This window comes from Oncorhynchus mykiss, chromosome 4 (assembly GCF_057628025.1).
Source record: "Oncorhynchus mykiss isolate SJ-2025 chromosome 4, ASM5762802v1, whole genome shotgun sequence".
NCBI classification, from domain to species: Eukaryota; Metazoa; Chordata; class Actinopteri; order Salmoniformes; family Salmonidae; genus Oncorhynchus; species Oncorhynchus mykiss.
The window spans coordinates 17954390-18010983 of NC_143025.1; the positions used below are offsets into that span (position 1 = coordinate 17954390).

Here is a 56594-nt window from a genome sequence, read left to right on the forward strand (position 1 = left end):
TGTGCTATGGAATCTCTATTATGATAACTACAACATTAACAAAGCTGGCACTTTTAGACTTGTTTCTGATTTCCTCTACCTTCTAATGAGCACATTCCCAAGCAGAAGTGTTGCAGGTCTATCCTTTGTTGTTATCCTGTATTTCAGGCCTAGTATCGTGAGTGGAGTTTCCTTCTCCAGTTTTGAGACTTAAACTTCAGCTGAAAAATTGCGTGTCAGAAAGGAAAATGTCAGTGAATGGAAAGAGGGGAAAATAGACTTTAATCACAGAAACACAGACCCAGAAAAAAGGAGAGGCAGACACAAGTGGAAACCAGAGGAATGCTAGCCAGCTGGGGGATGCATCTAGCCCATCTAGCCCATTCTGCTGCATTTTATTGGGAGGCAGGAGTGAGCTAGAGGATGGTGGTGGGGGGAAGGGAAAGGTCCCGAAACAAAAGCCAATTTGAAGGATGAGCTAAAACCAGCACAGCTAAAACCCTGTGGCCAGGACTGGGTCCCAGAGGTGCAGAGCTGCAGGCAGGTCGGCCGCACATCTCTGGGCCCTGGTCAAGACTCCTTTCCCTTTCTCAGCCTTCCCTCTGTTCTTCACACCCTAGGGAGGGGAGGATAGGAGAGAGGAGAGGAAAGGTGAGGAGAGAGGAAAGGAGAGGAGACTAGGGGAGATAGGAAAGGAGAGGAGACGAGGGGAGAGAGGAAAGGAGAGGAGATTAGAGGAGGTGAGGGGAGGGGAGAAAGGACAGAAAAGGAAAGGAAATGAGATGAGGGGATGGGAAAGGAGAGGAGAGGCAGATGGCAGGGCTGTTTAGTTACCTAACTAGCCCATCCAGCCGGCAGGATCGGCCACAGCAGCGTCTGTCTGACAGGCTTCCTCCCTTCTGGCCCGGGCCGGCCGGTCTCCACGGCCTAGCTGCATACTGGAGCTAACCCACATCCTCTTCTGCACTGGGAGCCAGGCCCACTGGGACACACATTGAAGGCTACATGCTAACAGAGCAGACTGTTCACATTTCATGCTCTCTTACTGTATGCACACACTATGTTAAGAGGAATATGGATGGGATTGAGAAAATAAACGCTTTCTTTTTCTCATCAGCTTGAGCATGCATAGGCTTACAATGCACAGTATTTAATTGACACTGCTATTCCAATTAAATAGTTATTTGCTGCTGTGCTTTTCCATTGTCATCTCCAGAAGAACTGAAAGGCTCCAGGTAGCACTGCTTTATGAGCTTGGCTGTCAGTCAAGCTACTGGTCATGCCCAAACCCCTTGCCCTTGGGAGGAATCCCTCCCTTCTCAAACCGGATGAACTTTCGGGGACATTCTGAAGGGCTGGTCGATGGCATTAAGCATGTGTGAGAGGTATGTCCTAGGCTTTTCATTTGGCCTGAAGGAGAGAGATTCTACAAAACTGTTATCTGTCATGTTGAAACTCCCCACTGGGCAAAAACTGGTTGAATCAGCATGGTTTCCACGTCATTTCAACCAAATCGTTCTGTATGATTATGTTGAATCAATGTGGAAAGCGTATTGTATTTGAAAAAGGTAATCAGGGAATTTTGTCAATTTTTCACCCAACTTTTAACCTAAATCCAAAGACATGGTGACATATTTGTTTGATTTCACGTTGAATTTGCACTATTTGACAATTCAACCAATTGACTTCAATCGACTGCTGTATATTTATGTTTCTTGCAAAGTTCCCTTCAAACAACTGACATACTGTACACAAAAGTTCTGTTTGGTCAATCAATTAGTCAATGCTGCTCTACATTGACTGTTCTTGCAGAGTTCCCCAGCATTGTAGAGCATGTTCCTCTATGGTTTACTAGCCGCGTGGAAGAGATTTGGTCCACTGATGTAGCTGAGTGACATACAGTGTGTCTCTCTGCACAGAGACAAGCTACAGCGGATCTAAGCGATCCTGAACAACAGGTGGGCTGGATGTCTTTACTTCCACTGCAAACAATTTTCTTTGAAACTGAAAAGCTGATCCAAGACAGGAAGAATGTCACATTAGTGCTGCTTATTTTCTTTCATGGACCACACACACACGGCACACACACACGCACGCACACACACACTCACAAGCATGTGTACATACACATGCACACACACACACACACACACACACATACACATGCGGCACATCCTCTTCGGAAGTCAATCATAAACAACATGAAATCATACAAGCATGAGTTTCCTCAAAGACATACAAACACTGGATCCAGAGACAGAAAAATAGACACATATGCACTTCTCCTTTTATTTTCTTCTGGGTCTGTAGCTCTGCGCTGGTGGAGAGGAAAGAGAAGGCGAGCAGAGCAGAGCGAGGGTCTGTAATCAGAGCCCCGGGCCGTTCGCCCTGCGCTGCGGCTCTGTAGTGGTTTGAGAGCAGGCCAGACATTCCTGAAGAGATCGCCGCCCAGACATCCAGCAGCAGCCAGTCAGCATCAAATTCCAGAATAGCAGCGCCGTCACTAAAAATAGTCCTCTGGCCAGGAGAGCCAGGGAGGGAGCGGGACGAGTGCAGGATAGGGGGAACAAAAGATGAGAGAGGATAGGAGGAGAGCAGAGGGAATGGAAAAGGGATTGAGGCTTATTCCACCTCCATTCACAATGTTATCACAGCAGCTCAGAGGAAAAGGAGTGCCGGGGAGATCTGAATGTGACCGGCGTGTATGTACAGTGGCCTTCACTCACAGCCCCTAGCTCCTTTTAAAACAATATGTGTCAGCTATCTGAGGAACACACGCTTCCCTGTACCCAGGCCTGCTCTAGGCCCTGCACTGTGTTTATTTTTCCTGCCATGAACGGGCAGCTCCGTTTACAACACCCAGCCTAAACCCTCAATGTTCCTGCCAGCTGCCTGCAACAGCAGCCAAACGCGGCAAATGGCATATCTGGATATGCCAGATCTCAACTGCTGTTTTTGCTCTATAGGTAGAAATGCTCCTCACTTGACCTCATTCAAAACCCTTTTTCTTCAGCAAAAGACTGGTAAACTTAACTGAAGTATTAATTAAACGTTATAGATTCTTTATATTCTAAAATCCTCTCTATGGGATGTCTTTTGTCCTTTACATTTCAGTTAAATAGAGTGGGAAAAGCAGTGGCCTCTGTAGAGTGGACCCTCCAAGGCAAGCTGAAGTAGGATCAAGCCCCTAATGTGTAGTTAGTGTGCCAACTTCCATCTCTCCAAGGCAGACTCAGGGTCAAAGTAAAGGACCGGATGGGGGTTTGAGTCTGGATACTCACAGGCTTACCTAAACAGCAAGGGGAGTAGTTCAGAAAGTTTGCCAGCTTCATTTTATTTGAGGGTGAAAAAGTGAACCTGATGTTTCTGAAGAATCCAGAAGGGAAGAAAATCCCTTTGAAACTCAGGTCAATATCATGTCAAGGGTGTAGTTACTGTGTGCAGTCCTGATTTGAAAATTGCCGTTTTAATCCATGCCATCACTGACTGCCTGCATTCTCTTACATAGATGACAGACATCCAATGTATTACACAATGCTTTATTATGCCTTTGTACTCTAAGTACCTAGCTACAGTGTTTTGTAACTTCCTATCTCTGTTCTGACCTGCCGTTCATTTCGGAAACCATTGGCTGAAAATTGCTCTTAGTGCACTGAGGTAAAGATGGCTCTAAGCCACAGGAGGTTGGTGGAACCTTAATTGGGGAGGACGGGCTTGTGTTTATGGCTGAGCGGAATGAGTGGAATGGTATCAAATGGTTTCCATGTGTTTGATGCCATTCCATTTGCTCCGTTTCAGCCATTATCATGAGCCGTCTTCCCCTCAACTGCTCACTCTGCTCTTGTTCATTCACCTCTTATTTTCCCTCTGAGGCTTTCCCAAACACATATTAGGTAAACCAGGAATCTCCACAACTAGAAACATATTAAAAATACTGATTCATAGTGGTGTTTAATGAATGTTTGACTTTCTTACACTGTTTTCTGGGCACCGAAGGCTACAGTATACGAGGCACGAAACATAAATTAAACTATGTGAGAGGAATAACTACAGTACCTCTTTCTGTAGATATAATCTCACGTGACAGATTATACCCTGTTTAGAAATAAAGTTAGCTATCTACCTAGAATGAGATTTGGTTAGGGGTTCCTAGATCAGTGTAGATAAACCAAGTTTCTCTTCCTGGGCCTTTTGCCCTGTCTGGTCTGGACAACATGAGGCAGGTGTGCCATCTCACATATTAACACCGAAGCCCCAAAGACTCCTTACCTATGGCCAGATCAGCCAGCCAGCCAGCCACTCCCCCTAAAAGTAAATGTGGATCAAATTAGCCTAACAGCAGCAATGTTCTCTCTTGACTACCAACCACTTGTCTCTGTTCTGCTCTCAAAAACAGACTATTCTTTCTCCCCAAGACAGACAGACACGCTTACTCAATTTCCTGTCTCTGAAGTTTCTCTGAGATATTTTTCCAATTCTCAAAAGTAGATTACAGTAGGAGTTAAATGCCAATAAAAGCAAGAAAGATAGAAACTGAACAACACTGAATACACAAAGTCAGACAGGAAACAACTTCTTTAACGTGATCCATTTATTTGACTTGGTCCAGTACTACAGAAGCATGGTTTGAAGTAGAGGGATCAATGACGTTTGGTTCCTTCCAAGAACATTTCTTAAGACTTAGTCATATATAATGAAATCTGATTGGTATACTTGACCATGATATATTGACCAACGCTTTCACAATGAAATGTCATCTTCACTCCCTCAATGCTATACACATTGAAACAATGATATCTCTCCATTTATGCAGTCAACACACCCACAAGCAGGCCAAATCATGAACAGAGTAGCTTTATACGTCAAATGAAAATGGCTTAATCACCAATAAATACAAGTATAAAAAACACCTTGATAATAATTCTCATTCTCATAAAATTAAACATGATCATAAAAGATAGCAACGCCACTAAACTTAAACCACCTTAGCAGTCCAGGTTCATCAACTGATACCAAAACAAAATCATAACCGTGGCAAAAGCCAACAAAAATAATACTTAAATAACATAATAATACTATTATTACTGTCTTAATAACAATATCCAGTCAAGTTTTCCTATGCTTAGACTTTCTGCTACTAACTAATGTATATGCACCAGTTATTTCCAGTTTGGCAGATAGAGAGTTTAATCAGATTTTCTCCATTGTTTTCTCCTGATGTCATTCCTTCGTTTCGGATCTCCTTGCTTTGGTACAGATGGACTCTGACTACTTCTTTGGGATCAAACAAGGGGTTGTCAATGTGATGGCACATACATGTACGTGTTTATCTCTGTGTTGCTTAATATGTGTTATCATTTTAGAAAGATTACTATCATAATAACAACCCATGGATTTCCCCTTTGGGTGGTGTCAATGGGCACCTCTTTCTTTGGGAGGGGGTAGGTTTAAATGCCCTGTTCTCTGGGGTTGGGCCACCAGGCTGTATTAGTAAGTTGACTCTTGATTTGATATAAGTTCACAGGTAAACACTCTGCAACATGACTGAACTCAGGTCAGCTGCTCTGACCCCTCAGGTGTACCAAAAACAGGGGAAACACTGAGATCTCACTGACATCAGATCAGACCCCTGATCTCTTACGGCCAAACTCAGGGAAGAAATACTTTCTGCCATAACATAAAGCAATATAAAGTTTCTATATTTTGGAGAATCAAAAACAGAAGCGTAATAAAACAAAATACTAACATAGTATAATTTCATCACTGTAAATCCAGTTGACAATAAAAGGCAATACAAAGGGCAATAAAATGCAATATAATACAGAACGGGTCTGTCGTTTCAATCAATAACCAGAACTTTGCACTAGCGGACCTTCGAAATCATTCAACATGTTAATTCTGTTGCTTGGGGGTTGCTATGGTTTTCCATACACATATTCTGATGATACAGTATAATAAATGTATCAGTCACAGATCTCCCTCTCCATCCCAGTTTAAAAGGCCATTCTAAACACACTCCATCGAACACACTCAGCCCATGACACAAGTTGCTTTGCCAGCCTCTAGCTTTTGGCCTAAAACAATCTCTTAACAAAAAAGTGACAGCAGAATAAAAGCCTGTCAGGCTATTATTGTTGCACAAATGAATTCGTTTTCAGATGGGGTTTCCCAGCTATCATAAAGGTTCCAGGGGCACATACAGTACCCAATCCATTTCACCCCCTGCATCAATGAAGCTTCTTCTCATATTTGGTAAAAAATTAAATACAATACTTTCCATTTCCTTCCCTTCTACTCAGAACTCACTTTCTCTGTTACTTTCTCTAGTCTACATCACTGTTTCCTTCAACTCAGCAACTAAAGTCTTTCACCCTTTCCGACAGGAAAGGCTTCTCAAATCTCACCTTCACTAAGAACATTCTCTTTCACTCAAACACTTGTTTCCCTCTAAAATCTCTAATACTCTCTACCATTATTATGTTTCTCTCTACTACACTATACCTCCCTCTTATAAAAACAATAGCTGGCTAATGGTGCTTATTTGACAAAATGGCCCTGTACACACAGCTGGAAACCTGACAGCACAGACCACAGAACCTACCTGACCGGTGCGGATAACATCTCCCGCACCAACACGTCTCCAGCCATTGTCTGTGGAATGTGCAGTGTCATCAGAGCACTGAAACAAATCCTTCTACTAAGCCCTTTGTGGAGTTGGAGGGGGATGGTTTAAACAAATTAAACTAGGCTATAACAATATCCACAGATAACAACCTGAGCATTGTGTACACGACTTGTATGGTTTCTCTGCCATTTCCAGCTGGTAGGACTCTGTAGCCAAGTTATGCCAATTGAGTGAGAAGGCCTCAGCAGAGGCAACTCCAGCACTGCACTACAGGCATACAGACAAAACAACCACAGACATGGCTGTTTATTTGCCAGGAACATTCCGGGACTATGAGAGGGTGTCTGGGCCATCTACCTTCTAAGGTGAGCAGCTCCAGACCCCTCGAGCTGGCCTGACCAGGCCTTGTGTTTAACCAAATCATCAAACTGCAGACACATCAAGCAAGAAAGCACTGCACGAAAAGCCTAATTGTTTAAGACTCTGTCATCTCTCTGGGCTTGGTTCTTGTTCCTGACAGTGTGTATTTTGGGATGGAGACGGGACTGTTTCATCTCAACTGCTGTTTAATGTCTGTGTGACCCCTGACTTGTGACTGTGTAAGGCTATAGGCCATTGTGTGACCCCTGACCTGTGACTATGTAATGCAATAGACCACAGTGTGTATTGTTAAGGTCCTGGGTCTCTCTCTCTCTCACCACATTCACATGTATAAGAATCAAAACAGCACAAATGGTGACAGGTTGGCCTGCATCCATCCTGCTCCACTTTCAGGAAATGACTTACATCATTTAATTTAGATCCTAAAAGGCACTTCCTACATATTCCCTAATATCATATGCTCATATATAGGACATACGCTTTGATGGTGATATACATAGCCACATTTTTTACATATGCAGCCATATTAATATATCATGTATACATGTTTCACTTCCTTGGGTAACATAACAATTATATATGTCAGTTCCACAATCCACACAAAGGGTTGGAGACATTGAGCTTTGGACTATTCCAGTACTGCCAGAACCCACCAGTTTTGTATTCATACTAAATCTACGCAAATATTAATAAATAGTTAACATCGTCAGTTATTATGGAGCAAGACCCTGGTTTGTTTTTTACATGAAGTAAAAGATCACAAAAACATGTGCTCTGTGTGAGTTTTAAGGTGCTTTTGTAAACTCAAACTCAATTCATGGTTCGCTTTGAGAGCCAACCAGTTTCTGGTTGCTGCGTATGTGATTCTAACTTGCCTTTTGCTGAACATGTAAACATTTGAACACAGCAAAGTCTACGGGCGGATGGAGGAGGAAGGCTGGGCGGCATTCTCTCATGCCAGTTGTTTATTCACTCCACTCACGTCGTTTGAAAACCCTGCTAACTGAATGTCCTTTGGCCTGAGAAGTGCATAATAGTCATGTATTGTATGTATGAGTGTGTGTATAATATAGTTTCCAACAAGGATTTGAACCCCAGTGAGAAAACTATAACCTTCCAAAAGGTTCAGGTAGGCTATCTCAGCAACATACGGGTCACTGGTCGTCAATGACATACACATACATGTACACACATACACACAGACACACACACACCAACAGAGACAGATGTTATAGCCTCAGCCTGGCCACCTGGCTGCCTCCTCTATCCCCTCCTCGGCTAGGTGAGGTTGCTGCTGATGTCCAGGGCTTGCTGGTACACCTGAGTCATGTCGTCCAGGTCCCCCAGCAGGGAGAAGCTGCCGTTGTCCCCCGGGGACCCCCGCAGACTGGGGGTCCGACTGAACTTTGACCCGTGGAGCAGAGGGGCTGCCTGGAAGCCCTTGAAACTGGCCAGCTGCAGCAGGTTTTCGGCTGACACACAAGCCCTGATGTTAGGGCGGTGGGGGGCGGTGGGGGGCCAGTCGGGGGACAGCCTGGGGGATACGACGCCATCCTCCAACACCATGCTGGATGGACGGCTCTGGCTACGGGACAGGCCAGAGTCGCCCTGGGAGGGGTCCCCGAGAGCACCAGCTGAGGGAGGGCCGCTGTAGGTGGAATACTTCCCGTTGCGCTTCAAGATGCCCTTCCTCCCCACCACTCTCCTGGGCGGGGAGCTGCAGGCAGCAACCAGGGACATGGTGGCACCCACTAGCAGCTCGGAGGACTCACTGCGCTCCGGGGAGGAGTAGTACCCTGATTCCCGTTGTTGGTTGTTCTTCAGGATGCCCTTCCTGGGAAGGGTGGGCACCATCTTGGCCGGCGAGCCCCCTGCCAGGGCGGGCTCCTCCTCTTCCTCCTCTCTGTCGGGGCTAGAGCAGCCTGGTTCTCCCTCGGCTGGCCTGAGGCCCATCATCGCTCCACCACTCCCCAGCTCCACCTCCTCCAGGCTGGGCGAATGCTGCTTCTCCATCAGCCGGGTCTTCAGGATCCCCTTGGGCCTCTTCAGCCCGGGCTTCTCCCCCTCCCCTCCACCGTGGGGCCCATCTCCCACCTCGTTCTCTTTCTTGGACTTCTTGGGGCGCTGGCGGAGGACCAGGGGCAGCAGGGCGGTGGGTTTGCCCGGCCAGGGCTCTGTGCGGTTCTGCCAGTCAATGAAGCGGGCAAGCATGGGAGAGGAGGTGCCATTGTCCCGCTGGGTCTCGCAGTCGCACACACTGCTCTTCCAGCCCCAGTTGACCCACCAGTGGTTGGCGATGTCTTCCACCGTTGCCCGCCGCTCTGGGTTCACCATCAACATCCAACGGATCAGACCACGGGCATCTGGGAGGGCAAACAGGAGGGGAGCATAGTTTAACATTCTGGATTTGAGCACAACAGGGGGTATGTAGGAGCTGGGTTACACTTCACTGTTGTTTTTTGCTGCAGAGCATTTATTATCTAATAATCATTATATTTAGTGTGTAGAGGGAAACTAGATCTTAGACCAGGGTTTTCCAATAGGCGTCCCGCCAAAATCTTTAAAAAAAAAGAATAGTTGTTGGACATAAAAGACTGTAAAATCACCAGAAAATCAGCTCAAAGTGATTTTAATTGAGGGATTCTGTTCCCAAGTATTCCCACGCATAAATAGAGAGGCATATGTGATGGAATCAAGGTTTGAAATGATTCTGTTTGGGATTCTTGCACTCAATTTGCAGTGTACAAATGATTTATAACAATGTTGTGGCCCCCAACCATCCGCTCAAGGAAACTTCGGCCCACAGAGGAATGTAATTGGGTATCCCTGTCTCAAACTGTAGGTAGAGGGTCTTGATCTGTACCTGAGGACTGGGTGGGCTCTCTGTACTCTCCGTTGCTGATCTGGCGGATGAGGTTCTTGTGGTCTCCTCCATCGAACGGCATGGTCCCATAGACCAGGGTGTATAGGAGCACCCCCAGAGCCCAGCTGTCCACCTATAACAACAAAACACACACGGGTAACTACACAGATCAGGATCACGATCAGATAGACTGAATGTGAGAGATCAGTCAGTAAAATCCGTCACTGGAGACGCAGTTGAAAAAAATTGGAATCTCTCATTTCCCTTTTCCAATTCCCAGTAACTGGTAAATGAGGCTCAATGCCATTACTGGGTTAGCAACAGATCATTAAAACTTTAACAAGGAGCGTACTGTATCTGAACTGGAACGACATATGTTGTAGCGACAGCTGAAACAGTGTAAGCACTGCACAGCTATACACTCTAGAAAGGGTTCTACATGGAACACAAAAGGGTTCTTCAAAGGGTTATCCTATGTGGAAAGCCGAAGAAACTTTTAAGGTTCTAGATAGCACCTTTTTCTTTCTAAGAGTGTACCATATTGCTCTACAACATAATATCATAGGAAATCTTAATTTTGGCACATTTTTGCAAAAAGACAAAAGGTTACTGTAATCTGATATTTTTCTCAACACATTGCAGACAATTTGAAAAGATGAGTCTCTCTCTCCTTTCCTCTCTCTCTCCCTCCCTCCTCCCCCTCCATTCCCTCTCCCACCTACTTTCCCTCCCTCCCTCCCCCTCCTCTCTCTCCCTCTTTATCTCCCCTTCCCTCACTCTCCCTCCTCCCCCCATTCTCTCTCCCTCCTTTCCCTGCCTCTCTTTCCTCTCATCTCTCTCTCTCTCCCTTTCCCTCTTCTATCTCCCTCCTCTCACCCACCTCTGTCTGTCTGTTGACTCTCTCTCTACTCTCTCCACTTTCTCCCCCTCCCTCCCTCCCTCCCTCACTCCCCCAATTCTCTCTCCCCCACTTCTATATGTCTGTTGACTCTCTCTCTCCCCTCTCCCCCCTCCCTCATCCCCCCTCCCTCATTCCCTCTCTTCTCTCTCCCACCTCCCTCTCCATTCACTCAGGTAGACTGAGAGACAGAGTCAGACAAACAAACGGACACAAACAGGCAGACAGGCAAGTAGACAGACAGACAGACAGACAGACAGACAGACAGACAGACAGACAGGCAGACAGGCAGACAGGCAGACAGACAGACAGGCAGACAGGCAGACAGACAGGCAGGCAGGCAGGCAGGCTGGCAGGCAGGAAGGCCGACAGGCAGGTTGACATACAGACAGGCTGACAGACACAGGCAGACAGAGACAGAAAGGCAGGCAGACAGACAGTTTAAAAAGTTTTAAAAAATTGACCAATATCCTCTTCAAAATTCAATTAAGAATTAATAACAAGACGATTGTGTCCAATGGAGGTTTAAAAAAATGCTCTTGGGTCAATAGACATCAAATTTCATATGCCGGGTCATGACTGTTCCCCGGTCACAAATATGTAACATTTGAGAAGATGACCCCCAATTAAGTCACTTCCTGTAATAGCAGGAAGCTGAAATTCAATGTACGGAGAGACTCTTTAACGATGCCTTGAGTTTCAAGTCTTTATGTTAACAATTGACCGTTCTACAGAGAGGATGGAAGACAATGTATTTGTGTAACTGCAGCGAGAGAATGAAGGACCATGTTGAGGATTAAAGGGTTATTTCAGGATTTTGACAATGAGAGTCCGATGAACTCGTGGATACAATTTTATGTCTCTGCCAAAATCCCAAAGTATCCCTTTAATTAAGACTCTTCCTGTTTCCACAAGAAACTGAACCTCAACCCAGGGCATCCCTACAAGGTTGTGTGCATGTCACGATCGTTTAGAGATGGATTAGACCAAGGAGCAGCGTGGTAGGAGTACATTTTACTTGTATTTAAATGACACAGAAAAAAACGTCAAAATACAACAAAAAAACGAATGTAAAGCTACATGCAGTGCAGAAAGTAAAGGTGCAGAAACTAAAGGTGGAAAAAAGGCTGCCTAAGTATGATCCCCAATCAAAGACAACGATAGACTCTGATTGGGAACCATACACGCCCAACAAAGAAATAGAAAAACTAGAATGCCCACTCAAATCACACCCTGACCTAAACAAATAGAGAAATAAAGAGAGAAATAAAAAGTCTCTCTAAGTCTCTCTAAGGTCAGGGAGTGACAGTGCAAGGATGGATAGCTAGATCAATCACAGTCAATCACAGTCAACAGGGGCGTGGTTAATAGAGGGCTGTAGGTAATGCTTTTCTATGGAAGAAAGGCCTTGTTCTCTGTGGGACCAAGTTTTCACTGTGAAGAGTTCATTTCTCATGGTCAGATGTAGGTTTGGGTTCATCTAAAGCGCCTGTTGAACGATTCCATACATTTAGTTTGTTCTGTTGATGTCACTCAAAAGCACACTAACTTTAGGTCAGGCTTCAAAGCCTACCTTTCTGCAATGTAGTGGAGGGAGGGGCAAATTAAATCATTGTTAATTGGATTCAGGTTTGGATTATGTCAAGGGTTGAGGCCCTAACCCTAGCTTCATATCAACTCCCAGCTCAACCCTAACTCCAAGAGCCAAGAAGTGGAGGGCTAGGAATAGGGTTAGGGTTATGGCTAGGGTTGAGCTGGGATGTGGGCATGTTTATAGGTCTGTCTGTCCGTCCGTCTGCCCGTGTCTTTCACCAATTTACCCATTGTAGCTTTATCACCAATGTTTTTGCCTTGACTGCAATGTATAGACTTAGTATGTGCCAATAACCTTGATGCATATCATCAATATCCTGTCTGTGGAGGTGGGAAAGTTGAGAGAGATGGAGGTAGAAGAAAAAGGAGGTAGAGAGAGGAGTAAGATAAATAGTATAGAGGGGGGGGGTAGGGACATAGAATGGAGGGGGAGAAGGGGGAGAGTAAGAGAAGGTGAAGAAGGGAGAAAGAGAGAAGAGAGAGAGGGAGGGAGAGAGAGAGCCATCGCCGCTCTATTTCTCATATATCCATTTGTTTTGTCTTGTTTCATACACACCTGGTTTTCATTCCATAATCACACTGCATGTACCATGTACATGTACATGTTCCAGACCCATATCAAACATCTCCAATCCAAAGTTAAATCTAGAATTGGCTTCCTATTTCGCAACAAAGCATCCTTCACTCATGCTGCCAAACATACCCTTGTAAAACTGACCATCCTACCAATCCTCGACTTTGGCGATGTCATTTACAAAATAGCCTCCAATACCCTACTCAACAAATTGGATGCAGTCTATCACAGTGCAATCCGTTTTGTCACCAAAGCCCCATATACTACCCACCATTGCGACCTGTACGCTCTCGTTGGCTGGCCCTCGCTTCATACTCGTCGCCAAACCCACTGGCTCCATGTCATCTACAAGACCCTGCTAGGTAAAGTCCCCCCTTATCTCAGCTCGCTGGTCACCATAGCATCTCCCACCTGTAGCACACGCTCCAGCAGGTATATCTCTCTAGTCACCCCCAAAACCAATTCTTTCTTTGGCCGCCTCTCTTTCCAGTTCTCTGCTGCCAATGACTGGAACGAACTACAAAAATCTCTGAAACTGGAAACACTTATCTCCCTCACTAGCTTTAAGCACCAACTGTCAGAGCAGCTCACAGATTACTGCACCTGTACATAGCCCACCTATAATTTAGCCCAAACAACTACCTCTTTTCCAACTGTATTTAATTTATTTATTTATTTTGCTCCTTTGCACCCCATTATTTTTATTTCTACTTTGCACATTCTTCCATTGCAAAACTACCATTCCAGTGTTTTACTTGCTATATTGTATTTACCTTGCCACCATGGCCTTTTTTGCCTTTACCTCCCTTCTCACCTCATTTGCTCACATTGTATATAGACTTGTTTATACTGTATTATTGACTGTATGTTTGTTTTACTCCATGTGTAACTCTGTGTCGTTGTATGTCGAACTGCTTTGCTTTATCTTGGCCAGGTCGCAATTGTAAATGAGAACTTGTTCTTAACTTGCCTACCTGGTTAAATAAAGGTAAAATAAATAAATAAAAATAAATAAATATCTCCATATTGTGATGAAGGTCTTCCCCCATTGAAAGCAATTTATTCACTTAGGTCTCAACCCTGTGACACTCATTTTTTCCCCATTGACTGCAATTAATTGACATAAGATTAAATTGGTTAAATTGGTTTTCCCTTTGATGGCTATGTATTGAGAAAAACATCAACCCTGTGACACATATTTTCCCCTTGACTGCAATGTATTAAGAAAAACGTCAGCTGCTGTTACATTTGACCTTTTTGCAAAAATGTGCCAGGATGACGTTTTCAGGCTGATAATGGGCTGTGCTCTAAGCCCTGATTTCCACTTCCATCCTCTCAGCCATAGAACCAGAGTCTGGAGTGTGTCAGTTTGTTTCCATGAACATAGAACTCTATTTCTCCCTCTGTCTTTCTCTATGTGTCAACCTGCGCTTTGTGACCACTAATCTAATGCAATGTGACTGTCTCAGTAAATGGGTTATGCAAGACCAGTGTCTGGGGAATGGAGGGGGCAGGAGGGGGGACAGAGGGGTGGAGAGGGGTGTAATGAATTCAGCAGAGGTGGCAGAGCTGTGAGGCCCTGACAGATCTCAGGAGACACAATGCCGGTCACTGATTAGCCAGATGTCAGGCTTTGGAAGAGGAGGACTTCTGGAGGAATGTGGCTGCTTGTCGATGGCCAGGGGAATATAGCCAGCCCATGTCTGGGACTGAGCTCTGGGACTGGGGTCTGCGATTGGGCAGACTGGACTTCCTTTAGGGCCCATGCTTGGAATGTCTCACACTGGAGCCGCTCTGTCATTGGTTCAATGACTGAGAGCGCTCCTCTGTGATTGGTCGACTGGCAGGGCTGCAGGGAGGGCGAGACGGGGTGAATGCCATTGTTGTGTTCTGTTTTTGTTTCCAGTGTTAGCTGTAATTTGCGGCTTTTCCCCAACTGGATTCTGTAATTTTCATTACAGTTGTTTTTTTTAGCACACTGAAGAAAATGACAGTGAATTATACTAAATTGAATCGTTGGACATTTCAGTCTAAAAATACGACTTTTACTTTGCTTTATAATGCACAAGTTTTCTTGCAATTTGGAAAACTTCCTAAAGAATTGCTTTCAAATTAGTCAATAAATAGTTTTGGTGATGTTTTGTCACATTCTCTCTCCCTTTTTCTTAACCAAACAATTTCTCAATCCCACCCATCCTTGGAAGTGAAGTTGCTGAGCCTGTCTGTGTAACTCATTCATATTCTATTCAAATCAAACTTCATTTGTCACATGCACCGAATACAACAAGTGTAGACTTTACCGTGAAATGCTTACTTACAAGCACTTAACCAACAGTAGACGAGTTTACCAAGTAGACTAAAATAAAAAAGTAGTAATAAAAAGTAACACAATAACAATACCAATAACGAGGCTATATACAGGGGGCACCAGAACCGAGTCAGTGTGCGGGGGTACAGGCTAGTTGAGGTTATCTGTACATGTAGGTGGGGGTGAAGTGACAATGCATAGATAACAAACAAACAGCGAGTAGCAGCAGTGTACAAAAGAGATCAATGGTCAATGTAAATTGTCCTGTAGCGATTTTATAAAATGTTCAGCAGTCTTATGGCTTTATGGCTTTGGGGTAAAAGCTGCCTTTTGGTCCTAGACTTGGTGTTCCGGTACCGCTTCCCATGCGGTAGCAGAGAAAACAGTCTATAACTTGGCTGACTGGAATCTCTGACCATTTTATGTGCTTTCCTCTGACACCGCCTATTATATAGGTCCTGGATGGCAGGAAGCTTGGCCCCAATGATGTACTGGGCCGTTCGCACTACCCTCTGTAGCGCCATATGGTCAGATGCCGAGCAGTTGCCATACCAGGCGATGATGCAACCGGTCAGGATGCTCTCGATGGTGCAGCTGTAAAACCATTTGAGGATCTGGGGACCCATGCCCTCTTCACAACTGTCTTGGTATGTTTGGACTATGATAGTTTGTTGGTGATGTGGACACCAAGGAACTTGAAATTCTCAACCCGCCCCACTACAGCCCCGTCAATGGGGGCCTTTTCCTGTAGTCCACGATCAGCTCGTTTGTCTTGCTCACATTGAGGGAGATGTTGTTGTCCTAGCACCACACTGCCAGTTCTCTGACCTCCTCCCTATAGGCCGTCTCATATTCTTTTGCAGAGGGAGGTGTTTAGTCCCAGTCCTTAGCTTAGTGATGAGCTTCGTGGGCACTATGGTGTTGAACGCTGAGCTGTAGTCATAGGTGTTCCTTTTGTCCAGGTGAGAAAGGGCAGTGTGGAGTGCAATTGAGATGGCGTCATCTGTGGATCTGTTGGGGCAGTATGCAAATTGGAGTGAGTCTAGGGTGTCCGGGAGGATGCTGTTGATGTGAGCCATGACCAGCCTTTCAAAGCACTTCATGGCTACCGACGTGAGTGCCACGGGGCAGTAATCATTTAGGCAGGTTAACTTCACTTCCTTGGGCACAAGGACTAAGGTGGTCTGCTTGAAACATGTAGGTATTACAGACTCGGTCAGGGAGAGGTTGAAAATGTCAGTGAAGACACTTGACAGTTGGTCCGTGCATGCTTTGAGAACACGTCCTGGTAATCCGTCTGGCCCAGCTGTGAATGTGAATGTTGACCTGTTTAAAGGTTTTGCTCACATCGGCTACCGAGAGCGTTATCACACAGTCATCAAGGACAGCTGGTGGTCTCGTGCATGCTTCAGTGTTAATTGCCTCGAAGCGAGCATAAAAGGCATTTAGCTCATCTGGTAGGCTGGCGTCACTGGGAAGCTCGCGTCTGAGTTTCCATTTCCGTAACAGTTTTCAAGCCCTGCCACATCCGACGAGCATCAGAGCCGGTGTAATAGGAATCCATCTTAATCCTGTATTGACGTTTTGCTTGTTAGATGGTTCGTCTGAGGGCATAGCCGGATTTCTTATAAGCGTTTGGATTAGTCTCCCGCTCCTTGAAAACGGCAGCTCAAGCATTTAGCTCGATGCGGATGTTGCCTGTAATCCATGGCTTCTGGTTTGGATATTTACGTACAGTCACTGTGGGGACAACATCATCGATGCACTTATTGATGAAGCCGATGACTGAGGTGGTGTACTCCTCAATGCCACTGGATGAATCCCGGAACATATTCCAGTCTGTGCTAGCAAGACAGTCCTTTAGTGTAGCATCCCCGTCATCTGGCCACTTCCGTATTGAGCGAGTCACTGGTACTTCCTGCTTTAGTTTTTGCTTGTAAGCAGGAATCAGGAGGATAGAATTGTGGTCAGATTTGCCAAATGGAGTGCGGGGGAGAGCTTTGTATGCATCTCTGTGTGTGGAGTAAAGGTGGTCTAGGATTTTTTTCCCCTCTGGTTGCACATGTGACATGCTGGTAAAAATTTGCATTAAAGTCCCTGGCCACCAGGAGCACCACTTCTGGGAGAGCATTTTCTTTGCTTATGGCCTTATAGAGTTGGTTGAGAGCGGTCTTAGTGCCAGCTTCGTTCTGTGGTGGTAAATAGACGGCTACGAATAATACAGATGAGAACTCTCTTTGTTGATAGTGTGGTCTACAGCTTATCATAAGGTACTCTACCTCAGGTGAGCAATACCTCGAGACTTCTTTAATATTAGACATTGCGCACTAGCTGTAATTGACAAATAGACACACACCCTCACCCCACCAGAGGTAGCGTCTCTGTTCTGCCAGTGCATGGAAAATCCCACTAGCTCTATATTGTCTGTATCTTCGTTCAGCCACATCTCTGTGAAACATAAGATGTTAGATGTTACAGTTTTTAATGTCCCGTTGGTAGAATAATCTTCATTGTAGGTCATGAATTTTATTTTCCAATGATTGCAAGTTAGCAAGAAGAAAGGATGGCAGTGGGAGTTTACTCGCTAGCCTCCGGATTCTCAGAAGGCTGCCCGATCTGCGGCCCCTTTTCTGGCCTTTTTTTCTTCACTCAAAAGGCGTGGATCTAGGCCTGTTCCAATGAAAGCAGGAAATACTTCTCCTCGGACTCGTTAAAGGAAAACATTTCTTCCAATCCGCGGTGAGTAATCGCTTTTCTGATGTCCAAAAGTTATTTTCGGTCATAAGAAATGGTAGCAGCAACATTATGTACACAATAGTTTTAAAAATACGTAAAAAAAATAAAAAATAGCACAATCGGTTGGGAGAATGTAAAATGTCAGCCAGGATCTTCGACGCCAGGATACTATGAGCAACAACAGCACTATAGTCTTCAAAGGGAGCCAAGCCACCATCTGTGGCCTTCCACTAAGGATGTGAGAGTTGCTGGGAGTAGTAACTGAATAGGGAGAATCCCATCAAAGAGGATACCTCATGCCTCTATAACCGGTGTGAAATTGCTAGCTAGTTAGGAGCGTTTCAATCGGTGACATCACTCGCTCTGAGACCTGGAAGTAGTTGTTTCCCTTGCTCTGCAAGGATTTTGTGGAGCGATAGGTAACGATGCTTCGAAGGTGACTGTTGTTGATGTATGCAGAGGGTCCCTGGTTCAAGCCCAGATTGGGGCGAGTAGAAGGACAGAAACAATGCTGTTACACCTCCTCCCTTCCCTCCACTCCCTCCCTCTACCACCAACCTTGTCTATCTCTCTCCCTCCCTCTACCACCAACCTTCTCTATCTCTCTACCTCCCTCTCTATATCTGCTTTGGGACTCCCAACCAACAGTGCCAGGTCCTGGGGATTAGTAATAACTTCTCCCAGGGACAAAAGAAAACCAGTCTGTCTCATTGTGTCTGTCTGTGGCCCCTGACCTCTGTGGTGCCTGCCTAGTGCCTACCTCTGGGCCGCAGTAAGGTCTTCCATTGACTATCTCCGGTGATGCATAGAGTGGGCTGCCACAGAAAGTCTGCAGCAGTTTGTCCTTGTGGTAGAGGTTGGACAGTCCAAAGTCAGCAATCTGGCGGGAGACAGGGACACATCGAGGTTTGGTAAAACATCATAACAAATGTCATTAAAAGTATCATGGCATTAACATGGTTACAGATTCTAAAAAAGAAAGTTGGTTAGTAGTGCCTCCATATCTAAATAGCACTCAAAGTTACAGACTGTTTCACAATTACAGATTCAAAGGTTACAATGTACGGACAAGAGTCTGCAGAGTTGAATAAAAGTGACTATTTCTTACCTTAATGTTACAGTTTTCATCCAGTAGCACATTTTCCAGTTTCAAATCCCTGTGCACCACCCCATTCTGTAAAAGACAAACAGTCCATCCGTTGGCTCTAGAAGAAAAATCACCAGACCGATTGCCGGGCTGTACAGTAGGGGAGCGTTCATTCGCTATTCGTTTGTTCGCTTGATGGCGGTGAGGTGAGAACAAACTCCAGTGTTGTTCTCAAGGGATATAGTTAGAGTGGGCCAATTGGTCTAGTAGGTTTAATTGCCCTGCCTGGCCCTCTATCGTCTGCGTGTTGACATCTGTAGAGATTTCCCTCTAACTCACCTCACATAAATAAGAGCCTATAATGATGGACCAGGATAATTTAGTGCCAGTCAAAAGTTTGGACACACCTACTCATTCAAGGGTTTTTCTCAATTTTGACTATTTTCTACATTGTAGAATAATAGTGAAGACATCAGAGCTATGAAATAAAACATGGAATGGAATCATGTAGTAACCATAAAAGTGTTAAACAAATCTAAATATATTTTAGATGAGATTATTCAAAGTAGCCATCCTTTGCCTTTATGCCAGCTTTGCACACTCTTGGCATTCTCTCAACCAACTTCATGATGTAGTCACTTGGAATATATTTCAATGAACAGGGGTGCCTGGTTCAAAGTTAATTTGTGTCATTTCTTTCCTTCTTAATGCGTTTGAGCCAATCAGTTGTGTTAAGGTAGGCGTGGTATACAGAAGATAGCCGTATTTGGTGAAAGACCAAGCAAGAACAGTTCAAATGAGCGAAGAGAAATGACAGTACATCATTATTTTAAGACATCAAGGTCAGTCAATCCAGAAAATGTCAAGAACTTTTAACGTTTCTTCAAGTGCAGTCGCAAAAACCACCATGCACTATGATGAAATTGGATCTCATGAGGACTGCCACAGGAAAGGAAGACCAAGAGTTACCTCTGCTGCAGAGGATAAGAGGATGAGTTCAATTGAATTAACTGCACCTCAGATTGCAGCCCGAATAAATGCTTCACAGAGTTCAAGTAGCAGACATCTCAACATCAACTGTTCAGAGGAGACTGCGTGAATCAGGCCTTCATGGTTGAATTGCTGCAAAAAAACACTAAATGACACCAATAAGAAGAGACTTGATTGGGCCAAGAAAAAAAGCAATGGACATTAGACCGGTGAAAATCGGTATTTTGGTCTGATGAGTCCACATTTGAGATTTTTGGTTCCAACCGCAGTGTCTTTGTGAGACGCAGAGTAGGTGAAAGTATGATCTCCGCATGTGTGGCTCCCACCATGAAGCATGGAGGAGGAGGTGTGATAGTGTGGGGGTGCTTTGCTGATGACACTGGACACTTTTTCAACAGGACAATGACCCAAAACACAGCTCCAGGCTGTGTAAGGGCTATTTGACCAAGGAGAGTGACGGAGTGCTGCATCAGATGACCTGGCCTCCACAATCACCCGACCTCAACCCAAATGAGATGGATTGGGATGAGTTGGACTGCACAGTGAAGGAAAAGCAGCCAACAAGTGTTCAGCACATGTGGGAACTCATTCAAGACTGTTGGAAAATAATTCCTCATGAAGCTGGTTGAGAGAATGCCAAGAGTGTGCAAAGCTGTCATCAATGCAAAAAGTGGCTACATTGAAGAATCTAAAATATAAAATCTATTTTGATTTATTTAACACTTTTTTAGTTACTACATGATTCCATATGTGTTATTTCATAGTTCTGATGTCTTCACTGTTATTCTACAATGTTAAAAATTAAGAAAAACCCTTGAATGAGTAGGTGTGTCCAAACGTTTGACTGGTACTGTATCTTCTCACAAAAAAAGCAACTATGTTGTTTAGTGGCACTTTCAATGCATGCATTAACATGTGGTATACACACAGCAACAGGAAACACAAGCAGCCATTTCAGGTCTGGAAGTGATGGGGTGACTTCACTACAGCTGTAACCCCCGGGCCTACACTGTACTGTGCGTCTCCAATTGGTTAGGATGTGATAGGGAACACATGTTCACATGCTTACAAACGGAGGTTATAAAATGAGGTGGGTCTAATCAGCACTCTCACAGTACACCTGCTTCCTATGTCAGTCAACCACACTATATCACCCCACTACCCTACACCATGGTACTCCACCCCTCAGTGCGGTTGCCCCTAGAGGCTCATCCCTACGCGTTGGCTGTGTGTCTGGTGCTCCCCCTTATGCTGGGACGATGACATCATCCCATCCCAGCTGTAGAGATGATGACTAGTGGGGAGCCCACCCAAACATCCCCCATCCCTGGGAGACCATGGTTTAATGAGGGAGAAGAGAGGGGTGGGCTAGGATCCATGTTATGGCGGGAGGGAGGGGGGGTGTCCTGGGGGAGCTATGAGGGGATCCAGGGATATGGAGTCATGACAACAGATGAGCAGGGACTGTGTGCACGATGGACAACACTGGTTTGTGTTAAGTCCCTTACAGTCCTCCTTAACACCAAGAGGCCACTAAAAGCATAGCTCATACTGCAGACTTCTTCTCTATGTGAAGAATATATACAGTTATAGTCATAAGGTTACGATATTTTGCGCTGCATCTGATTAGCAGAAATGTGTGGGTGTGTTTTTCGTGCACGTGTGCACGTTTCTCTGGAGAATTTTACCTTGTGACAGTGGTGCACGGCAGAGACTATCTGCCTGAAGAAGTGTCGCGTCTCTCTCTCGCTCAGGCGCCGGCGCTCACTGATATAGTCATACAGCTCACCCTTACTGGCATACTCCATCACGATCACGATCTTGTCCTTGTTCTCAAACACTGGAGGAGAATGGACACACAGTTAGAATGGACAAACAATTAGTGTGGACAAACAGTTAGCAACCATTTGTTTCACAGCAGAGGTTTCATCATAAACCATTCAGGAAGAGAAACAACTTACTTCATAGTTTCAGTGGACAGTATTATGTTGAATAAATGAGAAGAGTACCCCTCCCAGTTTCAGAGCCAACTGGCTGCATTCACACTCTCTCTGCACTGCTTCTATGATTACATTACATCACCAATCCCACCTCATGTGTCTGGCTTGAGTCTTAGCAACACAACTGGGAGGGAGGGGGTGGGGGGAGTGTTTTAGTAACACCCAAACCCCTTGGAGAGGAGAAGGCAAAGAGAGAGCGAGAGGGAGAGAGGGAGGGAGAGAGCGAGGGAAAAGAAGAGAAGAGAAAAGCATGGTGTCATCCTGACCTGGACAGTAAATCAACATCTCATCATGTCACTAACTTTCACCAGTCTCATTTAAATTACAGGTTGTAATGCAGCAAAATAGGGAAAACGTCAAGGGGGATGAATACTTTTGCAAGGCACTGTATGTTGATATGCTTCAGTTTGCTGCCATATGACTGGTTTCACATTTGTCTCCAGCGATCATAAGGTAAAATAATTCAAACAATTGTCATTTATATTTACAATTCTTATCAATAGCTCTTATTAACTTGTAAATTACAGTGCATGGAGAATGGTGTTATTTCTATCGGAACAAAGAAAGTAGTTTCTGTTTCACTTGGAACCGACCGTTCGTTGGACCTTATTCATTGTTTCATCGTGCATAAAGGTGGTGGAATTACGAGGGAATTAAGTTAAGGTCAGAATACGGCCTATCTGTAGACACACCTCTGCCCCACCTTCCTTTCTGTTATCTCCACCCCAAAATAATAGCTGGCTGAAACATTTATTACTTCATGCCTAAGTTCAAGGTCAGAGTACACATAGAGAGAAAAGTACATAAAAATTGAATTAAGTTCCATTTACGCGTGCATTACTTGGGTAAGAGATAGGAACGCCTTATAGACTAGACACAGGACAACCTGTCCTGTACTGTTCCACTATCTATCTAGCCTCCAATGTATCATTTCGCCTACTGCCAGGGCATGTTGCTGACCCATCAGCAGTGCATCATATGGGGGAAATGAGAACTGTTAGTCAGGCGGAGAGAGAGGGGATGATGACACAACCATTGGCCATGTTCTTCTTATTGTCAGTGTATTTTCCCACACTACAGGGGCTCCAGGGGTGAAGGCCAACTCTCTGCACCCATGAGTGAGCACCTCCACAGGCCCACCCATCCCCTCTCCTCTCCTCCCACCCTCCCCTCCCTTTCAGAGAATAATCCTGTGGTAGAAACATGTTGATGTTGATTGATGGCAACAATCCCTGATTGTGACTGCTCCGCTGGGCAGGGCAGGCAGCACGGGAACCGGGCCAGCCGACCTGGGGGTTGGTTCTGATTGGCCGACGGAGCCGTGACCCAGGACGACCCTTCCGGCGATCCGTGGTGGGGGTCCGTTTGAGAGCCCAGTGTGGGCACTCGTTACCTCTGACCCCTGCCCCTCGTGCCCCCCTCCCCCATGATTCACTGGGGTAATTACCTGGCTTACATAATGGGGTGCCCTCTCTGTCCATCACTCATTCGGTCTTTGTTCAATGGGCCAGCAGGCCTCAGATCACACTAATTAGCACCCATTGTCCCAATGCCCTGCTCTGCTATCCGCTGGGTCCACTAGGCTAGGCCTCTGAGCTGTTAACATGGGGAGGGGGTTGCTAATCACTGTCTTAGCAGAGTTAGATAGAGGACAATGAAGTTATTAAGAAGCAGCTTTTATGTAAAAAAATAAGAATTACTATATTTTAACATAAAAGCTAAAAAAAACACCCTGATAGTGTGTTAATGTCTGAATTGAGGTCTTTAACATAAACATTTAGGAGCCATTTTTACACCTTTCCTACGCACTTATCAGTACTTACCTGATTCAGTTGTGTAATGCGCTCTGCAGGTGTGGCTACCTTGCACACACTGAATAAATTGCATTAAACTGCTGAAACCCCTCCCACTTGCTGGCCAACAGATTTTCTTGTGGAGTTTTCATTCAATAGGGTTTTCAGTACATTTATCTTAAGACATCCCTTTAAATATGGTGTACATTTTAGCTTCAATTTTGTCAACAGACTCACTAGAATACAGTGCCTTGCAAAAGTATTCATCCCCCTTGACGTTTTTCCTATTTTGTTGCATTACTACCTGAAATTTAAATGGATTTTTAATTTGGATTCTATGTAATGGACATACACAAAATAGTCCAAATTGGTGAAGTGAAATTTAAAAAATAACTTGTTTCCAAAAATTCTAAAAAATAAAAAATTGAAAAGTGGTGCGTGCATATGTGTTTGCTATGAAGCCCCTAAATAAGACCTGGTGCAAACAATTACCTTCAGAAGTCACATAATCAGTTAAATAAAGTCCATCTGTGTGCAATCTAAGTGTCACATGATCTCAGTGTATATACACCTGTTCTGAAAGGCCCCAGAGTCTGCAACACCACCAAGCAAGGGGCACCACCAAGCAAGCGGCACCATGAAGGCCAAGGAGCTCTCCAAACAGGTCAGGGACAAGTTGTGGAGAAGTACAGATCAGGGTTGGGTTATAAAAAAATATCCAAAACTTTGAACATCCCACAGGGCACTATTAATTCCAATTATAAAAAATGGAAAGAATATGGCACCACAACAAACCTGCCAAGATAGGGCCATCTACCAAAACTCACAGACCAGGCAAGGAGGGCATTAATCAGAGAGGCAACAAAGAGACCAAAGATAACCCTAAAGGAGCTGCAAAGCTCCACAGCCGAGATTAGAGTATCTGTCCATAGGACCACTTTAAGCGATACACTCCACAGAGATGGGTTGTATGGAAGAGTGGCCAGAAAAATAGCCATTGTTTAAAGAAAAAAGGCATGTGGGTGACTCCCCAAACATATGGAAGAAGGTACTCTGGTCAGATGAGACTAAAATGTAGCTTTTTGGCCATCAAGGAAAACGCTATGTATGGTGCAAACCCAACACCTCTCATCACCCCGGAACACCATTCCCACAGTGAAGGATGGTGGTGGCAGCATCATGCTGTGGGGATGTTTTTCATTGGCAGGGACTGGGAAACTGGTCAGAATTGAAGAAATGATGGATGGCACTAAATACAAGGAAATTCTTGAGGGAAACCTGTTTCAGTCTTCAAGAGATTTGAGACTGGGACAGAGGTTCACCTTCCAGCAGGACAATGACCCTAAGCATACTGCTAAAGCAACACTCAAGTGGTTTAATGGGAAACATTTAAATATATTGGAATGGCCTAGTCAAATCCCAGACCTCAATCCAATTGAGAATCTGTAGTATGACTTAAAGATTGCTGTATACCAGCGGAACCCGTCCAACTTGAAGGAGCTGGAGCAGTTTTGCCTTGAAGAATGGGCAAAAAATCCCAGTGGCTAGATGTGCCAAGCTTATAGAGGCATGCCCCAGTTGTAATTGCTGCTAAAGGTGGCTCTACAAAATATTGACTTTGGGGGGGGGGGGGGGGGGGGGGGGGTGAATAGTTCTGAACGCTCAAGTTTTCAGTTTTTTTGTGTTATTTCTTGTTTGTTTCACAATAAAACATATTTTGCATCTTCAAAGTGGTAAGCATGTTGTGTAAATCAAATGATACAAACCCCCCCAAAATAGGAAAAATGCCAAGGGGGTGAATACTTTCGTCAGCCACTGTATATGGAGAGAACGTTGAGAATATTAGGAATCAATGAAAGAAACCATCTAAATAGATCCATATTTGTCTCTGTTTCAGAACCAATTTGTAGATAAAAAATACTCTGATCTTGTAGATTATTTAGGGTTAGTAAAGTGTTTATTAATCATAAAAAAACAGGTTTGGAGAGCATTTACACTAGACAGAAAGAAAACGGTGATTTGAATCATTCTGAAAACTGCCACATTCAGTTCTTCAACCCATGTTAATGTTGGAAGATTAGTGTACAACAGTAGGCTATACTATTGATCGCACTAAGCATGAAACTGTGTGATGAAATGGTCAAGTATTGCGCCGTGCGTCAGGTTCAAACTATTACGGCTTGGTCTGCTCCATAATGATTTAATTAGCTTATGTAGCACATGGAGATGTGTGGAGCTTACGCCTCAGCACAAAATGTCGCCACTTGCACCAGCGAATAGCTAGCTTTTCGTGTGGCGTCGACTGGTAAGACGCTTCAGGAGGGCGGTCATGTGTGCTAGCAAGGCAGAGATCCCGAGTTTGTGTCAGGTATGGGCCGAATCGGGAGGAAGAGGTACTCACAAAGCAAGCAGTGTGACGTCCTTTACACCTACATCTTCAAAAAATATGATGAACTGTTACTAATAATCCTCAGCAACAACCACACGGCCATGACAGCGTTTAGAGAGAAAGCAAATGAAGGTAAACTAAACAATATAATTAAATGGAAAGATAATTTAGGCAATACCAACTGTAGGAACTAACAGTAAATTGTCAGTTGAATATGTGTGGTTATTAGGTCTACTGACAGTCGATACTGATAGTGGCTAATAAACGTCCTCTCAATGTCAACTGTGTTTACTTTCAGCAAACTTAACATGTGTAAATATTTGTATGAACATAACAAGATTCAACAACTGAGACATAAAGTGAACAAGTTACACAGACATGTGACTAACAGAAATTGAATAATGTGTCCCTGAACAAAGGGGGGGTCAAAATCAAAAGTAACCACTAGCTGCATTAAGTACTGTGAGCCGCCTAAGACAGCGCCTCCTTGCAGCATGCCTAAGGCACGTTCACGCAGATGAGCAGGGACTCGCCACTGCGAGGACAATCAGCTGTCTGTCCTATCTCCCTGTAGCGCTGTCTTAGGCATCTTAGGCACAGTATGTATATTGCAATTTATTGCCCTGGCCACATCTGCAGTCCTCATGCCTCCTTGCAGCATGCCTAAGGCACGTTCACGCAGATGAGCAGGGACCCCGGGCATCTTTCTTTTGATGCTTTCAGAGTCAGTAGAAAGGCCTCTTTAGTGTCCTAAGTTTTAATAACTGTGACCTTAATTGCCTACCGCCTGTAAGCCCCTCTCTTCCACCAAGGCACCTGCAAGTTCCTAGACATTTCTGGAGGGATGGCCCTAGCCCTCACCCTCCTATCCAACAGGTCCCAGACGTGCTCAATGGGATTGAGATCCGGGCTCTTCGCTGGCCATGGCAGAACACTGACATTCCTGTCTTGCAGGAAATCACGCACAGAACGAGCAGTATGGCTGGTGACATTGTCATGCTGAAGGGTCATGTCAGGATGAGCCTGCAGGAAGGGTACCACATCAGGGAGGAGGATGTCTTCCCTGTAACGCACAGCATTGAGATTGCCTGCAATGACAACAAGCTCAGCTTGATGATGCTGTGACACACCGCCCCAGACCATGACGGACCTTCCACCTCCAAATAAATCCCGCTCCAGAGTACAGGCCTCGGTGTAACGCTCATTCCTTTGACGATAAACGCGAATCCGACCATCACCCCTGGTGAGACAAAACCGCGACTTGTCAGTGAAGAGCACTTTTTGCCAGTCCTTTCTGGTCCAGCGACGGTGGGTTTGTGCCCATAAGCGATGTTGTTGCCGGTGTTGTCTGGTGAGGACCTGCCTTACAACAGGCCTACAAGCCCTCAGTCCAGCCTCTCTCAGCCTATTGCAGACAGTCTGAGCACAGATGGATGGATTGTGCATTCCTGGTGTAATCCGGGCAGTTGTTGTTGCCATCCTGTACTTGTCCCACAGGTGTGATGTTCGGATGCACTGATCCTGTGCAGGTGTTGTTACACGTGGTCTGCCACTGCGAGGGCAATCAGCTGTCCGTCCTGTCTCCCTGTAGCGCTGTCTTAGGCGTCTAACATTACGGACATTGCAATTTATTGCCCTGGCCACATCTGCAGTCCTCATGCCTCCTTGCAGCATGCCTAAGGCACGTTCACGCAGATGATCAGGGACCCTGGGCATCTTTCTTTTGGTGTTTTTCAGAGTCAGAAGAAAGGCCTCTTTAGTGTCCTAAGTTTTAATAACTGTGACCTTAATTGCCTACCGTCTGTAAGCTGTTAGTATCTTAACGACCAGGTCCATGTTCATTAATTGTTCATGGTTCATTGAACAAGCATGGGAAACAGTGTTTAAACCCTTTACAATGAAGATTTGAGAAGTTATTTGGATAATTTTGACAAATTATCTTTGAAAGACAGGGTCCTGAAAAAGGGTGTTTCTTTTTTTGCTGAGTTTATTTAACATGATAAAAATAGGAAACTGAGTAAGTTGGGGTAAACTATAATTAAGACATTCGAGAGTGCAAGTTAAAAGGACTTACAATTTTAATTCGGCATAATGGCACAGCATTTCATAAACCTTACTGTGGGAAAGTTGATATGTTGATATGCTTCAGTTTACTGCCCTATGCCTAGTTTCACATTTGTCTCCAGTGATAAGGTAAAATAGATATAAACAAGTGTCATATATATTTACAATTCCCTTATCCAAACAGATTACACATTTACCTCTTATCATGTTGTAAATTACAGTGCATGGAGAATGGTGTTATTTATATGGGGAAAAATTAAGTAGACGCTTTTTCCACTTACATGCTTAAGTTCAAGTTCAGAATACGTGTATAGAGAAAAGTGCATTAAAAAAGGAATTACATTCTAACTACGAGTGCTTAATTCAGGTCAGAATTCCCCCATTAGTGTTTTGTCTTATATTTTACATGGAGGGATAGTGACAGCACTCATAATGCAGTGCTTTTTCCATTCAAACCAGAAAATGAGTGGGAGGAAGGGTACCCCCTCTAAAATCTATCCTTTCTCAAAGTCCTGTCTTCTCTAACCCAGAGGGGGGTCCTTATCCCTGTCATGCCAGGCTTGTTTTACAGCCTATAAGTGTGCTGGGGGCAAATAGCATTACACAATACACTACACAAATAGATGACGTGAATACCATTTAAACTGAATGAACCAAATTGACTTTCAGGAAGACCTCTCTGGAAAATGTTCATTTAAAATCCAGTTATGAGGTTTTGAATTGTGCTGGAAGTGACAAGCAAATGTGCTTTAAATGCTCACAGGTCTGCTGATCGATGCAGAATGGATGCAGAGCAAGAAAATCTCAGCGTTGCACATCTGGTTCAGCTTTGTTCCACACAAGCAGTTATCTGTTGACACGGGTGTTGCCGGATACACATACTGTATGGGCCTATACATTTGCAACACTTTCTGGGCAGGGGCCAGCCCACAACAGTAACCACTGGTTAAAGAGAAACACCAGAAATCAGGCAACCTCTGCAAAACAAATCGACCAGCAATGGTTGGTAGCAGACAGAGGGGCAGGCTGCACTTAACGCATAGGAGGGGGCAGCACCCCAACTCCTTAAAGGCCAGTTTATAAAAGGGAACAGCACCCCAACTCCTTATAGGCTAGTATGTAAAAGGGAGCAGCACCCCAACTCCTTATAGGCTAGTTTATAAGAAGGTGCAGCACCCCAACTCCTTATAGGCTAGTTTATAAGAGGGAGCAGAACCCCAACTCCTTAAAGGCCAGTTTATAAGAGGGAACAGCACCCCAACTCCTTATAGGCTAGTTTATAAGAGGGAACAGCACCCCAACTCCTTATAGGCTAGTTTATAAGAGGGAACAGCACCCCAACTCCTTATAGGCTAGTTTATAAGAGGGAACAGCACCCCAACTCCTTATAGGCTAGTTTATAAGAGGGAACAGCACCCCAACTCCTTATAGGCTAGTTTATAAGAAGGCGCAGCACCCCAACTCCTTATAGGCTAGTATGTAAAAGGGAGCAGCATCCCAACTCCTTATAGGCTAGTTTATAGGAGTGTTCTCCTAATCAGCCTTTCAGACACATACAGTGCCTTGCGAAAGTATTCGTCCCCCTTGAACTTTGCGACCTTTTGCCACATTTCAGGCTTCAAACATAAAGATATAAAACTGTATTTTTTTGTGAAGAATCAACAACAAGTGGGACACAATCATGAAGTGGAACGACATTTATTGGATATTTCAAACTTTTTTAACAAATCAAAAACTGAAGAATTGGGCGTGCAAAATTATTCAGCCCCCTTAAGTTAATACTTTGTAGCGCCACCTTTTGCTGCGATTACAGCTGTAAGTCGCTTGGGGTATGTCTCTATCAGTTTTGCACATCGAGAGACTGAATTTTTTTCCCATTCCTCCTTGCAAAACAGCTCGAGCTCAGTGAGGTTGGATGGAGAGCATTTGTGAACAGCAGTTTTCAGTTCTTTCCACAGATTCTCGATTGGATTCAGGTCTGGACCATTCTAACATCTGGATATGTTTATTTTTGAACCATTCCATTGTAGATTTTGCTTTATGTTTTGGATCATTGTCTTGTTGGAAGACAAATCTCCGTCCCAGTCTCAGGTCTTTTGCAGACTCCATCAGGTTTTCTTCCAGAATGGTCCTGTATTTGGCTCCATCCATCTTCCCATCAATTTTAACCATCTTCCCTGTCCCTGCTGAAGAAAAGCAGGCCCAAACCATGATGCTGCCACCACCATGTTTAACAGTGGGGATGGTGTGTTCAGGGTGATGAGCTGTGTTGCTTTTACGCCAAACATAACGTTTTGCATTGTTGCCAGAAAGTTCCATTTTGGTTTCATCTGACCAGAGCACCTTCTTCCACATGTTTGGTGTGTCTCCCAGGTGGCTTGTGGCAAACTTTAAACAACAGTTTTTATGGATATCTTTAAGAAATGGCTTTCTTCTTGCCACTCTTCCATAAAGGCCAGATTTGTGCAATATACGACTGATTGTTGTCCTATGGACAGAGTCTCCCACCTCAGCTGTAGATCTCTGCAGTTCATCCAGAGTGATCATGGGCCTCTTGGCTGCATCTCTGATCAGTCTTCTCCTTGTATGAGCTGAAAGTTTAGAGGGACGGCCAGGTCTTGGTAGATTTGCAGTGGTCTGATACTCCTTCCATTTCAATATTATCGCTTGCACATTGCTCCTTGGGATGTTTAAAGCTTGGGAAATCTTTTTGTATCCAAATCCGGCTTTAAACTTCTTCACAACAGTATCTCGGACCTGCCTTGTGTGTTCCTTGTTCTTCATGATGCTCTCTGCGCTTTTAACAGACCTCTGAGACTATCACAGTGCAGGTGCATTTATACGGAGACTTGATTACACACAGGTGGATTGTATTTATCATCATTAGTCATTTAGGTCAACATTGGATCATTCAGAGATCCTCACTGAACTTCTGGAGAGAGTTTGCTGCACTGAAAGTAAAGGGGCTGAATCATATTGCACACCCAATTGTTCAGTTTTTGATTTGTTAAAAAAGTTTGAAATATCCAATAAATGTCGTTCCACTTCATGATTGTGTCCCACTTGTTGTTGATTCTTCACAAAAAAATACAGTTTTATATCTTTATGTTTGAAGCCTGAAATGTGGCAAAAGGTCGCAAAGTTCAAGGGGGCCGAATACTTTCGCAAGGCACTGTACAAACTAAGTTGAACCATATCAACCACAACACTCACTGAAGACCGGCAAGTTGCCATGACAAATAGCACCGTTTGACTGTTTGTTGTGTCAATAAAGATTGACAGACTTTGAACCCAATCGAAGCAGTGTCATAAGTCAGCCTGTTTAAGTAGTGTTGTTAGATCAACAGTTCTGATGACGTGGGATATAAAAACAGACACTAGATCTGATTTACCGCATCTATGTGCTTTAGGTTCAACTGCCCTTTGAGATGGAGGTTCATTTGTGGGTCAAACTGGTGATGGAAATTGTAAGGTAACCCACCTCCATCAACATCCTCTGTAAATCACACTTCCCCTCTCAAACTGAGATGTGGGGTCGAACCAAAAGAGCAGATATGCAGATATATACACAATATGAGTGAAGCCTTTGACTTTTGGAGGGTTGTCTAGTGCAGGGTTTCCTACATTTTTGACTCAGGTCCCCCTTCCAATATTGGGGAAAATATCGTGCCCTCATTGCTCGTGCGCGCAACGTCTTTTTCTATGGGCACAAGCACTGTTCATGACACAAACTGTTCATGACACAAACTGTTCACACCCCTCTTGTTGGCAGAGGTTTCTTGCAATTCTATACATTTTGCAATGTCTAATGCTAATGTGTATTCATGTGATATTTGAGTGACTCAAACATTAAAACAAAATCTATGGGTTAAAAAACCTAGCAAAAAACGCTAGCTGACATAGGCTAGTTGATCTGGACATTTCTGACAAGTTATAAATAGCTCTCTAAGGTCTGCAATGACTGACATGACAAGAGGAACTGATGATGCACTACCCAAATTAGAAATTGCACCTTGTGCATTCTACTATCACTACTTTCAAGAGTATGTTGAAAGCCGGACTGAGTTCCTGAAAACATATATAAAATAATAATAATAATTACAGTTTGGGAACAGTTTGGGAACCACTGGTCTAGTGGGACAGATATACTATATGCGGAGGAGGCTTTAGCGTGAGCTAAGGGCCTCTCCTCCCTGTCCATATCTATGGAGTCTGGCTCAGGGTTAGTGGGGTGGGGTTAGCCTCCTCTCTCTCTCCCCCTCTCCTCCCTGTGCATATCTGTGGAGTCTGGCTCAGGGTTAGTGGGGTGGGGTTAGCCTCCTCTCTCTCTCCCTCTCTCTCCCCCTCTCCTCCCTGTGCATATCTGTGGAGTCTGGCTCAGGGTTAGTGGGGTGGGGTTAGCCTCCTCTCTCTCTCCCTCTCTCTCCCCCTCTCCTCCCTGTGCATATCTGTGGAGTTAGACTCAGGGTTAGCCTCCTCTCTCCCGCTCTCCCTGTCCATAACTGTGGAGTCAGACTCAAGGTTAGCAGGGTAGAGTTAGTCTCCTCTCTCTCCCTCTACTGCCCTCAGCCTCAGTCTGGCTCCCAGCTGGAGATCTCTCTAAGTACCAGCATATGTCTGGCCCTGAGATCAAGACCAGGGAAGACATAAGAAGAGGCCTCTCATGTGGGAGAGAGAGGCAAACCTCACGGACACCCCCCTGACACACACACACACACATACACACGTGAACGTGCACACACATACACTCTATGAAAGACATCCAGAAACGCACACGTGCAGCCACACACAAACACACACAGACACACACACACAATGGATCCACTCTCTGACTGGGCTCAGACAAAGAGGAAAAGATAAGTAACATCCAAAAGCTGAGGTCCGATCTTATTATGACATCCGCTTGTCATAACATGACAGTCCTACAGCGGGACGAGGCAAGAGAGAGTGAATTGGTGTGTGTGTGTGTGTGTGTGTGTGTGTGTGTGTGGACCGAGACCCACCTTCATTAATAGAGATGATGTGGGGGTGTTTTAGGGATGACATGATCTCTATCTCCCTGCGGATGTGAACCATATCCTGATCATCCTTGATCTTCTCCTTCCGGATGGACTTGATAGCCACCTGAGGACAGAGAGGACAGACACGTGTTCTGGTCAGTTAAAGTGGACTAACAATCACATGGATACAAGTATGACAAAATGACTAGTGCGGTAAGTCAATCAAAATCAGCAATACCTCCAAACTGATTGTGATGATGAACCAACTCAGGTGAGTCAACACACCCACACAGCAAATCACAGACAACGAATCACAGTGATCGCACATCAGCAAACACGTTTGGACAGCCAGGGAATGAAGAACACTCTGTTGACCATTGCAAAATGTCTTACATAACATAATCTAAATGAATACCCCCTGAACCTCCTCAACCACATAACCTGCCCACTGTGACCTCTGACCTCTATTCTCCCATTTATCCAGTCCACACAAACAGGAGGGGGTCAATTGACTGAGAGACACCGAGACTCAGTCATCACAGTCATCACAGGCTCTTGCCGTGTAATTTACTGTCTCTTTAGAGGAGAAAATGAAGGTGCTCTCTGAGGAAAAACAACTTGGCACGTGGTGCAGTAATGGAGGACTCCTTTGTAGTGTGTTCACCCTGGTATTATCAGACAGCTTGGTCTCTCAAGTCTGTGATGTGTGTGTGTGTGTGTGTGTGTGTGTGTGTGTGTGTGTGTGTGGAGCGGGGCGGGGGCAACTCCCCCTAACCTGACCCCAGTCTTATGGATATATCAGGTAGCACATCAAGAAGAATAGGGGGTTTCTGTGCTGTGGGTTTCCATGGCAACTGCGACTCCTGGCAGTGTATGTGTGTGTTCCAGCAGGGGAATTGGATTGATGAGCGAGCTGAACCTTCTTAACTTGTCCATGAAGACACTACGAGTGATTCTGGCAAACAGATGGTGTTGATTTATACCATACCTCTCACAAACACTTACACACATCGTACAGTGTGTAGGCCTACATCTACATCAGAGAGCTAATAATATTAATATCATCATATAATATAAACTCCACTAGGGCTGACCCCATTTAGTCCACAGGTCAAATTTTGTGGACTAATCCATTGTGGAGGCCAGGGGATAACACAACAGTATCACCAATAGTACATCTACCGGTAATTACCATCATTTCTAATCTACATTGTTTGTTTACCGTAATTTGCGTTAATGCATTCAATCTATTATTATTACAGTCTTACCGTTGTCATTGTCGAAGTGGACATCTTGTTTGCAGAGCGCACAACCCGGGCTACACTTGTGAGAAAAAGTGATGGTTTATTTCATTCCAATTAAGAATTGTTCAGTAAGGATGTGCAACTGATTACGCCTAGAAGTAGGCCTAGGCTACCTGGCCTGCGCGCAATTGTAGTCTTATAAATTGTGCCCATTTGGGGATCTGATAGTTTTTTGATTGTCCTAACTCAACACCACTAATGAGCGCTGGAGATTCTCAAAGTCATTTCTTCTTCACCTCAAACAGCAAGTAAACAAAGTCTGTTTTTACATCATTTCAGAATGACAATAGTTCCTCAATGTAGCCTATTTGAAAAATCTTTCCAGCTCTCTCCCTTTCGATAACCACTCAGCATGAAAGGGGAAAAAAATGTAATGCTCTGATCTGGTGGAAACGACATAAAATAGGTCTACCTGATTACTTCATATGTCTGTCCGGAGCTCACTGGCACAGGAACATTTGAGGGCCCAGAATACTTTATACAATGTTTCAAGTTCCTTGCAGACAAGCCATGTGTAGCCAATGTGATATTCTCTAACTGCAGGCTGCAATGTACCTATTTGTTGGCTTTATGTAGGCTATTTTTACATTGTTGGCAATGGCAATAGAAGTTACTTTTAGATTTGTATAATTTTCATTTAGGTTTAGATAAATTTGAACTCCAAATGGAAAAGGTTGCCGACCACTATTACTGACAACTTCGGGAGCGTAATGGCAGAATCTGCAAAGACCAGCAGCAGCCGGAGGAAGAGTTTAGAGAATACGTTTCTTTCTTCTGGTTAGGCTCTCTTGAGTCATTTGTGTGTCTTAATTATTTAATCACACTGTGCTCAAAGCATCAGACAAGCTCAGTAGCCTACATATAGTTGATTTTATTAAAACACATAAGGTGTGTCTATATATGGAAAAATATACGTTTTAAAATTTCAACCAGTGGATTGGTCAAAAGAACATACGACTCTTGGTCAACCAATATTTGTTTTAGTCGCAGACAGCCCTAGAATTCACTAATACGAAACATTCAGGTTTGAGCCCCATGGATTATTCTTACTACTGTATACTTGTACTGTATATTAATTTAGACTGCCTCTGTTAGCTAGGGAGGACAAAAACTTTCCTTACTAAGAGAAAGGTCCATTACAGTGAAGGCCAGGTCTACTCCAGGGCAAGGCAGGAGTAGAAACCACATACAGTCACTGTTCCAAACTAATTACGGTGTACCTTAATAAAAATAACCCAGGCCGGAAAAAGTCCTCATCCAGAGCATGACTTGATTACATAGAATTAAAAAAGACATACGTATTAACAAGTAAAGGCCCTGTTTAGTTTTCACATGCCGAGTGGTCGTCTTTAGTCTGTTAATTATTCACCGGTCTTTATTGTAAGTGTTGCACCTCCATTGTTTTGTGTTTTCCATTACCTCATGGGGTCATCAACAGCAATAGTACCGTATTCACGTCACGCCAAATCCTAAACTAGTAGGACTGTAAGCCCACAGTCTCCATGTGAAGCAGCACACTGTCTGCACTGCAGGTCACTTTTTTCGCATTTGCATTCTTTTATTTAAAAGTAAGAGGGCGTGGTCTAAGTTCCTATAAAAATGCAGTACAGGAGAAGGTAGTCTACCTGGAGACGGTACGGTATCAATTCACAAAGGTCTGACATGACCCTAAAGCACGTGTCAAACTCATTCCACGGCGTGCTGAGTGTCTGCGGTTTTCGCTCCACCCTTGTACTTGATTGATGTAATAAGGTCACTGATTAGTAAGGAACTCCGCTCACCTGGTTGTCTAGGTCATAATTGGAAGGAAAAAACTCAAACCCGCAAGCCCTCCATGGAATGAGTTGGACACACCTGCCCTAAAGTCATGGGTACAGTGGTGTGTGTGGTGGGGTTTAATTTCTACAGAGATATGTGGATGGGATGCACTTTCTCATGGCTGATAGTACAGTAGAGTACAGTATCAACAGACCCTGCTCTTTGACCCTCAAATTAGACTGTTTGTAAACTCATTAGCTTAGAGAGACAGCATCCCAACAATACAGAGAGCAGACAAAGATATCCATCACTCCATCCACCTAGGCTCATCTTTTATTCCCCGGGATCCTGTTTTGTAGTGGGTCACTAAACATGCGGGCCTGTAGATAAGAGCTGGGCGATATGGACAAAATCCATATAGTGGTAAATTGCCTGGATTGATACGATAATGATAAACAGAACTAGCTCATTTTCCCCCAACATCGGACACCCCCTAACTTCAGACTCTCTCCAGCGGTTAGAAGATTAAATCACCTCGAGTTCAACATTTAAAAGGCCTAGAAAATAACGGTACATTTTGCTAGCTGACCACCGATTTTCATTGCAGTTTATGTAAATGAAGTTAGATTTTGATTGTTTCAAAAAAGTAATATATATACACATTGTGGGACACGCTGTATATTGTAAACTTTTACTGCCGACAGACCACACACATAATTTAATATCCAACTTTTTACCTAAATTATTCATATTCATGTTTATCTTAGTATTAAACTATTATCTACTTTCTCAAAACATAATATTAATCTGTAAAACAAAATAATGAGACATTATTTGGTTACAACACTGAAGAAGGTGTTGGTGGAAAACCATTTATAATAGTCTACAGGAGGGCGCACCGGGCTACGCAATGAAAAGTTGACAGGCAAGTATTTTCTTTTTACAGGAAGGCTAGCCAACTAGTCAACTATCTAGTAAACACTTTGGATACGAGGTTGGTGTCTCTTTTTTGAACAACATAACTGTAATTGAACAAAATAGTAAGGTGGCAAATAACTGCCGATAATACAGGACGTATTTCTTTTGCTAAACCGCGTATCAAAAAGCTGATAGTAGTAGTATTTCCACTGAAATGTCAGACATGCTAATTGCTAATCCATTAGCTAACATTTTTACGACATTAATAATCACAAAACATTGATGTCTTGATCACAAGATAACACTGTTGAAGGTAATATGTTTCTTAAATGCTGTTGAAAATGCCGATAATTCGGGGTGCTACGCTATAATTTTATAACATGAATGTGCACCACAGTTTATTTTGTATTATCCTTTAAACTATTTCTCTAGTATAGGCTACTTATCGTAATGAACGTTATCAGCAAAATGCCTGCGATAAGTGATCAGCATGGTTGGTGTCGATCATTTTCGGTTTATCGTCCCAGCTCTACTGTGAATCATCTATTTGCCAGCTGGCTGTCACAGTATAGTGCAGCCCTTCGCCTGTCTTTAAGTGGTGGGCTATTACTGTCAGTCAAACAGATCGCTGCCCTGCCGGCCTGGCCCAGCCAGCCTCTGCCAGGTACACTCCTCCTGCTAGGCTGTATGCTGCAGTGTGTTTGATGTGAGAGGCCACGCTCCGCTCCACTAGAGCCTGACAGCAGCCGGTGTTTTCTCAGACCATTAAAATAGATGAGGTATACATCACAAGTTCCCCCTTTCTCTCTGAAGATCATGTTCATGTGTGTGGATGGAGAAAGAGATAGTGTGTGTGTATTAGGGGAGTTGACAATAGCAGGGAGGACCCTATGACTGATTACGAAAGCAGAGCCATCTCTCAGTGTAGTATGTTTACCACAGAGCCAGAGAGAAGAAGAAAGAATGCTGATAACTGCACGACTACAGTCAATAACAGTGAATCTATGTATTTTTCTCCTCCCAGTTAATCCTCACTGAATCCACTGTTTGGGGTGAGGTAATCTAGTGCTTTAAACTCATATTAATGTGACTTTGTAACCCCTTAAGTGAAGCCCACCCCTACCATTATGGTGGAGTTCTCTTTAAACTGCTCTCCCTTCCCTCCATCCTTCCCCTACTCCCTCCTCCTTTCTCCCTGCATCACCCCTATCTCCCTACCTCTCCCTACCTCACCCACCAAACCCTCCCTCTTCCCCTTTCTCCCTTCCTCTGTTTTGGACCCCAACAGGATATTAACTTTCCATCCCAGTCTCATTTCCTGCAGGGGATGGCCTTTCATGTGTCACTGCTCCCTCTGGGCCCTGCTGTCACCACAACCTTTTCACGAACACACAGTACAAACGTGCGCACACCCATACATGCAAGCGCGCACACACACACACACGCACGCACACACAAGCACACACACCCCTCCGTACTGGCAACATCTACAGCATTACAAACGCACATGGGCACGTGCAAGAGTCAGAATTGCATACACATTTACATTTGCACATCCAAGCTCATGCCCACATACAGTAGTCCAATCAGACCAGACATACAGTAGTCCAATCAGACCAGACATACAGTAGTCCAATCAGAAAAGACATACAGTAGTCCAATCAGACCAGACATACAGTAGTCCAATCAGACCAGACATACAGTAGTCCAATCAGACCAGACATACAGTAGTCCAATCAGAAAATACATACAGTAGTCCAATCAGACCAGATATACAATAGTCCAATCAGACCAGATATACAGTAGTCCAATCAGACCAAACATACAGTAGTCCAATCAGAAAATACATACCGTAGTCCAATCAGACCAGATATACAGCAGTCCAATCAGACCAGACATACAGTAGTCCAATCAGACCAGACATACAGTAGTCCAATCAGACCAGACATACAGTAGTCCAATCAGACCAGACATACAGTATGAGGACAGACAGTCTGACTTTCCATCCAAACCAAGCAGCCAACACACACAAGAGAAGGGTTTGCAGATCCTATGTCTACAGGCTCAGTCACTTTCACTAACATATATGCTCATGCACCCACACATCTAATCAATCTCTCTTTAATGACAGTCCCTTCCAAGCTTCTCTCTCACACACACGCACACGCACACACACACACACACACACACACACACACACACACACTCTTCTCAATCTCTTTCCCCTTCTGCTCTTCTCATTTCGTCTAGCTGTTAAAGAAGCCAGCACGCCAACCAGGGAAAGTAGAACAGGCAGAGCCAGAGCAGAGGGATTACATAACGGTCTGTCACCCAGTTTTAATCTCTATCATATGGACACCAGGGGCTCCTTAGGCCAGGGACAGTCCCTTCCATGTAAAGATATTTTACAGCGCTCTCTAAACACCAGGCCAGACACACACACTCTGGGGCCACAGTCTGTCTGTACACTCTCTCTCTCTGTCTCTGTCTGGGTGATGCTTAACCGAATGCACTCAAGTGTTGATTTACAAAGGGCACATGGCCACTTGTACTGCTAATAATGTTGTGACACATTCAATGGAAATGGTTCAGGTTGATTTATTATTAGCTACACACTGTTCCAGGATCAGCTCTGCTGCCTGCCATTTGAAGTGGAACCATTAAGGGCTGGAGAACTAAGCTAGGCCAGGCTCACTGATAGAGGAGGACTGCATGGGGATCAGGGAATACCATCACTCCATACATTTCTAGAATGATGTCAGGGCATGTGGAGATGGCAATGACATACAAAGTGGTATTGCAGAGGTTATTAAGGGATATAACATAATAACCTTAAAAATTTCACAAGATGTGATTAGGCTACTCAAGCAGACCCAAACACACCCTTAATTTTCAAAACATCCAAGCACCCTGTGTGTTTAATGAGTGGAGAAATGTGTCATAAAGCACTGGCTGCCATAAAGCACCAATCACCAGCCAGGCAGGCCATCTGAAGGAGCTATTTGAGCTATGGGTTTATGGTGCCCCCACCAAGCATGCATGTGTGTGTCAGGAGCTTTGGACATGTTGAGCCTACTGAGTTTTCCTTCTGGCATTCTGAATCTGAACACACATATGGAAAGTTCATCTCATTCTGCCAATGGGGCACATGGGTCAAATTCTGCAGCACGAGAAAAAATTGGGTCTCCAAGTATGGTGCATGAGGGCAGATGGCGAGCATTCAATGACAAAAAAAGTCATAGAGAAACATGAAGAACATATTGATAAAAACAGCACCAAGACACAAACAAAAACCAAACAGTTAAGGGGCATTGGTCAAAATGACAGGTCATTCAGGACGCTATTATTTTAATATGCAGTCAAATGAAGAAACATAGTTGTTGTTCTAGGCCAGGTCTCACGTCTGAGTTTGCCAAACTAGGAACCTCTTCAACTTACAGCAATACCTTGCACAATTCCAGCCCATTCAACATGAGTAGGGGGAAGTATCTTGGAGGACTGTTGGCCGGTTTCAATGGTGCACATGGTTGGGTTCATTTAAGCTGCATCAATAAATCAGTAGCTAGTTGAACATCTGCACTTAAGCATCCGGTCGCGAGGTACTGCTGGGGACAGCACGCGTGCTGCAGAGATTCCCAGGGCCTCTAGGGCCCTATGAGCACGGGGGAATTCCCAGAGAGGGAAAAAGACTCACAAGCCTAGAGCGCAACAAAGAAGCTATTTGGGTATTTAGGGCCTCTTTGTTGTAGCTATGTTTTCTATGACTCCGGATTGGGCCTCAACAGTAGCCTGCAGTCTGTAGGCCTAAATTATATGAGCCGCATTCTAAGAACCTGAACAGAGGTTATGTACAGGGTGCTTCAAACCCCTATGCGGAAAGAGCGTTTTTAACCCCTACCCCTATCCATAAAGAGAGTTGTAAAGTGTCTCACCTCTCTCCCTGAGTGCCGTTCAATTGCCTTCTTTACTTTGCCATAGGTCCCTCTTCCTAAAGTCTCGAGCAATTCGTAGCGATGTTTCAGGTTATGCTTGTGGTGGTGTTTCTTGAAGCCTGAATTTCTCCTGCTGCCATCGCCAGCTGCCGGTGTCTCTGCCATTGAATGACCGACAGGTAGCGGTGGAGGGGACAGGTCACCGCCAGATGGTTTACCCGATGAGGTGAGGGTTTGTTTGGACTCAGGACGGGTCAGCCCTCGGTGGGCCGAGAGAAAAGCTGTATCCATCTTCTCTAGGGAAGTATTAAAACTAACTTCCCGAAGATAAAGATCTTAAACTAAGCTATATTTTACAAATATTGATATTATAGTAATACTTTATTATAGGCCTAATAATAGTCGTAATAAATACAATAAATTACAAGGAACAATGCGTAAATATTATATTAATAAACATATACATTATTCCGATTGTCTAATGATCACTGCCTTTGTTCATTTTTTTCTGATCAAAGAATTCTCTCCACATCTATTCATCCATTTGTCGCCTTATAAGAGTGAGTCATTATTATATGTTTAAATAAAAAAGCTAAATATTACAAAGGAGACATCATCTATCTTGACGCGTCTGATACATAATGTAATGTAAATTATGTATGTCTAACTATAAAGGTATATTCTAGGGCAACCGTCCTCTGAATATGTATTCAGAATTCGACAGACCAATGCATGTCAGAAGCTGAATCCACTTTCGATTGATGTCTCCTCGGGTATGGACAATGGTGCTCAAAATTGAGCAATCCAAAAAGAAAACATATTTAGGTTAATTAAAACATCGGGCTATTCCATTCTCGTTATCCGTATAGTAACTGGCATTATCTATCTCGCAGTCTTTCGTTTATTCTGGGTCGTTCACATAATCTACCGTGAAAGTGCTGCCAACATTGTTAACTCTAAACTAACAGGCGAAACCTTCAGCGTCATTGCCTCCCGAGAAAGCAGCGACGAAACCGGCGTTCTGGATGAAGATCACCCTCATTTTGTCCTCAGGTGCAACGTCATTCAGCTGCTGAACTCTGTGTATGGTGCGAGTGCTCCATGCCCAAGTCGACTTTAGAGATGCGCTATGATCAGATATGTCAAGCTCAGACGTTTTGAATATTGCCATGGTCGTTTTGCTCTCCTTAATCGTGTGCCCTTCGTCTCTCTTTCTCTTTATTCTCTAACGTGAGGGGCTGTGAATAAGGAATGTGAGATGATCGAGTCCGGAGGCGGAGTTACAGTCCTCCTCCCCTCTGTCCCTCTCTTTGTGCTCCCTACCTCTCCCCTCCGTTAGCGACTGCTGCTGACTGACTGACTGCTTTTCACCCTGAGGCTGTGGAAGTATAGCCCTCTCTCTGGCAAGCTACAGTCATTTTACTATAGCCTAAACATTAGAGTTCAGTTTTTAAGGGCAACTCAGACAGAGTCAAAGTTTAATATATTCGTTTAATTATTAATATTGCTGAAACCTTAATGAAGCCTTATGAAATGAATCCTGCAAGTGCAAACTCTGACTGGTAGATTTTTTTCATCAATAATATAACAACTGTGCCATGTACTGTGGGTCAGTCAGTCCAGAGTCAGCAGCTATAACAACAAATCCGTATGGAAAAACAAGAACAGGTAGTCCAATGCAATGTTATCACTAAATAAATGTTGCATAAGTGCATTCATCCTCTCTGATGACATTGATGGAAGACATGCAGTGAGACACATTGAGAATCTGGCTCTGCAGAATTCAGAATTCAGAATCTGGCTCAGTGTTCCTGTCTGTCCCTGGGAACAACTTAGTATTATGTCATCATGCACAATGAATTAGATTTTTGTTACATCTGGTTCTTAGAATGGAATGCAACAGAATCTCAGAAGAGATTATCTAATTAATAGACCATTTTGCTGAAGGCTATGTTGGATAATACTACTGAGCACTGCATGCAAGAATATATATTGTTATTACATGGCCACTTAGTGGAGATACATTGTATTAAATCAAATCAATTAAGTAGCCGAGGTCAAACGGAGGAGTGGTTTTTGCCTATTTAAATACAACTAACACATATTATATTTCTACATTTTTTTTATTCACTATTACATTTCAAATGTATTAACTATTTCAAATTTTCCTACTACCTTTATTATAGAAAACATGTTACTGTAATGTCTCTTTGCCAATAATAGGCTACTTCTACTACTACTACTATAATAGGTCCCTCATCCTCCAGCCAACTGCAGCATCAGATGGACCAGTGTCAATCTGCCTCAGGAGCCTCACCACCAGTCCACTGGGAGTGTATTCAACAGTCACAATGTTGCAGCTAGAAATTAAATCTACCTTCAATTCTACTTGACAGGTGATCATAGTTCTACACAATACATATATAGCCGACTGTTATATCCAAGTGTTGCACACCCCTGAACAGACCTACTATGCCCAGAGCTCCTCAACTCACTTCTGGTCCTAATCTAGACCAAGACTCCCAGAGGTTACCAGGAAATGACCTGATGGAGCCTGCAGCCTCCTCACTGAATCATCTCATTGGGTTTACTGTAATGGCTCTTGTTATAGCTGTGTTGTGTATGGTGTAATTTATACAGAGAGAGGGGAAGTTTATGTCAAACAGCATCTGATTAGAGTGACCCGTTTTACTTTGATCTCTACAATAGATTTATACATTTAAAACATTTGTGGTATTTTTCTCTCTCTAAACATGGTCATCGGAGTATCCATTTATAGCAACACGGACTCAGGCAGAGATGTGTATCTGATATGATGCAAAGATGGCCTTATTTGCACTCTCAGACAATATGTTCTTCGACAAATATAATGTAAATACTGCCCTCTACTGTGGAGAGGTATGGAGACGTCCCATAATCTCATCTCAACATTTCCCAAAGTCAACCAAGAGGTCCAGTCTTTACATAACTAATGGTCATATTTTTCTCCTGACGCAATTTCATTCAAAACAATATCAGCAGTTCCAAATAAATATACATTCCTCTCCACTAGGGTTTTTGATTTACAAATGTATGATTTTAGAGTTCCCAGACTGTCAGAACTCAATGAATTAACCATCAGACAGACGAGCATGGCTGCCAAACGACCATAAAAATATATTCTGGGCAGCACCTGTGGAAATAAATGTAATGGCTTCTACATAAAAAAATAGAGATGTTAATATTATTGTATTTGTCGCAGCCGCCTCTTGGAACATATGTACCATTATATCATATTTTACAAAGAATATTCTAAAACAGATGTCACTATAGATCATTTTCATAACACTGGAACATGATAAAGAAGTCTTAAGTTTCCATGCCAGTGTGTTCAATAATAGTAAGCTATGACACTTAACACAAGGACACTTGTCCTGTTCCAAATGTCCATTTCCTTTTTCTCTGCAATGTACTCAACCAAAAAGTTATAAAACTTTAACTTCATGGTTACAAAACACCAAATAAAATGAATAAGTAATCATTTCTAAACTGCAATTTCACATTGTGCTCTTGGTGAATCTGAAAAACATATCTCTGAACTCTGAAGCATCGATCTCCTTGAAGTGCATGGTTACATGGTTACATCCATGGTTACATCCTATAGGTCTATAGTGCGCTACTTTTGAACCGAGCCCTATGGGCCCGGCTCAAAAGTAGCACACTATATAGGGAATAGGTGTCACGCCCTGATCTGTTTCACCTGTCCTTGTGCTTGTCTCCCTCCTCCTCCAGGTGTCACCCATCTTCCCCACTTATCCTCTGGGTATTTATACCTGTGTTTTATGTCTGTCTGTGCCAGTTTGTCTTTGTCCTGTCAGCGCATGTCTTTTACCAGCCTCTCTTTTTCTCGTCCTCCTGGTTTTTGAACCTTGCCTGCCTGACCACACTGCCTGTCGTCCTGTACCTCTGCTCCACCTCTGGATTACTGAACTCTGCCTGAGCCTGCCCTCTGTCCTGTACCTTTGCTCTTACTCTGGATTACTGAACTCTGCCTGAGCCTGCCCTCTGTCCTGTACCTCTGCTCCACCTCTGTATTACTGAACTCTGCCTGAGCCTGCCCTCTGTCCTGTACCTTTGCTCTTACTCTGGATTACTGAACTCTGCCTGAGCCTGCCCTCTGTCCTGTACCTTTGCTCTTACTCTGAATTACTGAACTCTGCCTGAGCCTGCCCTCTGTCCTGTACCTTTGCTCTTACTCTGGATTACTGAACTCTGCCTGAGCCTGCCCTTTGTCCTGTACCTTTGCTCTTACTCTGGATTACTGAACTCTGCCTGAGCCTGCCCTCTGTCCTGTACCTTTGCTCTTACTCTGGATTACTGAACTCTGCCTGAGCCTGCCCTCTGTCCTGTACCTTTGCTCTTACTCTGGATTACTGAACTCTGCCTGAGCCTGCCCTCTGTCCTGTACCTTTGCTCTTACTCTGGATTACTGAACTCTGCCTGAGCCTGCCCTCTGTCCTGTACCTTTGCTCTTACTCTGTATTACTGAACTCTGCCTGAGCCTGCCCTCTGTCCTGTACCTTTGCTCTTACTCTGGATTACTGAACTCTGCCTGAGCCTGCCCTCTGTCCTGTACCTTTGCTCTTACTCTGGATTACTGAACTCTGCCTGAGCCTGCCCTCTGTCCTGTACCTTTGCTCTTACTCTGGATTACTGAACTCTGCCTGAGCCTGCCCTCTGTCCTGTACCTTTGCTCTTACTCTGGATTACTGAACTCTGCCTGAGCCTGCCCTCTGTCCTGTACCTTTGCTCTTACTCTGGATTATTGACCACTGCCCACTTTGATCTGTCGTTTTCCTGCCCCTGTTTCAATAAACATTGTTACTTCACACAGTATGCACCTGGGTCTTACCTTGATACCCGATAATAGGGTGCCATTTCAGACACAGCCCATGTGTTCCTGGCAGGTGTTTACTATAGAACCCCTGGGCCACTGGCAGAGGTCACTCAGAATAACAATTTCAAGATCAACACAACTACTTCGGCACACAGTAGGCATCCAAAATATAATATTTCTCATAATATGACTCTTCTTTCCTTTTTTTTTCTCTTTAAGAAGCTAGACCACCATTAAGAGGGAACAAAAATGCTGTATTAAGAATGCCCAAAATAGGGACAGATCCACACTTCAAGAACTCGGAAAACTTTGCGTTACATTGGATATCCGGGATATTGTTATTTGTAATGAGAAATCTGCGGCATACAATCTTGACTCCTACTGACTCACCAAAGCACCTCATAAATTGGAGATAGTGAATGTCCCGCTTGTCTGACATGGAAAGCTGAGAGAGAAAGAGTGTGAGCGAGAGAGATGAGATTCAGAGGCGTATTCAAATATATGTACAGGGGTGCAACTTTCACTGGGGACGGTGTGGGTCATATTCCCCCACATTCTGAAATTGCTTTTTCTTTAACAGAATGAAACAAAACAAGTGTTTTTTTTTCCGCAGTGCTGAGCTAGTATTGTAACTGACATGTAAAGTTAGCTAATGTTTCATCCTCTCGACTGAGGTGAATTAATTAGGTATGCTAGGTAATATCTACCACAGCCAGGTCAGCTCTAGCCTCTAGTTATTGGTCAGATAACGATATGAGGAGGCTAATATTACTACCCAACAGCTTTTGTTTGTATGGAAATGTTTTGTAGCCTTTGTTTTGTTCCGTTTCAGAAGTAAATTAACTTAGCTAGCTATCCCCAGTTGATGTACCGTGAGAGAGAGCTGGCCAAAAGTTGGCTAACGTTAGCTATAATGTTTTGCCTCAATCACAATAGACCGGAATCAAATGATATAACCATCAGCCAAACTATTGAATATTCTGTTTTTTCATTGCAGTGTGAGTTTTATGAATCAGTATGGCAATGTGACGTTAATGATCTGTCGGTTTCCCGAGCTAATTCCCTACCTTTCACACTGACATAGTAATAAACAGCTCTAACGTTACAGGATTCAAGGTCATGGTATACAGTAGAGGTCTGCATGGGACCGATTTCTTCATCCAGCTCCCGCTTGCATCCGCTGGCTTTCTGTCCGACTCCCACCCGCTACTACAAGAACTGGTCCCAAACCTAACCACATTCCCGCAATGTCATTTTAGGCATATGTGATGCAGCTCACTTGCCAGCCATGGTCCCTGCAATGTTGTGCCCTATAGTCAATATCAAATGTGGAAAAATAATTTACGAAATAGGTTAAATTACAAGAGATTCTCACATGGCCCCTATATTGTATTACTGGGCTATAGCAGCCAATATGATAGATATAAAAATATAAATGCAACATGCAACAATTTCAAAGATTTTACTGAGTTACAGTTCATTTGAGGAAATCAGTCAATTTAAATATATTCATTAGGCTCTAATCTATGGATTTCACATGACTGGTAATACATACAGTTGAAGTCAGAAGTTTACATACACTTATGTTGGAGTCATTTAAACTCATTTTTCACATCACAACTCCAGTGGGTCAGAAGTTTACTGTTGACTAAGTTGACTGTGCCTTTAAACAGCTTGAAAAATTCCAGAAAATGATGTCATGGCTTTAGAAGCTTCTGAAAGGCTAATTGACATAATTTGAGTCAATTGGAGATGTATCTGTGGATGTATTTCAAGGCCTACCTTCAAACTTAGTGCCTCTTTGCTTGACATCATGGGAAAATCAAAAGAAATCAGCCAAGTCTCTATACTGACGCTTTTCTTGTTTGATTGCCTTGCAGAGGTAATAGATACAGTGCCTTGCGAAAGTATTCGGCCCCCTTGAACTTTGCGACCTTTTGCCACATTTCAGGCTTCAAACATAAAGATATAAAACTGTAATTTTTTGTGAAGAATCAACAACAAGTGGGACACAATCATGAAGTGGAACGACATTTATTGGATATTTCAAACTGAAAAAAAAGTGAAAAATTTGGCGTGCAAAATGATTCAGCCCCTTTACTTTCAGTGTAGCAAACTCTCTCCAGAAGTTCAGTGAGGATCTCTGAATGATCCAATGTTGACCTAAATGACTAAACTTTCAGCTCATACAAGGAGAAGACTGATCAGCGATGCAGCCAAGAGGCCCATGATCACTCTGGATGAACTGCAGAGAACTACAGCTGAGGTGGGAGACTGTCCATAGGACAACAATCAGTCGTATATTGCACAAATCTGGCCTTTATGGAAGAGTGGCAAGAAGAAAGCCATTTCTTAAAGATATCCATAAAAAGTGTCATTTAACGTTTGCCACAAGCCACCTGGGAGACACACCAAACATGTTGAAGAAGGTGCTCTGGTCAGATGAAACCAAAATTGAACTTTTTGGCAACAATGCAAAACATTATGTTTGGCGTAAAAGCAACACAGCTCATCACCCTGAACACACCATCCCCACTGTCAAACATGGTGGTGGCAGCATCATGGTTTGGGCCTGCTTTTCTTCAGCAGGGACAGGGAAGATGGTTAAAAGTGATGGGAAGATGGATGGAGCCAAATACAGGACCATTCTGGAAGAAAACCTGATGGAGTCTGCAAAAGACCTGAGACTGGGACGGAGGTTTGTCTTCCAACAAGACAATGATCCAAAACATAAAGCAAAATCTACAATGGAATGGTTCAAAAATAAACATATCCAGGTGTTAGAATGGCCAAGTCAAAGTCCAGACCTGAATCCAATCGAGAATCTGTGGAAAGAACTGAAAACTGCTGTTCACAAATGCTCTCCATCCAACCTCACTGAGCTCGAGCTGTTTTGCAAGGAGGAATGGGAAAAAAATTCAGTCTCTCGATGTGCAAAACTGATAGAGACATACCCCAAGCGACTTACAGCTGTAATCGCAGCAAAAGGTGACGCTACAAAGTATTAACTTAAGAGGGCTGAATAATTTTGCAAGCCCAATTTTTCAGTTTTTGATTTGTTAAAAAAGTTTGAAATATCCAATAAATGTCATTCCACTTCATGATTGTGTCCCACTTGTTGTTGATTCTTCACAAAAAAATACAGTTTTATATCTTTATGTTTGAAGCCTGAAATGTGGCAAAAGGTCGCAAAGTTCAAGGGGGCCGAATACTTTCGCAAGGCACTGTACACTGTTTGTATTCGGTCATGTTACTGGTCGCCTTGCCCTGATTAAAAGCAGTGGTTCGCGCTTTCAGTTTTGCACGAATGCTGCCATCAATCCACGGTTTCTGGTTGGGGAATGTTTTAATAGTTGCTGTGGGTACAACATCACCATGCACTTGCTAACAAACTCGCTCACCGAATCAGCGTATTCATCAATGTTGTTGTCCAAATCTATGCAGAACATATCCCAGTCCCATCCCATCCCAGTGTGTGTGTGTGAAGAAATACAATTACAGTAAAAAGATTTTTAAAAATAACAGTAGCAAGGCTATATACAGACACAGGTTAGTCGGGCTTATTGAGGTAATATGTACATGTAGGTATGGTTAAAGTGACTATGCATATATGATGAACAGAGAGTAGCAGTAGCGTAAAAAGAGGGGTTGGCAGGTGGTGAGTGGCGGGACACAATGCAGATAGCCCGGTTAGCCAATGTGCGGGAGCACTGGTTGGTCGGGCCAATTGAGGTAGTATGTACATGAATGTATAGTTAAAGTGACTATGCATATGTGATGAACAGAGAGTAGCAGCAACGTAAAAGAGGGGTTGGGGGGGCACACAATGCAAATAGTCCGGGTAACCATTTGGTTACCTGTTCAGGAGTCTTATGGCTTGGGGGTAAAAACTGTTGAGAAGCCTTTTTGTCCAAGACTTGGCACTCCGGTACCGCTTGCCATGTGGTAGTAGAGAGAACAGTCTATGACTGGGGTGGCTGGGGTCTTTGACAATTTTTAGGACCTTCCTCTGACACTGCCTGGTGTAGAGGTCCTGGATGGCAGGCAGCTTTGCCCCAGTGATGTACTGGGCTGTACGCACCACCCTCTAAAGTGCCTTGCGGCCAGAGGCAGTGCAATTGCTGTACCACGCAGTGATGCAACCGATCAGGATGCTCTCGGTGTTGCAGCTGTAGAACCTTTTGTTGATCTCAGGACCCATGACAAATCTTTTTAGTTTCCTGAGGGGGAATAGGTTTTGTCGTGCCCTCTTCACGACTGTCTTGGTGTGTTTGGTCCATTCTACTTTGTTGATGATGTGAACACCAAGGAACATGAAGCTCTCAACCTGCTCCGCTACAGCCCCGTCAATGAGAATGGGGGTGGTTGGTATTCATTTTCCTGTAGTCCACAATCCTCTCCTTAGTCTTGGTACGTTGAGGGATAGGTTGTTATTCTGTCACCACCCGGCCAGGTCTCTGACCTCCTCCCTATAGGCTGTCTCGCCGTTGTCAGTGAGCAGGCCTACCACTGTTGTGTCGTCTACAAACTTAATGATGGTGTTGGAGTCGTGCCTGGCCATGCGGTCGTGGGTGAACAGGGAGTACAGGAGGGGACTGAGCATGCACCCCTGGGGAGCTCCAGTGTTGAGGATCAGCGTGGCAGATGTGTTGCTACCTACCCTCCCCACCTGGGGGCGGTCCGTCAGGAAGTCCAGGATCCAGTTGCAGAGGGACATGTTTAGTCCCAGGTTCCTTAGCATAGTGATGAGCTTTGAGAGTACTATGGTGTTGAACGCTGAGCTGTAGTCAATGAATAGCATTCTCACATAGGTGTTCCTTTTGACCAGGTGGGAAAGGGCAGTGTGGAGTGCAATAGAGATTGCATAATCTGTGGATCTGTTTGGGCGGTATGCAAATTGGAGTGAGTCTAGGGTTTCTGGGATAATGGTGTTGTGAGCCATTACCAGCCTTTCAAAGCACTTCATGGCTACGGACGTGAGTGCTATGGGTCCGTAATCATTTAGGAAGGTTGCCTTTGTGTTCTTGGTCACAGGGACTATGGCGGTCTGCTTGAAACATGTTGGTATTACAGACTCAATCAGGGACATGTTGAAAATGTCAGTGAAGACATCTGCCAGTTGGTCAGCACATTACCGGAGCACACGTCCTGGTAATCCGTCTGTCCCCGCAGCCTTGTGTATGTTGACCTGTTTAAAGGTCTTACTCATGTCGGCTACGGAGAGCGTGATAACACAGTTGTCCGGAACAGCTGATGCTCTCGTGCATGCCTCAGTGTTGCTTGCCTTTGTAGTCTGCAATAGTTTACAAGCCCTGCCGCATCTGACGAGCGTCGGAGACGGTGTAGTATGATTTCAATCTTAGCCCTGTATTGACGCTTTGCCTGTTTGATGGTTTGTCGCAGGGCATCGATGTGTCTGCTTGGGGGTGGATATATACTGCTGTGATTATAATAGAAGAGAATTCTCTTGGTAGACATCAGTCAGAAAGTTTAAGCTTGGTCACAAATGGGACTTCCAAAAAAGTTGTGGCATAATGCCTTAAGGACAACCAAGGTATTGGAGTGTGCGAGCAAGGAGGCCTACAAACCTGACTTGGTTACACCAGCTCTGTCAGGAGGAATGGGCCAAAATTCCCTCAACTTATTGTGGGAAGCTACCCAAAACGTTTGACCCAAGTTAACAATTTAATGGCAATGCTACTAAATACTAATTGAGTGTATGTAAACTTCTGACCCACTGGGTATGTGATGAAAGAAATAAAAGCTGAACTAAATAATTCTCTCTACTATTATTCTAACATTTCACGTTCTTAAAATGAAGTTGTGATCCTAACTGACCTAAAACAGGATTTTTTTTCTGCCTTACTCAGAACACTGATTTTTACTTTGTCAGCTCGGAGATTCGCTCCAGCAACCTTTAAGTTACTGGCCCAACGTTCCTCCCCACCAGTGTACCTGCCACCCCTAGTAAAACTAAATGTTCCTGTATTTTATATATATTTTCACACTATGAGGTTGGAAAAATACTGTGAAATTGTGAAAATGGTGATTATGCCACTTTAGCGTTAGAGCTTTTTGAAAATACCAGAAATGTCTGCCTGTTTTGGTGGGATGGCATTTTGGCCTTCCATGGTGACATCACCATGCTGTAAATTTCTTAATAGGTCGTTATCAGTAAAATGCCACAATAAGGTCCAGAGCGTTCCGATTAGCAGTGACATCTGCGTTCCGTTTTCAAGGGATTGTTAATATAAATATATGTTAACTATTTTGTTGTAGCATCACCTCTAGATGAGCATTGTCAAACTACACATTTCAGATTATTCCATGCAAAACAATTGCGCACGTTTAGCTCTGTCAGATTATTCCATTCAAAACAATAGCACACAGTTAGCTCTAGCATCAGAGTTATACAGCAAGTAACTGCATGCTTTTCATCCTCTGTCCTAGCCGCAGGAAGATGTTTGGAGGTGGTGATATTTTTTTTGCCTGTGGTATATCGGTCTGCTAATACACTACTAGTAAATGCTTTTGTGCTTTTGTGAAGAAAAAATTATATATTTTTGAATTTACCTTTATTTAACTAGGCAAGTCAGTTAAGAACAAATTCTTATTTTCAATGACAGCCTAGGAACTGCCTGTTCAGGAGCAGAACACCAGGTTTGTACCTTGTCAGCTTGGGGATTTGAACTTGCAACCTTCCAGTTACTAGTCCAATGCTCTAACCACTAGGCTACCCTGCCACCCCAGGATATGTGACCAGTATGTAATTTCAGAAGGTGAAGGTAGCCTCATGATATCGCTCAATATTGTCCACCATTAATTGGATATTTGAGTGATATAAAATTGAACTGTACCTGACAAATATGAGTGGTTAATGTCCTGTCCTTTGTGGGCTCTGCCTGTCAAGCAGCAGAAGGGAGCATTTGCCAATATATTGTTAGCTGACAATGTTTACTTTGCAAGATACCGGTAGAAGCTTTGTACAGTTGGCTGAACATAGTGGTTGGTAGGTAGACCTAATGTACTTTTTTCCCCAACCTAAGTAGGCCTATCTAGCAAAGTTAGCTAACATTATCCCATTTTCAACATTGTTTTTAAGTGTTTAATCACAATTGCTGCTGACAGACATGACAGGCTACAATGATTGATGGACCAAGTCAAATTGGCGAGATAGGTAATAACAGATTACATCAATATGGCTAGTTAACAAGCTAACTTTCATTGGATAAACTATGCTGAACAAAAAAATAAGCGCAACAAGTGTTGGTCCCATTTTTCATGAGCTGAAATAAAAGATCACAGAAATTGTCTATACGGTCAAAAAGCTTATTTCTCTAAAATGTTGTGCACAGGTAACAGTACTCTTCTTTTGTTATGTACAATCAATCATCAACACGAGCTCCAACTTGTAGCACCAGTCATGGAGCTTTATTCTGATAGAAACAGCACAAAAATGCACGTCATGCAATGCACAGCTCACCATCCAACTCTGCACGTGATGCACTGTACAAAATATACGAACCCCCCACCAGACACAGTAAGTTGCTAGCTAGTATTAGCTGGAATTCTCTACAACAAAATGCATAACAAATATGCACCAAAAAACGCTGCATCTTATGTGTGATGTTCAAATAACATTTACAAACAAATTGATATAAATTGTACATTTAAATCATCACTTGGGAGTATAAAAATCACTTTTGACGTGCAGTGCTTTGCAACCAACAACTTACCGCTGGCTTGGTGCTTGTTCACTGGGATGATTCTAATGAAACATCCTCCCTCGTAAGCAAGCTATGCAAACCAGCCAATAAGATGCCATGTTGAGTAGGTGAAGGCAAGACAAAACTAAAACCAAAAACCCATTGGCTTAACAATAAAGTGGCAAGGGGAATCACCAATATAACCCTGTTACACACAAATATGTTTACGTCCTTGTTAGTGAGTATTTCTCCTTTGCCAAGATAATCCATCCACTTGACAGGTGTGGCATATCACATAACATATCATTACAGTGGTGCACCTTGTACTGGGAACAATCAAAGGACAATCTAAAATGTGCAGTTTTGTCACACAACACAATGCCACAGATGTCAAGTTTTGAGGGAGCGTGCAATTGACTTTCTGACTGCAGGAATGTCCAACAGAGCTGTTGCCAGAGAATTGAATGTTCATTTCTCTACCATAAGTCACCTCCATTGTTTTAGAGAATTTGTCAGTACAACCGCAGACCACGTGTAACCACGCCAGCCCAGGACCTCCACTTTCGGCTTCTTCACCTGCGGTGATGGGGAGGGGGAGTGCTGAGAAGTATTTATCTCTATAATAAAGCCCTTTTTTGGGGAAAAACTCTGATTGACCTGGCTCCCCATTGGGTGGACCTGGTTCTCAAGTGGGTGGGCCTATGCCCTCTCAGGCCCCCCATGACTGTGCCCCTGCCCAGTCATGTGAAATCCGTAGATTAGGTCCTAATTTATTTATTTAAATTGACTGATTTCCTTCTATGAACTGTAACTCAGTAAAACCTTTGAAATTGTTGCATTTTGCGTTTATATTTTTGTTCAGTAAAGATGGCAAAATCCAAATATTGTTTGATTTGCTTTCTATCTATCATGGTATTGAAATAATTTTGTCTGACAACTTTACCAGGAGGAGGCGTTGCCAATGTCAAGCTCTTTCCAAAAGCCTAGCTAGATGCCAAATGGATAGGCTACCCACACATATCTGAAATTACATAATCAATTCATGTTTACTGATTATGAAAATAATGCAATTACTTGCTGTGTAACTCTGATGATAGAGCTAACTGTGAAATGTGCATTTCTGACTATGCTCTTCAAGAGGGGATGATATTAAAACCAAATAGTTATAGAATTTATTTAACAATCCATTGAAAATGGCATAAAGTTGTCAATGGTTTTAGTGGAGCTGGGGTTTCTCCTTGCCCCCCAGCATTCAAATCGAACGGTCTATACCGTATTGTGATGTTTCATTGATAAGGACATAGAGATCCTTTTATTACTAGAAGGGATTTGTCATAAACCCTCAAAGTTCTATAATGGGGTTAAAATGGCAGCCATCTTGGTCAGGGCGAAATCCAAAACCAGTCTAATTGGAATTAATGGCAGTAGAGGCAAATGTTGGGGCATAGAGTTTGCGGATACAGCATGATGTGGACAATCAACATGTCAGTCGAGTGTTCATGTAGAGCAGGGGTGTCTAACTCATTCCATGGAGGGTCTAATGTAAGCAGGTTTTTGTTTTTTCCTTTCAATTAAGCCCTAGACAACCAGGTGTGGGGAGTTTGTTACTAACTGATTACTTTAATTCATCAATCAAGTACAAGGGAGGAGTGAAAACACGCAGACACTCGACCCTTCGTGAAATGAGTTTGACACGTGATGTAGAGTATCATCCTGAAAGCAGGTCACAGGCATGGGGAGGCAGGTCACAAAGAGGGGGAGGCTGGTCGCAAGAAAGAGGAAGCATGAACAGGGTGGAGGCAGGTCACAAGAAGGCGGAGTGAGGATGAGATTTTCCCCTCTCAAACAGCCATTTTCCTTTATATGATAAGTAATTGCTTGTTTGTTTCTATATAATCCAGGTACCTGCTTAGTTATTCTTTTACCAACTCTAACAATAATTTAAATATATCTAATAATTTCATCCCGTTCAGTCTATACTTTATTGTGAAATTGTTTCATGTGTGTTTAGTTTTGTTTTGTCATCCAGAGTCACATTTATTTTACAAGCTATATCACACAATGTTTGACATACAGTAGGTTTTAAAAGGACCAAAGAATCTGGTCTGCTTTGTGTTTTAATTTGACCATGGAAAATATATTGTGATACGTTTATTGTCCCGGCTCTAGCGTTTGAACACATGCGTTCTAATGGTGTCCCACCAATTTGGCCTGCTGATTAAATGCTGGTGGATAAGGGCACATGTTTGAGAGAATGTCTGAGAATGTTTGAGAGAATGCAAGGATGAAGTAAGAAGTGTTTGCACATTTTTAGACTCCTATTTGTTTGACTTTTTATCATTGTTTTAGCCATTTTAATCTGCCTGTTTTATGTCCAAGTATCTATTCATATTTATTGACAAAAAACTCAAGATGTTGAGGAAATAATGTTCCAGTCATATTTTAAACCTTTTGAATATGACAAGCACAGGTGCCACTTTGGTTTTAGAATTGGGGGGAGGGACATAACCTGGCGGATCCTACCCCAGATTTTTTTGGGCCATCTAAAGCTAATTTCCTGAATTTTTACACAATTCAATATGCCATCTCTATTTAGAACAAAAAGTAAGCAAAAATGCCCACAGTCATCAAGCTAGGTAAGAGATCAAAAGCGCAAAATTGGTGGGACCATGCCTGGCAAGTGAGCTGCGTCACGTGCCAGTTCAGAGTTACCAGCCTCAGAAATGGCAGCCCAAATAAATGCAGAATTCAAGACACATCTCAACATCAACTGTTCAGAGGAGACTGTGTGAATCAGGCCTTCATGGTCGAATTACTGCA

The 56594-nt window shown here is 43.6% G+C and overlaps 1 protein-coding gene across 1 annotated transcript; it reads right to left on the minus strand.

Moving 5' to 3' along the window:
• Window positions 1-4555: 4555 nt before the first annotated feature.
• On the minus strand, window positions 4556-42551 carry LOC110521416 (NUAK family SNF1-like kinase 1). The gene is made up of 7 exons (XM_021598948.3): window positions 41193-42551; window positions 33284-33404; window positions 21723-21874; window positions 19066-19131; window positions 18718-18837; window positions 9849-9981; window positions 4556-9348 (listed from the first exon to the last, which is right to left on the minus strand). Exons 1-7 carry the CDS (start codon window positions 41481-41483, stop codon window positions 8264-8266), a joined length of 1968 nt encoding a protein of 655 aa, XP_021454623.3. The 5' UTR covers window positions 41484-42551; the 3' UTR covers window positions 4556-8263.
• Window positions 42552-56594: the final 14043 nt, after the last annotated feature.

Coding starts and splice junctions, on each gene's coding strand:
- LOC110521416 (XM_021598948.3), bottom strand. CDS start 41,483: ATGGATACAGCTTTTCTCTCGGCCCACCGAGGGCTGACCCGTCCTGAG. Junction 21,875..33,283: donor CATCATCTCTATTAATGAAG/GTGGGTCTCGGT, acceptor ATTCTCCTCCAG/TGTTTGAGAACAAGGACAAG. Junction 19,132..21,722: donor CCGTGCACCACTGTCACAAG/GTAAAATTCTCC, acceptor TGTCTTTTACAG/AATGGGGTGGTGCACAGGGA.